The following is a 71,752-nucleotide window of genomic DNA, read 5'->3' as shown; positions in this document are numbered from 1 at the left end:
CTGGCCAAGGGATTAGTAGAGAAAAAGGATAAGGTCATGGCCATCCGGAGCTGGTACCAGAAAAGTGGAACCAGGATGGAGTCCTTGCTTAGACACTACCCACTGGGCTCCAGTAAGCATCCTTGTCAACACCCATTGTCATGGGAACCGCTTTACCTCTAACTCTAAGAGACTTTTACTTTTTGGCTAGCTCATTCTCACCAATTAGGGAAAATATAACCAACCAATACCTTTACCACCCTTCACCATGCCTGGCACATCACACATACGCAACAACTGTTTCCTGGCTGCATAAATCAACCTATTTTTTCTCTCTAATCAAAAACTAAGTTATAACCTATTATTGGATGAGGTTCACATTCCTCCTGATGGCTAAATCTGATGATGAGATTATTTGGCCAATGAGTAATCAGTTCAATTCATGGTCATAAACTAGAAATACCTTGCAAAAACAGTACTACAGATTTTCCAGGTCACGTGCATTTTATAAGCCCATGTTTGCCAGAGAAGTGTCACAGGTGGGACAGTAATTGAAGTCAGCCTTTTAGATTTGGCTGTTGAAAGTCATTACTCACTCTGGGCAAAGAAATGGTAGGGAGGCCATGTAGCATTTGAGAAACTTGAGGCATTAAGACTTATCAACTGAACTTTACAGCTGGAAATATGATGGTGTAGGAAGGTTAAGTGGCTTGGTCATTGTGCCAAAGGTAGGAACATACATTAGGGATTATTAGTGATAGCTTTGCTATGAAATTCATCAACAGGCCCCCAAGCCAATATTATTCCCTTGTTCCAACACAGAACTCAGCGAGAAGGGAGAGGCGGCAAGAGGAAGATGATTAAGCAGTAAAACTCTTTCTAGAGGAAAGTGAAAATGTGTCCAAAGTATATAGACAAGGAGCAATATTAGAGTCAGCCAGAAGAGACCCAAGGAGCTACAACTGTTTAAATAAAATTGCCATTTTATATTCACAATGGGCCAGATTTTATCCTGGTATAGCTCCTCAGGAATTCTCTGGAAAGGTTCCTAACTCTAGAGTTACTTGGTGTGAGTGAATTGGGGCCCTATGAAAATGATACTCAGTGATGATTTTATGCAACTACTTTTTAACCACCTAACAGACAGAGAATCACTTTTCTCCCAGTCCCACATTGGCACGGTCCTGGGATGAAGGTTCAGCAAATCCCATTATACATGGATTTGACTTTTCTTTCACTTTGATAGCTTTGGGGAAAGAAACTCCAATGAGTTGTGTATTTGTCCAGCTAACTCAGCGTAAATATTCATTTCTACAGAATATGTGCACTATGCAAAGTTGGCTCAGCCATTTAAACTTATAAAAAGTCCAGCACATGCCGTAAGAATCACTTAAGTAACGAAAATAAAAACCCCAACGATGTCTATACCTGGAGAATCAGATTGCTTCTACTATTGCCTGTTCCCTTGCTACAGGCAGCAAATACCAAGAAAGTTCGTTCTGTTCCCTCCTGTCTCTGTCGTTCTGTTGGTCCTATTGTAATTACATTCTTTCCTCTGATATTTTGAAATGTTCCAGCCAGCTTAGTCTTTCCTTAAGTAGTCTTCCACTTTAGGAAACTGCTACCCTCTTTCCTGATGTTTCACTGTCCCAAATTCATCATCTATGGAAAACCTCTCTCTCCCTCTCTCTCTCTCTCTCTTTTTTTTTTTTTTTCCTTTTCTAAGCTCCCATTGATATGGTGAGACAAAGATGAGTAAGTCACAGTTTTTGCCCCTGAGAAACTCATAGCGTAGTGGAAGGCAGAAATGTGATCAGGAGAACACATGGGAACACCAAGTAGAGCTGTATTTGCCAGCCCGGAAAGAAATCCAGGAAAGCCTCTGAAAAGAGGTAGCATCTAAACTGAGTCATAAGCATTAAATAGGAGTTGGGGGTGGGTAGGTGGAGGATGGTGGAGACGGCAGTGGCACCCCACTCCAGTCCTCTTGCCTGGAGAATCCCAGGGACAGAAGAGCATGGAAGGCTGCAGTCCATGGGGTTGCTGAGGGTTGGACACTACTGAGCGACTTCACTTTCACTTTTTACTTTCATGCATTGGAGAAGAAAATGGCAACCCACTCCAGTGTTCTTGCCTGGAGAATCCCAGGGACGGGGGAGCCTGGTGGGCTGCCGTCTATGGGGTCGCACAGAGTCAGACACGACTGAAGCGACTTGGCAGCAGCAGCAGCAGCAGGCAGAGGATGGTGGAGAAGGCAACGGCAACCCACTCCAGTATTCTTGCCTGGAGAATCCCAGGGACAGAGGAGCCTAGTGGGCTGCCGTCTATGGGGTCACACAGAGTCGGACACGACTGAAGCGACTTAGCAGCAGCAGCAGCAGCAGCAGCAGCAGGCAGATGATGGAGCAGGAAAAAAAGAATCCAGTGCTAAGGGGTCCATGTGAACAAAGACAAAAAGGCCAGAGTTTGGATGATGCTGATGTGGAGTCAGGGGTGGAGGACCACAGGTCCTCTGGGACACCCGTGATGGCAAAGTAGGTGGCAGACAGTTGGAGAGAGAAAACTGGAGAGGTTGACAAGACCCCATCACCAGACCTAGTCATACTTGGAGGTCTCCTTTGAGAGTTCTTTTGTGCTAAAGCTTTGAGAGTTCTGTTCCCAAAAGAGCCTGCTTCTTTCCAGTCATGTCTCCACAACAATACATGGTCAAAGGGATGGAAGAAGTAATCACTGAGAAATCGTTTTCACGGTGAGACTCACAGAGTCATTAAACAATATGTATGATATTTCTGAATGCAGATCATATCCAGAGTTTTGTTCCTGTGTAGATTAGTTTAGACTCACAATCAATTTGCTTATTGATTTACTCAAGTTTTTATTACTCACATTATGTTTTAATTTTATTTATTTTTACATGTCTATTTATTTTTTAATTTTAAATTTGTTTTTTAATTGAAGGATAAATGCTTTACAGAATTTTGTTGGTTTCTGCCAAACATCAGCATGAATCAACCATAGGTATACATATGTCCCCTCCCTCTTGAATCTTCCCTCCCACCTGTTTATATAATTATCTACCACAGGCCAAGACTTGAGCCAGACACTAAGGATACAAAGGGAAATAAGACAACAGCCCCGGGGTACAGTGTTCTCCTTTAAAGGTACCACCTAAGAAAAGCTCCTGCCTTCATGAAATTCATGTTCTGGGTGCAAAGACAGGCAGACAAACACAGTTTCAGTGCTGTGGTCAACGCTTGCCTTGAGCAGAGTTTAGTAAAATTGTTAATTTACAAGAATGATCAGGAGAGAAGTCAAGACTTGATATTTACAGAGTGTACTCTACCAGTTGTACGTGACCTCAAAAAGTTATTGAACCTCTCTGAGTTTGCTTTCCTATCTATAAAACGGGGGTGATGACATCTATCTGATAGAATAGTTTCCAGGATCATATGAGACAATATATGTACCTGCAGCATTGTAGGTATAACACATTTAATTTCAACCAAAATTCCTCCAACGTGCAATTTGCATTCAAGTCATATACTAGTTCTTAATCCTCAAAACACCTCAAAGATAAATAGGATATAGTTTGCACCTTTAAGGAACTCTCCATCAGGTGTTAGTTTTCTTCTAATTAATACAGATATTAACTTCTATTTTTCACATCTCAGTTTCTCACCCAGGAACTGAGGTTAGTCTTCCTGCCTCCCTCCCCTCCTTCATAGAAAGCCTTAGGACCTAAAAGAGCTTAAACATGCACACGTGCACACACGCACACACACACACACACACACACGCATGCACGTGCACAGTGCGGCATTAAGCACACATTCTGAAAACAACTCACCAAACAAACAAAGCTTCTTCATGCCAGTATTTGTTTTGGGCTGGGGCTGCTAGTGCTTTGGCTCATAGAGCTGTAGGTTTTAGAGTGGTTAGTTCTAGGACATAGAAATGTGTAGGCAAGTTTTCTGGCTTATGTCCGGAATCCCTTTATGACTCCTTGGTGAGGAAAAGGCAGAGAATCACAGGAGCCTTGGGTTCTAATACCTCTCCCAAACTGCTGGTGCTATCACTGGGCGGGAAAGCAAGAATTCCATATGCCAAATGCCTTTGGATGACATGATGGGCTTGGGGACTTCCTTTAGGATTTTGTTTCTGTCTTGGGATGTGCTACACTTGTTTGTCTCTTCCATGTGTTCTGTCGGGCAGCAGCTGTTTCTAAGTTATCTGGGCCAACCCACAGGGACACTTAAGCATCCAGAGAACATTTGTGATAATACACCAGATAAATCCATTTCTGTTACATGGTTTTCCTGCAGAGAAACAGGGGAAAGACCAGCATTTGGATGTTATTCCAGCTTGTGAGGCACATCTGCCACACATTAAGCAACCATTTTAGGGATTCATTTCTGAGAATGACCTCTTTTCATTTTGGAAGGACAGCTACAGCTACGTCTCCCTGAAGGTTTCATTCTACCAAAGGCAGCCCAAACACAGGGGTTGTTGAAAATTTCAATCCCATTCAATGATGTGCCAATGAGTCTCAGTGAAACAAAATCTGGCAAATGACATCATTGTGTATATTTTTTCATTTATTCCTTCATTTCTTTTTTTTTTTGAAAATGATTTTTTTCTAAGTGATTCAATTGAGTTGTAACTCATCATAAATCTTGTCCCAGAATCAATAGAACCCAGTATGAGCTGACTGGAAACTTTTTGTAGTTCTTTGGCAAAAAAGGATGATATTTAGGGATCTAAGACAAAGAGCAAAGTTTAAAAGTAGAATTTAAAAAGCACAATGTGGTTGACCTGCATGTGTCAAGCACAGTCTGTATCCACCATGGTTAGAGTATGTAATAAAGGAGATTTCAAGTATCTTAAAACTCTCAAAGTTCAAGGTATTTTGTAACTCTCAAAGTTCAGGGTAATTCTAGAGCAACCTGGTCCAGTCTACTGTCAAAAATAAATAAATAGGAATGTGTTCAGTCTCCTCCTCTGCTTGTCTGCTTTAGGACCCAACCTCATCTCATCTCTCCTGATAGGTCTAGTCAGCATAATTCAGGGGAGATAAAATAGAAAGTCAATTTTATTTTATTTTTTTAGTGGAAAATAGGAGGAGCTCCTGGTGAACTCGTTATGGCTTTATGGTTGCGAGGAATGGAAACTCAGCACAGCTGCAGAGGTGGGGATTCCTACATAAAGAATGAACATCACGGGGATCACAAAACACTGTGACAGGATCCCTGAAGCTGCATTTCTGAGTCTCCCCCACTGTCATCACATTTGATGGCCTCAGCATCCACAGAGATAATCCACTCAACATCCTGGCCTCAGTCCCCTGACCTTGTCACTTCCCATGCCTTTTCTTGCAGCCCCTATTAATCCACCTACCCCCATGGTCTTATCCGAAACCTTGCCATTCTCAGTAACTGCACCGCCTTCAAAATTGTGATTTTTCAGCATCCCACATTCATCCCTTTGATTAGTACTCCCACACCAACATTTCTTTATTCTTATCAGCATCTCAAACCCACTGAATTTACCACTTTTTCACTGTCCCTCACCACTGCCTCTTTTCCCTCCCAACCTCCTTGTTTCTCTCTTTACCCAGCATGGATTCTGTAGTCTGTGATGGTAGTCACTCTCTTCAGTTCAGTTCGGTTCAGTCGCTCAGTCGTGTCCGGCTCTTTGCGACCCCACGAATCACAGCACGCCAGGCCTCTCTGTCCATCACTGACACCCAGAGTTCACTCAGACTCACGTCCATCGAGTCAGTGATGCCATCCAGCCATCTCATCCTCTGTCGTCCCCTTCTCCTCCTGCCCTCAATCCCTCCCACATCAGAGTCTTTTCCAATGAGTCAACTCTTTGCATGAGCTGGCCAAAGTACTGGAGTTTCAGCTTTAGCATCATTCCTTCCAAAGAAATCCCAGGGCTGATCTCCTTCAGAATGGACTGGTTGGATCTCCTTGCAGTCCAAGGGACTCTCAAGAGTCTTCTCCAACACCACAGTTCAAAAGCATCAATTCTTTGGTGCTCAGCTTTCTTCACAGTCCAACTCTCACATCCATACATGACCACTGGAAAAACCATAGCCTTGACTAGACTGACCTTTGTTGGCAAAGTAATGTCTCTGCTTTTCAATATGCTATCTAGGTTGGTCATAACTTTTCTTCCAAGGAGTAAGCATCCTTTAATTTCATGCCTGCAGTCACCATCTGCAGTGATTTTGGAGCCCCCAAAAATAAAGTCTGATACTGTTTCCACTGTTTCCCCATCTATTTCCCATGAAGTGATGGGACCAGATGCCATGATCTTCATTTTCTGAATGTTGAGCTTTAAGCCAACTTTTTCACTCTCCACTTTCACTTTCATCAAGAGGCTTTTGAGTTCCTCTTCACCTTCTGCCATAAGGGTGGTGTCATCTGCATATCTGAGGTTATTGATATTTCTCCCAGAAATCTTGATTCCAGCTTGTGCTTCTTCCAGCCCAGCATTTCTCATGATGTACTCTGCATATAAGTTAAATAAGCAGGGTGACAATATACAGCCTTGACGTACTCCTTTTCCTAGTTGGAACCAGTCTACTTGCGTTCTAAGTCACTTCAGTTGTATCTGACTCTTTGCAACCCCATGGACTGTAGCCTACCAGGCTCCTCTGTCCGTGGGATTCTCCAGGCAAGAATACTGGAGTGGGTTGCCATGCTCTATCCTCCAGGGGAATCTTCCCAGCCCAGGGATAGAACCCAAGTCTCTTCTGTCTACTGCATTGGCAGGCAGGTTCTTTACCTCTAGCACCACCAGGGAAGCCCCACTCTCTTACATGTGCCCTCAAATTCTTGTTCTTTCAGTTACTCCATGACACTGGAAACATCTCAGCTCTAATTGAATCCAACTCTCTGACAACTCTGCCGTGCCTGCACCCCAGCAATTAACTCAACATGGGGAAGAGGCACAAGCTGATTTTTCCTTCTTTAAACTCATGACACATAAATCTCAAGTAGGCCCTCTGCACCAGCTGGTGCGCTTACCTTCTTTCTCTTGTCAATTCATTCTTTTTTCCCCAAGACAACTATTTCATACTTTCCTTCTTTCTTTAAACAACTGTCCCCCCTTCCCCTTCCTCACTCTTCATTAGGACCTCTACTCTCACAACACCAAGAAGTGAAAATAGAAGCAGTCAGAAGAGAGCTGCTTCCTCTGTCTGTCACTGGAACAACCTGTCTGTACATCGACCCACATGTCCTGCCTTCCCTCTCGTTATGAAAGATAAATTTTGTTGGTTTTTTGTTTCTAGTCTCATGCGGAACCCCTCCACTCATCTACGTCTCCCCTCCGTTTCCTGGTTCATCAACCTTTCTCTAGTTCATCATTTCCTTTTGCATATCAACATTCTGTAACATCTTCCACATTTTAAAAACTGTTCACCCAACCTTCCCTTCTGGATACAGCCCCTTTTCCTTCTCTGGCAAGAATTTGCAAAGGAATGTTTACACTCACTGCCTCTTGCTCATCTCACACTTTCCTCAATTCTCTCTAATTTCAGGGGGTCTATTACCATCACTGGGCTTCCCTGGTAGGTCAGCTGGTAAAGAATCTGCCTGCAAAGCAGGAGACCCCGGTTCAATTCCTGGGCTGGGAAGATTCCCCTGGAGGAGGGCATGGAAACCCACTCCAATATTCTTCCCTGGAGAGTCCCCAAGGACAGAGGAGCCCGGTGGGCTACAGTCCATGGGGTCGCAAATAATCGGACATGACTGAGCGACTGAGCACAGCACAGTATTGCCATCACTCCCCTGAGATCCCTCTCGACGAAGTTGCCAGTCACCTCCGTGCTGCCACCAAGGTCCACCCTAGTCTTCATCTTCTCCCTGTCTGCAGCATCTGTGACACCAATCCCTACAGTTGGTGACCCCTTCCTTCTCAAAACACTCGACTCACTTGGTTGCCAGGGCACCACGTGCTTCCACTTGTTCTTTCTTCCCAATCTCCACATGTGGCATTCTCCTAAAATCACTCCTCTTTCCCTCTCTACCCATAACTCCTTCAGTATTCTCAGTAACATGGTTTTAAAGAAAGAAACACAACATTTATACTGATGAGTCCCCACATTACAGCTCCAACTCTAACCTCTCCAATGTCCTACTCTCCTCCATCTGAATGTCTCCGAGCCATGTCTAACTCAACGTGTCCACACCAAGTTCTAAACTTGTGCCCCTACCTCTTCCTGCCAAGTGTTCCCAGTTTCAGTAAGTAGCAATATTATTCTTCTGGTGATAAAGCAAAAACCTAGGAATCATTCATCGTTCCTTCCTTTCCCCTGGCAGCCATTACCCAATCCGTCAACAATTCTATCAGCTTTAATAGTCTAACAGCTTTAATATTCCTGAGCCTTCATGTTCTCAGCTGCAAAATGACAATATCAGGATCTACTTTACAGATTGGCTCAGGAGATTACATAAGGTAAGAGATACGTGCTTAACACAGAGCAGCCACTCAATAAACATCAGTCTCCTTGTTCTTTCCAATAACTGTAACAGTGGTGCTCCCCTTGAGTCCATTCTGCATCTCCACGTGGCATTTGAGGCTTGTCATAGCCTGGCCCCTCCATATCTCTCCACACGTCAGGCTCAATAAATACATTTTATACTTACTTTTCCTTTGCAGAGCTTTTGACATCTTATTTACTTCTGATCATTTCTATAAGAAACACATTTATCTTCACCATTTTAAAAGTTGGAAAACTGAGATAGAAGTTACTAAATTGCTTAAAATCTTAGCCAATCAATGTTAGATTTGGAAGTGAAGCAAAGAGCTTTCATTTTGAGACGCTTGCTTTTCTTGCCAGGCCACGCTGCCTCTCCAACACAGAACTTTATCACCCTCGGGCCCAGATCTCTTCTCACTTACTTGAAAACCACTCCTTGCCCCTCCTTCCCTGCTTGTCCTTCCAAGAATGTCCTCTCTTTCTTCCTTTGCCTTCATCATTCTTCCACTGAGGACTCCAGTGTACAACAGTCTCTCAGATTAACAATATTTATTGTTTCTCTAGGCTTCCCAGGTGGCACTAGTGGTAAAGAATCCACCTGCCAATGCAGGAGACGGGGTTTGACCCCTGGGTTGGGAAGGTCCCCTGGAGAAGGAAATGACAGCTCACTCCAGTATTCTCGCCTGGAGAATCCATGAACAGAGGAGTCTGATGGGCTACAGTTAGTGGGGTTGCAAACAGTGGGCTAGGACTGAGCATCTGAGCACAGGTTGTTTCACTAACTCAGTCATTACCTTCCTCTCTCCTTCTCTCACTCATCAAATATTTAAAGAGTATCAACTCTATGAAGTTCTCTCTGCTGAGGATGGAATACAGGGATGAAAAGGACCCAGACCTTATGACTGAGGAACTCACAATTTAGGGCAATGGGGCACCTCAGAAGGTGAACACTGGTTCTTGGATGTCAAAAAAAAATAATACAATCCTTTGTGGCCCTCCAAAGGTCAACTCTATTTGACAAAATCTTAATCCTATTTAATTTCTCTCCATGGGTTTTCTTGGATACCAGCACCTTTGACATTGACTTCACAGAAAATGCACAAAATGTATGGAAGATTAGTGCTACAAAACTATGGTGATGAGACGGCTGTGACTGGAGATCTTCCTCTCGATTGACTGCGCCATCTGGGAATTGCATTTGGAGAGGTGGCCTATCTGTGCTTGTTGGCTGAGATTAGCTGCCTTGTGAATACTGTTTGCGTTTGCCCCTTAGAGCCTTTGTCTTTGAGAATTAAATACAAAGAGTTAACTGAATAAAAATCTGTTTATTGTTTATAAATCTCTTTACAAAAATTATTCCACCAGTAATTAAGTCAAGTGCTGGAAAAAAGTCTATTAATGCAGTATCAAATGAATATCTAGCAGCTAAAGCTACTTTCTCATATTGAGTTAAAATAAAAAGTTAAATTCACTACAAATAATTTTAAGAAGTTACTTTCCAATTGTTATATTTTTGTTGGCAGAATAACTGTGAATGATGTTTTGAAAAATTTGATCACATTGATATTATTATTCAATATTTATATCAGTTGATTTTCATTGGTAATGTAATATATTACAATTTATGTAAAAGTCATTAAAAGTCACTCAGCAAGAGGAGTTACAGATATTATAAATTATAAAGATATTAATATATTTAAAATTTTAATTTAAAAAATTCAACATTTGATTTAATCTTAATATTGCATTGAATAAAAAGTGAGCCTCATATTTTTAAAATGTACACACAGCATTAGACACTGTATATACTGTATGTATTTTTCTACATAGCACCTGCGTGGATGGTAAGCCACTTTCGTTGTGTCCGACTCTTTGCATTCCCACGGACTGTAGCCCATCAGGCTCCGCTGTCCATGGGATTCTCCAGGCAAGAATACTGGAGTGGCTTGCCATACCCTCCTCCATGGGGGTCTTCTCGACCCAGGGATTGAACCCAGGTCTCCTGCATTGGTAGGTGAGTTCTTTACCACAACCACCAACTAGGAAGCCCACACACAGCACAAACATGTACAAATATCTGCTGTGTACAAACACACGTACAACATATCCGAAACACCCCCTCCACTTCCTCTCCCAGAATGTTACAGCAGGAAACAGTGGCGGTGGCCGAGCATAGAGATCCTTATGATGAAGAGGACCTGCCTTGGCTCTTGGAAAAGGTTGTGGCAGTTTATAATTATGCAAAAGAAAAGGAAGACAAGCTGTCCTTTCAGGAAAAAGCCACCATGTTATCAAGAGGAATGAAGATGGTACGAGGGAGCCCTGAAGGGCATTGTCGGGCTGTTTCCCAGGAATCACGCTGCTTCCCAGGCAGCACTAGTGGTAAAGAACCCGCCTGCCAGTGCAGGAGACACAAGAGATGTGGGTTCGATCCCTGGGTTGGGAAGATCCCCTGGAGGAGAACACAGCAACCCACTGCAGTACTCTTGCCTGGAGAATCCCATGGACAGAAGAGCCTGCAGGGCTAGAGTCCATGGGGCCCCAAAGAGTTGGCTATGACTGAGTAACTAACACCTTCACTTTTGTGTTGGGTTTACCAGGCATTATTCTGAGCTAAGCTCAGTAGGAGATAGGCAGGCCCACCAGATTATTACAAGGCCCTGGAGGTTGCCCTCCAGTGAAATGAAGGAGAGATACAAATGATAAAAAATACGTTTTTTTGGTTATCCCCTAGTATCAAGACAAAAAACAAGCCTGAGCAAATGAATCTTTCTGTCATCATTTGTACTATACTGAGATGTCTGGAGTAAAATAAAGTGACCATTTCCCAGTACGTTAAAAACCTATGGCATATTTCTTGGAAAATATACCACAAAAATAAGGCACATGTACAAATATATGTGCAGCTTATAAATACATGTTAATCTGTGGTGTTAATCTATCACATGATGATGGGGCCCATCCACAGGTCGGTCAGCACTACCTAGCTGCAAGTCAATCGTGTCTTCGGGATATCAAGTCATCATTATATGCAGCGATGTATGAAAGGGCTCTAGATATGGACAGTGCAGGAAGAACTCAGAGAAGCCCGGGTTTCAGATACAGGTGGCCCGTTTCCCTGAGCTGGTCCAGCAGGTCCTGACTGTGATGACTTGCTTCCAATGAGCCAAGGCTTTCACGCCTCCCAGCCTTTGCCTTCACGTTTCCTTCTGCCTGAAGAGCTGTTTCTGGCAGAGCAGGGCTACTCACCAGCTCAGGGCTCTGCTCAAAATTCATGTCCTCAGATCGTCCTGCTGGACCCCCCTCCCAATGCTTTATTCTGTTCTGTTTTTTAAACTTATGATACCTATCATAAACTTATGATAAACTTATGATACCTGGTGCAAAGAGTTGACTCATTGGAAAAGACCCTCATGCTGGGAAGGATTGAAGGCAGGAGAAGAAGGGGACGACAGAGGATGAGATGGTTGGATGGTATCACCGACTCAATGGACATGAGTTTGGGTAAACTCCTGGAGTCGGTGATGGACAGGGAGGCCTGGTGTGCTGAGGTTCATGGGGTCACAAAGAGTTGGACACGACTGAGCGACTGAACTGAACTTATGATTCCTATCCTCACCTGACATCATAGCATGTGTCTATTTGGTTATTTTGTTTATTGTCCATCTCCCCCATTAGACTGTAATCCTCATCAGTTAATCAGTTCAGTCACTCAGTCGTGTCCCACTCTTTGCAACCCCATGAACTGCAGCACGCCAGGCCTCCCTGTCCATCACCAACTCCCTGAGTCTACTTAAACTCATGTCCGTTGAGTTGGTGATGCCATCCAACCATCTCATCCTCTGTCGTCCCCTTCTCCTCCTGCCCTCAATCTTTCCCAGCATCAGGGTTTTTTCAAATGAGTCATAGGATGGGACTTTTGTTTGCTACTGTACCTCCAACTTGGTGGCTCAGTATTGGTTGAATGTGTCAATGAACCCATGAATGAACAAGAGAGACCAATCTGATTTTTGGCTTAAATGGAGTACAGCTTGAATGTTTCTTTTTCATTACTTTAGGCCACAGGTCCCCAACCTTTTTGGCACCCAGGACCGGTTTCATGGAAGATGATTTCCGGATGATTCAAGCATGTTACATTTATTGAGTTCACGGAGTGGGAGGCAGAGCCCAGGTGGTATTGTGAGCAGTGGGGAGCAGCTATAAATACAGATGAAGCTTTGCTCTCTTGCCCGCTGCTCACCTCCTCCTGCATGGTCCACGCTCTCGGGGTTGGGGACCCGTAGTTTTGGCAACCTCTCCTTCTGATTGTAGTAGCGAAACTCCTGAATGAAACAGACATCTTTTTCTCTCTTGTACATCCCTCCTTTTTTTAAAAAAAATCTCTCTCCATCACTTTTCACATTACAGGCAGCTGATGTGGTCTGAGACCTGCAGGAATAAACTTCCAGTGGACTCTCTCCTACCTCCTCCTCTGCGCTCTGCCCTGCTTAGAATAAGTCCGTAAGGAAATGTCTTGGGCGAGTAGGTTTTGAAAGCGCTTTCTTCACCTGGTTGCAAAGGGAGAGACACCCATCCCTTGGTCACATACCACTGGGATGACCGTGGGACTCTCGCCCAGTCCTACCAACAGGTCCTGTTGTCAAGTGTGAATTACTGTGACCTCACAGGTCTCAGCCAAGAGTGATGACAGTCTCCTCCAGGAAGGCCATACAAAACATGTCCCTGGAATATATTGCTCTAATCAATTTCAGACCTTGTCTTAGAGGTCCTCGAAGCTTCCCAGGAACCATCTGAATGTACATTCCCATGAGATTCTGATCCAGGACACCATAACATCTTGAAATGAAACTACCTGATGAGTTTAGACATTCCTATGTACCTATTTCTGGGGAGATCTGAAAACACAACCTAATTTCTACTATGGGACAGGGGTTGTGTTTGTCTATCACGTGAAATTTTTGCAAATGTATATACCCTTTTTATAGCCTCTAAAGAAATGAAAGAAATCAGAGACTTGGCTTGCTATTGCCATATGGAATATAGTGTGAGTAAAATTTACCAGCCTGCAAACCTACAATTTCTGGTCTTAAATCTTACCTATGACATGTGTTTTTCTTCTTATGTATGGAAATCCCTGAACATTTAGATGGAGATTCACTTGCTTGTCCCCTGAATTGTAGTTCAATGCAGAGACCCTTTTCACTGAATTAGATCATTTAACTCTCTCTAGCCATGAAAATGTTTTTTCTTTTCATCCATATTTCTTTCAGGAAAGAGAGTAGGTCAGGAGGAGAGACACCAACCTGACTTAACTTTTGTGTCAATGACACACGTAGAACAGTGTCCTAGTTAAAGGGTGAGCTTTGAAGTTGGGCAGACGTGGAAGGGAATCTTGTATTCTCAACTTTACCAGCTCTGTTATCAGGGCAAGTTATTGAGGGAGGTGGTATTGAAAAGCAGTTAAGAATGCGAGCTCCTAAGTATGACAACTTGAATTTGAATCTTGGTTCTGCTACTTACTCTATGCTGTGTTTAGTCCCTAAGTTGTGTCCAGCTCTTGCAACCCCATGGACTGCACAGGCTCCTCTCTCCATGGGGTTTCCTAGGCAAGAATACTGGAGCGGGCTGCTGTTTCCTTCTCCAAGGGATCTTCCCGACCCAGGGATCAAACCCACGTCTCCAGCATTCTATGACCTTGGGCAATTGATTTTACCTCTCTGAGCCTCAGTTTCTTCTTCTATAAACTAATACTTTCCTGGGTGAGAGTTAAGTGAACTAAAGTATATAAAGTTCTTAGCACAGTTTCTAGCACACAGTAAGGACTCAATCCATGTAAGCTGTTATCATCAGCAGCATCCATACCATTAGTAGCTGTGGTGTTAGTTAAGATTACACAGCTAATTAATGATGGAATTGAAAAAATCCTTAGATGCATTATTCTTGGCCAAGTGATTTTCCTATTCAAAATGTGTAGCCTTGGGAGATGTGTGTGCGTGTGTGCATGTTCAGTTGATTCAGTCATATCTGACTCATTGCGACCCCACGGACCACTCGCCAGGCTCCTCTGTCCATGGGGATTCTTCAGGCAAGAATAGTGGAGTGGGGTGCCATGCCCTCTTCCAGGGGACCTTCCTGACCCAGGGATTGAACCTGCACCTCCTGCATTGTAGACAGATCCTTTACCAAGTCGCCAGGGAAGATGTGGCAAGAAGTTAAATAAATGAGGATGGAGATGATGTTAGTAATGATGATGATAACCTGAAACATAGTTTTCTTGTAGTGGTCCTCATCCTTGGTTACCTACTGGAATCATCTGGGTGGTTTCCAAATACTGATGACTGAATTTCATCACTGAAGATTCTGATATTAATGGTTTGGAGTACAGCCTGGGTGATGGGATTTTTAATATATTCCCCCAGTAATTCTAAGCCAAGATCAGGCTCTGATGCCCCCATCGAGGAGGACCAACAGAGGAGTTTTATTCCCTGGTGCCCAATTCCCAGCTGCTACAAGACAGAGAGGACAGAAGCTCAGTGCTGGGAGGCAAGCCAGGGGACCCACAGCAGCTCGCTACCTCCCCACCTGGGAGCAAACAACCCTGCATTCTCTGCGGGCATCTCTCCCTGCACCCAGCTGTCAAAGGCTACATCAGAAGACAATGCATCCGCATGAGGGCCCACACATGTTTAAAAGCATATTATCTTAGAGATTGCCATTAAAGTCTCAAAATGCCTGTGTATGCGTGTATGTGGGGGCATGTGCGCATGCGTGGGTGTGTAAATAAAATCACTGTAATCAATCATTTCAGATTCCCCTATATTCAACCAGAATATAAAATATAAAACAGCCAAATTATTTCTACTTATTTATGCTACGGGACCCCTGATCTTGAAAGAACCTTGAGGCTGCTCCAAGTCACCGGCTGGCACCACGTTGCCCATCTAGCTTACCGCCTTCTGTTTCAGAGTGTTGGTCAAGTCCCCTTCATGATTCACGGTCGTCATCCGTCAGGACGTGATCCCACTTTGCCCAGGGGTGAGTGATGGGAGCCGGGGCCTGCCTGGCTCGAGCAGATCTTGCAAAGCTGAGCCAATGTCAAAACTGGGATGTATCCAATTGGAGAACAGAGACTCAGAATTACATCCTCAAGAAGGAGCCAGGAGGAGAAGCTGGGGTAGCAAATCCAAAAGCCAGGGTTCTGGAGCAGGAACCAAGCTGTGGAGTCCAAAAGAGATGTTGTGATATCAGCAAGGCAGTGGGGCGAGGATCATAGGAGCGGGAGAGACAGAAGGGGTCTTGGAGCAATTCTGGGGAAATGTACTGAGGCACCTTCTTTTTTAGGGAAGCAGAGACCAGAGTGCAGTGCACAATTATAATTGTCTACATACCTAGTATGCTGGGTGCTTCCGGAATCCTCACTTTAGTTATCATTTCTCAAGTCAACCTGCTTTTTTCCCTTCCGGGTGTTCCTTCCTGTTAGGAGCCACTCCTGCCCTTGCCCCCATGACATGGGACCTTTGTCTCTGCTCTGTGCCCTGGTCGTTAGGCAGCTGTGTCCAGCACAAAAATTCACCCTGTGACCAGCTTGGAAAAGCTTAGTCTGTTACCCTTTCCTGTAAGGTATTTGCCTTTATAGAGAGAAAGACATTAAGGTGGAGATGTTTTAAATAGAATTGCAGGTGCCTGTCATTACACCAGTGACGGATGATGGAGACTTTTGGAAGAAAGGAGAATTTTTTGAGAATTAACAAAAAAAATTCTCATGGCTACATTCTACATTTTACATTCAGAGACAAGAACTGTCTGAATGTAGCTGCCATATGCATGTCTGCAGGGAGGTCTGGGCAGGTGAGGTGGTGACCCAGCAAGGAGGAGCCACCACAGAGAACCAGAAACCTGTGCCTGAGTGCAACCTGGCACCGGCAGTGTGACCGGCAATGGACCCAGCCTTCCGGAGTCCTGCGTCTTCATTTGACCAATGAGCTCGGCCAGCATCATTGAATGACCATTAAGTTCCAGTTAAACTTGGGGGTCAAAGCGAGCAGCAGTTACCGAGGGAGAGAGTGCTCCCAGGACAACGCTTTTCTAGACGTGCATGTAAGGGAAGTGGAAGAAATGTATTAACTCTGCAGGGGCGCTGGGTACGTTGTCACAGAGGAGAACCTCGGAGCACTTCATGCTGGAAGCAGCCCTGGGGACTGTGTGAGGGTTAGGAGCTACGACACTGGTGTCCTAGAGCAAGCTGTAATCCAGGCTCTGCCACTACTGTTGGGAATGTTATCTGAAAAATGGGGATGATAGTCGTATACATCCTATAGGTGAGAAGTAAGATGATACAAGTCAGAATGATGCTTAGTGGACTTGCCAGGTGGTCCAGTGGCTAACACTCTGGGCTCCCAATGCAGGGGACCAGGGTTCGATCCCTAGTCAGGGAACTAGATCTCGCATGCTAAGATGTGGTGCAATCAAACAAATAAATAATAAAAATAAATACTTAAAACCCCCTAAAAAGTGGTGGCTAGTACCTAGGAAACGCCTTTATCATTTATCACTGTATACACACACACACACACACACGCTGTCATTTCAGTCGTCTCCAACTCTTTGCAGCCCCATGGACTGCAGGCCGCCAGGCTCCTCTGTCCATGGGATTCTCTAGGGAAGAATACTGGAGTGGATTGCCATGCCTTCCTCTAGGGCATCTTCCTGACTCAGGGATCAAACCCGCATCTCCTGCATTGCAGGCAGATTCTTTACCGCTGAGCCACGGGGGAAGCCCGTATATATGGGCTTCACTGGTGTGTATATATGTATATATATACACCCATATATATCAACCCACTCCAGTATTCTTGTCTGAGAAATCCCATGGACAGAGCAGCCAGAAGGGCTATAGTCCACAGGGTTGCAAGAGTTGGACACGACTTAGCAACCAAACCACCACCACTGCCACACATAAGCACACAGGTATAGGCCGCCCCACCCGGCTTGGGGGGTCTTAGTTCCCCAACCAGGGACTGAATGCTGGCCCTGGGCAGTGAAAGCGTGGAGTCCTAACCACTGAACCACCCAGGAATTCCTTATCATTTATTGTTGAGTAAACAATGCTTCCCTGGTGGCTCAGAGGTAAAGCGTCTGCCTACATGGGAGACCTGGGTTTGATCCCTGGGTCGGGAAGATCCTCTGGAGAAGGAAATGGCAACCCACTCCAGTACTCTTGTCTGGAAAATCCCATGGACTGAGAAGCTTGATAGGCTATAGTCCATGGGGTCGCAAAGACTAGGACACAACTGAGCGACTTCACTCTCACTCAAACAATACAGAAGGGAGAAAAGAGACTGGGGCCAAGCATGCTAGATGTAAGAAAAGGAAAGGCAGAAAAACAAAAGGGAATGAAGTACTTGGGCACAAGAGGAGCCGAGGCTCCCCCACCCCGGGAGGGTGAGATCAGCCTGCAGAGGCAAGTGGGGGCCGGACCTAGGCGGGCCCTGCAGGTCTCTCTCTGCAGAGTCAGGGGAGCCTTTCATTGCGGCGGGAGGGTTGGAGGGTTCCAGGAGGAAGTCTCTGGCAGCTCTGGGGTAGCTGGGCTGAGGCGGGAGACTGTGACAGGGATGTGGGAAGATCAGATGTGAAAAACGCTCATTTGAAGGTGCATAGGTGAATTTGAGAGGTGTGGAGAGACCAGGGCGGGGCCGGGAGCCTCCCTACCTGGGAGAACCTTCTGGCAAGAAATGTTTTCCTGCCCTGGGGGGAGGCAGGGTTGGGGTCAGGCTCCTACTGCCCTCTGCCGGGTGGAGCTGGTGGCAGGCGGCTGCAGGCCACGGGATGGTGAGTGAGAATCCGCCCTCCTACCCTATCAGTCTCTTAGATGAAAAACTCCCCTTAACAGCTGTAAATAGACTCAGGATGAAGTCTCTGAAGGCAGCTTGAACTTGAACCTGCTTCTTCAGTTGCTAGGTCTATGACCCAGGCAAGTTACTTAGTTCAGTTCAGTTCAGTCGCTCAGTCGTGTCCGACTCTTTGCGACCTCATGAATCGCAGCACGCCAGGCCTCCCTGTCCATCACCAATTCCTGGAGTTTACTCAAACTCATGTCCATCGAGCTGGTGATGCCATCCAGCCATCTCAACCTCTGTCGTCCCCTTCTCCTCCTTCCCCCAATCCCTCCCAGCATCAGAGTCTTTTCCAATGAGTCAACTCTTCGCATGAGGTGGCCAAAGTATTGGAGTTTCAGCTTCAACATCAGTCCTTCGAATGAACACCCAGGACTGATCTCCTTTAGGATGGACTGGTTGGATCTCCTTGCAGTGCAAGGGATTCTCAAGAGTCTTCTCCAACACCACAGTTCAAAAGCACCAATTCTTCAGCGCTCAGCTTTCTTCACAGTCCAACTCTCACATCCATACGTGACCACTGGAAAAACCATAGCCTTGACTAGACAGACCTTTGTTGGCAAAATAATGTCTCTGCTTTTCAATATGCTATCTAGGTTGGTCATAACCTTCCTTCCAAGGAGTAAGCGTCTTTTAATTTCATGGCTGCAGTCACCATCTGTAGTGATTTTGGAGCCCCAAAAAATAAAGTCTGACACTGTTTCCACTGTTTCCCCATCTATTTCCCATGAAGTGATAGGACCAGGTGCCATAATCTTAGTTTTCTGAATGTTGAGCTTTAAGCCAACTTTTTCACTCTCCTCTTTCATTTTCATCAAGAGGCTTTTTAGTTCGTCTTCACTTTCTGCCATAAGGGTAGAGTCATCTGCATATCTGAGGTGATTGATATTTCTCCCGGCAATCTTGATTCCAGCTTGTGCTTCTTCCAGCCCAGCATTTCTCATGATCTACTCTGCATAGAAGTTAAATGAGGCTCATCCTAATTGCCTTTAGCCTCAGTTTTCACATCCATAAAATGGAGTTAGTAATACCTACCACATAAGAGCACAATGAGGATTAAGTGAATTAATATGTGGAAAGGACTACAATGGTACCTGAAGCAGAGTAAGAGCTAAGTAAGACTTTGCTCATTAAAATATGTAGAATGATAATAACTGGACTTGCTTCAAAATTTATCATGAAGTATTTGGGGCCAAAGTCTGACATTTCATAGCCCTCAGTTAAGTTAGCTACTACTATTACAATTCCAATGAAGTCAATCCTAAAGGAAATCAGTCCTGAATATTCATTGGAAGGACTGATGCTGAAGCTGAAACTCCAATACTTTGGCCACCTGATGCGAAGAACTGACTCATTGGAAAAGGCGCTGATGTTAGGAAAGATTGAAGGTGGGAGGAGAAGGGGACGACAGAGGATGAGATGGTTGGATGGCATCACCGACTCAATGGACATGAGTTTGAGTAAACTCCGGGAGTTGGTGATGGACAGGGAGGCCTGGCATGCTGCAGTCCATGGGGTCGCAAAGAGTCAGACTCAGTTGAGCAACTGCACTTATTACTATTCCAAGGGATGCCCCAAGCTCAGGGGAAAACCCAGAGGGCGAGTTAAAAGTATGCAGGGAAGGATATTTTCCATTCCAGTCAATACATTTGAACACAGGATTGGCTTTGCTGTATTTCTACTCTAAATTTAGTTGGGTGTATTTATTTGTCAATCATTTTTTTGCATTTATACATTTTCTCCTATACAATCAGCAAGTTCCATCTATGAAGAGATATTTAGCCCCTGCTCCTTACAGTAGGACGAGATCTTTATCTGCCTGAAGCTGTTTGAGTCCCCCCACCCCTGCAACGTCCGCCTGCTCTGTGGCAGAAGGATGAACTAAATGACCTCCTCTCACCCTAAAGTTTCTTCTCCTGAAAGGGATGCGACAGGTCAGATTTCCTCTGCTGTCTCACACTTCACTCTGCACCTCTCAGCCCATTCATCTCACTGGTTTTGAAAAATGAATGCAGGATCCCTTCTTTCCTGGAGCTGCCCCTGAGTTGGGAGAGAGAGAAGAGCCATAGGGAAGGAGCCTCAAGGAGAAGAGAAGGTGAACATTTCACAAAAAACCAGCGAGGTCACCAGGTACATGGGAAGCTGGGGGAATTGGGACATCACTGCCATCCAAGGGCTTCAGCCCCTGGTCCTCTCCCATGAAGGACAGCATGCCCTCCCTCGAGAGGGCTGGTCTCTTGCAGGGAAGTCCAACTGGGGTCCCAGCTCCGTCTCTTGAGCTACAGGGTCTGGAGCTACTTACTTCTCTAGCTTTTTCTCACCTGCAAAATGAGAACAACAACAAAACAAGAATATGTCATGGGCAGTTAGAAGGATTCTGTCCTTCTGTTTCCCAGACATGCCAAACTTCTTCCACCTCCGGGCCTTTGCACGTGCTGTTTCCTTGGCCCAGAGGGCTTTCCCATCAGATTTGTGTGGCGAGTTTCTTTTCCTCATTCAGGCCTCAGAGAAAATATCCTCTCCACAAAGAGCTCATTTCTGACCACCCCATCAAAAATGGCCATTCCTGAACACCGTCGTCACACTACTATGCTTTATTGTTTACGTAACTCTCATCACGATTTGAAACGGCCTTTCCTTATGTACTTGGTTGTTGTCTGCCTCCCCTGACTAGCATGTAAGTTTCACAAAGACATGTCCACTGTGGTATATCCCATGCTTGGCACATTCAATGAATGAATAATGTATTAAAATACTTATATTTTCAGTCAAAACTCAATGATATTATTATTATCATCATTAATTTCATTTCCAGGAAAGAACAGTCAGGTTGCCTATTGTTTTGTTTCTAACAATCCAGAATTCTCTAGGCTTTGATCATAGACAACTTCAACCTATGTCCCACTCAAGTTTCATAAAAATACATCTTTGGTGAAAAATGCCTATAGAGTCATGTGATTCCTTCATTTTTCTAAGCATTCCAGAAGCTACACGATCAGAAGAAAAACTACTTCCTCATCCCTTGGACCATTAAAGCCCATTGTCACGATTTTTGGAACAACTGGATGGGCAGGATCCATCCTCTGGTGGTTGCCATGGAGATGCCCACTGCCAGAATGGAGGCCCATTCTAGAGGGCACCCACTTCCTCTGGGCCAAGTTCACGTGCTGCATTTGCTGCTGGCTGGGCCATTCCAAGGAGGAGCGGGAGAATTGTAGGTACCTTTTGATGGGTTGCATCCCTGCTGATTGGGAGGAAGTCAGGCTGGGCACTGGATTCCCCATCGTGCAGACGCATGGAGGCCAGAGCACAGGCTTTGGCCTCTCTGTGGTTGTTTCCTCCCCAACCCCTCCCCACCCCAGGCTCAGTGCTTGCCTCTTTAATCACTTTATACCCAATACCCAATGCATCTACGCTACACATTCTCCTTAGCCTCGTCTCAGCCAGGATATGAAGGGCATGCTGAGTGTGGGTCCGTGGGGCACTGTTCTCTCCAGCGCAGGAGAGTAGAGTGACATTCTATATTAATGTAGCTAATTAATGTAACAAGAGGCTGGGTTTGACCTCCCGGCCAGCAAATCCCCAAGATGATGCTGGGCTACCAGGCCACGTTTCCAGGGCAGCGGTGCTGGACTCTCCGCATCTCAGACGAGAACAGGACTATCAGGGTGTATCAAAGACGGTTCCTCTCCTGGGGGCATTAATTAATTTCCTCCCCCTGCCCCAGCTTCCAGAATTTCAAAGGCTCATGTCGCTGTTTGATCACCAGAGGGCACCATCAGCCTGGTTTCTGGAGTCGCTGCTGCTCTGATCAGAGAGAACTTAACAGGTATGACCCCGTGAAATAAAACTAAGTATTTTAGATCCATTTTAGAGTGGATAATTGGCTCATTGCTTTGAAGTAAGGCCACTAACAGTTAAATAAGGCAGGATTTCCTTGATTCCTTCCTGCCTGATCTCAAGATGAACAAGAAACCAGGAGGCTGGTTTAAATGGTTTTCAGGGAACTAACTGGTGGCTCAGTGGTAAAGGATCCACCTGCCAATGCAAGACAGGTGGGTCAGGAAGATGCCCGCCCCCCACCCCGGAGAAGGAAATGGCAACCCGCTCCAGTATTCTTGCCTGGAGAGTCCCATGGACAGAGAAGCTTGGCGGACTACAGTCCATGGGGTCACAAAGAGTCAGACACGACTTAGGGACTAAATGACAACAAGAAGGCACTGATAATTCCAGGCGTAAAAGGACAAATAGTGATTCTGGGCGTGAGAAGCACGTGGCTTTCTATGGAAGTTGAGGAAGGCTTTGAAATAATTTCAGGGAGAAGCACTTCTGAGATCTGCCTCTTCATTCACCTCGAAAGATTCATCCTTTCCCTGGCCCTGAAGAGCCAGCACTCCATCAGGCCTCTGGCGTCCAGCACTGTCTCCAGAGCCTCTCTCTTCAGGTGAGTCCCCATGGGGATCAACACAGCCATCAGGACTCTTCTGTTGGGCATACTTTTGAATCTAGCTGACCCACAGTAGGTTTATGGAGAAGGCACTTGTTAAGCAAATGAACACTGCAAAGATTGCTAGGGTGTGTGATCCAAAGCTTTTGGTCCACAACTTTTAATTGTGTGTAAACAGACTGAATTCAAAAGTGAGTCTCAACAGGGCCAGAAGAGTTGGTCTCAGGGCCAACTTGGAAATGCTGGTAGCCTTCACTTGGAAACGCTGGTAGCTGTTATGGTTTAGAAAATAATAAAAATACATTTAGAAAATCCGTAACTCAGACTCTCTGTTCATTCACCCACCATTCAATTAATAACTCTTGAAACACTACTTTCCACTGTGTTGCATAGACGCCCCTTTGCCCTGGGCTCTTCATTGTCTTATGGGGGATAAATATATACAAAAGGGAACTGCTGTGCAGTAGGGTGAGGATGACTGGAATGTAAACAGTGCTCCTGGAAGAGAGGAAGAGAACAACGCGGTCTGAAGGGTGAAAGACGCCTTTCTCCTTCCATCATTCTCTACCTGATCGTGCTCTCATTCATTCTGCACATATTCATTGCATGGCATCCAGGTAGCAGGTGTGCGAGTACATAGGCATCCATGACAAGGTCTGCATAAATTGGGGCCCTATCATGAAATTAAAAGACGCTTACTCCTTGGAAGGAAAGTTATGACCAACCTAGATAGCATATTCAAAAGCAGAGACATTACTTTGCCAACAAAGGTTCGTCTAGTCAAGGCTATGGTTTTTCCTGTGGTCATGTATGGATGTGAGAGTTGGACTGTGAAGAAAGCTGAGCGCCGAAGAATTGATGCTTTTGAACTGTGGTGTTGGAGAAGACTCTTGAGAGTCCCTTGGACTGCAAGGAGATCCAACCAGTCCATTCTGAAGAAGATCAGCCCTGGGATTTCTTTGGAAGGAATGATGCTAAAGCTGAAACTCCAGTACTTTGGCCACCTCATGCGAAGAGAAAAGACTCTGATGCTGGGCGGGATTGAGGGCAGGAGGAGAAGGGGATGACAGAGGATGAGATGGCTGGATGGCATCACTGACTCGATGGATGTGAGTCTGAGTGAACTCCTGGAGTTGGTGATGGACAGGGAGGCCTGGAGTTGGTGATGGACAGGGAGGCCTGGTGTGCTGCGATTCATGGGGTCGCAAAGAGTCGGACATGACTGAGCGACTGAACTGAACTGAACTGAACTGAAGGGGATGACAGAGGATGAGATGGTTGGATGGCATCACCAACTCAATGGACGTGAGTTTGAGCCGACTCTGGGAGATGGCAAAGGACAGGGAGGCCTGGCGGGCTGCAGTCCATGGATCATAAAGAGTCAGACATGACTTAGTGATTGAACAACAACAAGCTCTCAAAACTAACCAGCCGACGCACCTGGGTAGGACAAGTCCCTCCCTGAGGAGGAACCTCTGGCAGACTCCTCCTGTTCACAAGGAGCTGGCACTCCTGTCTTTCCTTTTGACCTGAGAAGTGTTTCTTTTTCTCTTTTTGATCATATGCATAGAAGGAAATGGGTTGTACTTTTCTAGAGGAGGAGCAGAAACAGCGTTTCTCCCGAGGGCCACCGACTCATGGAGAAATTGAGGAAAGAGAAAATGAATCCAGAAAAGTCAAATGCAAGTGTCAGAAACCCAGCCTGAGCAAGCATACACTGCAATTAGGATCCATCAGAATGCACTCTTGCTATGACTCATAGCAGTGAAAGAACATCTGACCATGTTAGCCTTGGGCTTGCGTCTGGGGACCTCAGTAGCTGGAAGCAACTTTCGAGTTACTCAAAACTCTTTTGATTGCAAGTGACGGACACCTGACTGAAACTAGCTTCAGCTGAAGAGGGCAGAGGTGAACTACAGATGGTGGCTCTAGAGACTCCCTTTCTCAAAGCTCTCCTCTCACCTTCACCGCTCTGGGATGTGGGCTCCATTCTCTACTCCAGAGAGCTAGTTTTCTCTGGAGGACGAGAACCAAAGTTGCTGGCAGTTCTTTGCTGACATCTTTTCAGCTTTGCCTGTGTAGCGTAAAGCGGTCCTCCTTCCTAACTTCTCTTAGAGAAATCTGGGTGTAGATCCTGATTGGCTCAGCACTCATCTTTCTTCAACCGCAGACCAATCACAGAGGTGAGGGGGGAAGGGGTCGCGTACCAAGGCTGGCCCAACCTCGGTCCTACACCTCTCCCTATGTCTGGGGTGAGCGTGCTTGGGAGCAGAGGCTCAGAAAGCACTTTGAAAATTGTATTGCCATTCTGTGTGGTGTAGAGGGGCTTTCCAGGTGGCGCTAGTGGTAAAGAACCCACCTGCCAATGCAGGAGATGTAAGAGACATGGGTTCGATCCCTGGGTTGGGAAGATCCCCTGGAGGAGGGCATGGCAACCCACTCCAGAATTCTTGCCTGGAGAATCCCATAGACAGAGGAGCCTGGCGGGCTATATAGTCCATGGAGTCACACAGAGTTGGACATGACTGAAGTGACTTAGCACGCACATGGTGTTGGGTCCGTACTGATAACCTGACCAGGCCTCCTGTGGGTACGGTTCCTCTATCTTGTAATTATAATAGCTGCTTTTGGTGATCTCCATGATAGTCATCAGACTGTGAGTAGCTTATCCCCAAGAGAGGGGTTTAAAATTCAAGTTATCCCAGAAGCAGGAAGCTATGATTCCTTAAGGGCATTAGCACAGACATCTCCAGATTTTAATGTCCTTGTTTTAAATTTTGAAAGAATCAATGTGTCCTCTGGCATATTACCAAAACAACTATTTTTACTCGTGATTCATATCAACTCTACTTTCTTTCAGGTTTATCATTTGAACTAGGTTTTAAACATAATGAGATTCAGCATATGATCACCAAAATTCCAAAGATGTTAACAGCGACTAAAGGAATGGTTTGGGAAGGCAATTTACAAGATTTACAGAGTTTTATTAAGTGTCAGACACATGCATTATATCTCACAGATGTCAACATTGGCATTTGAACCTCAAATTACTTTTATTACAAATTTCTCCCCAAAACTCTCATGTGAGCTATAGCCGGCCCTGTAGGAAGAACAACAATAAAGACTTTAATGGGGAGACCTATTTACAAATACATGATTTTTTAAAACATAGTATGATGAGAGGGAATTTAAATTATAACTTTTATAATGACTGCTTTGTCCAGCAAGAGAACTTGTTTATTACTTCTTGAGTCTGTCGCTGTGGAGCATATCTTATTTTTCGGCGTAAAGTCACATGGACAGTCCTCAGATATGTGAGTGCTCATTGGCCTTGGGCAGAGGGGCAAGTGAAATCGGATTTTTTGTGGCCAAGCAGAGATGCTTTCCCCAATGCTCCTTAGTAGATCTGGTGATTTGGGAGCAGGATGGGGAACATGCAAGAGTTACAGTTGGAGGAGAAGAAATCAAGACTTCAGAGCACTTCCTTTCTGATTAGAATCTTTCTGATGGATTGAGGTGGTCCCAACTAAAGTCCATGACGGAAAGGATCCCAAAGATCCTTGAAGAGAAGGCACAGGAAGGAGAGAGGGAGGGTCAGTGTATATTTGAGTCTGGGAGTCACTCTTGACTTTGACATCTTGTTAGAAAGGCAGAGTTGAGAACAGAGCTGGAGCACAAACATCAAAGCTTTAGCCAGAGAACCCAAACGTTTAAGAGCTAAATTTTGGAGAAAGAGGGAAAGGCTGGCTCCTTTGGACTCAGTTAAGTCTCTGAGGTTCTCAAACCATTCAACTGGAGGTGGCAAGAAAGTAAGAGGAGAGAACAGGAGCAACTGGGGCTCTGTTAACAGCAAATGATTACTTGAATATTAAAAAGAGATGAGACCTTATTGGAACATCAGGCAGGTCATACTAAAAATAGTGAAATAGTAAAAATATTAAAACATAGTAAAATAGAGATTTATCATCCACCTCAGATTTACAGGGCTTACCTGATAGCTCAGTTGGTAAAGGATCCGCCTGCAATGCGGGAGACCCAGGTTTGACTCCTGGGTCAGGAAGACTGTCACAGGTTTTAAAAATCAGTTTCTGAGTCAAGAAAGTTTTTGAAATGTCTATAATAGCGAGAAGAGGGAAAATGTTATTAGATATTAGAAACAAATTTTTTACAAAATGGGTACCACTTCTGCATTTGAAGATTACATATTTCCGGGCAAGGTAAGGATGCCTTCTCCAAGAATGTAGCCCGACTCAAAACAAAAAGCTAGAAAACAAAAGAAAATGAAGCTGTAAATTTCAACCTTTTTGCAGGCTCTGCTATGTAACAGGTGGAGGCAGGCTCTCCTGGTTGACTGTTGCTTTGCGAGGCGTTTTCCTGAGGCTCAAAAGAAAGGCCTCGTTTCTTTTGAGCAGCAGTGAGGGAGGAGACAGGAGCGGATCTGATTTATATAATAAGGAAGTGGGATTTTGAGATTCCCAGGACAATCTACAAGAGAAAGGGGTGGTGGTGGTGGTGGTGGTGAGGAAACAGGGCAGAAGCTAGGAGGATGGAGAAGAGACAGGACCAGTGAAAAGGTCTCAGAGGTGGGCTCCAGGGAGACCGCTCGAGGACAAAGGCCTCTAAAGTGACTTTATCAGTCACCTCCCGGGCCTGTGGCCGTGTAACTTCTCTACACCTGCAGTGTAGTGTGCCTAGCATACGTGGTATCCTGAGGGCTGTGGGGAGCCAGGGATCAAGGATGATAATAACGTTGAAGACAAGATGGCAAGAAGAAACTGAGAAGGATAGGGAAGTGAGTATTCCTCCTGAAGAGGATCCTGGAACAAGAGGGAACTGGGGAAACCTACTGCTCCATGATTCCCCAGAAATATCGGGAGCAGGAAAATGCTGGTTTTCTCAGCATTAATCTGAGATGCAGGTTTCAGATGTTTTAAGGGGAATTATTAACAAAAGGATGCTCCCACAAGGACAGCGAGATTTGCAGGCATCCAGATGGTTGGCCCTTCCCTCAGGCTCTCTGCTAGGGATTTCTCATGGGTTTCTTCATTAATTTCCTTAGAGACATTTGACTATCTAGGTCTAAAGCATGTTAGTACACCTGGAAGATATCCAGCATGGATTGAGTTTTTCTAAGTGAATGAATTTCAGAAACAGGGATTTGATGGGAGCCAGAGAGAGAGCTGGGTTTCCCAGGTGGTGCCAATGGTAAAGAACCTGCCTGCCAATGCAAGAGATGTAAGAGACGTGGGTTTGATCCCTGGGTTGGGAAGATCCCCTGGAGGAGGGCATACAACCCACTCCAGTGTTCTTGCCTGGAGAATCCCATGGACAGAGGAGCCTGGTAGGTTAACAGTCCATGGAGTCACAAAGGGTTGGACATGACCACACGACTTAGCAAGCACTTAGCACACACACATGCAGGGAAAGGGCCAGGAACAACCAGGTTAAGTTTGCTGCCTATGTATTTGAGTTTTATAAAAGAGTCTCGAATGAAATAATCACTTTGGACAGTTGCTGTGAAGATCTCTTCCAGTTTGTGTGTGTGTGTGTTGGGGGTGGGGGAAAATGGCAGCTTGAATTAATTGGCCTCAGTTATTGGTTTGCTTTCATCTGCAGCCACGTAAGAAAGATAACCCCAGGACTGTGCTAATTGTAGAGCCATCAGAACAATTTGTTAAAAGGTAAGCCTAGCTGGTGGAGTCCTAGGGATTCTGTAAACATTTTGTCAGTTTGCACATTTTGCAGACAACCTTTAAGGAAACATCTGCTTGTTTAATGGGCTTCCTTGGGTGAGCTCTGTCCTGGGAGACACTGACTCCAGCTTTTAATCCTCCTTGCATTCGAACTGATGGCCTCTAATGTTTTTTTTCGGCCATTAATCACATGGCCAATGCACCCCGTCTTGCTGGAAACTTGGAGGCTATGGTCAGGGCTGGTCCCAGATGGTTTTCTGGAGAATGGCCACCGTGAGCAGCCCCTCCCCTTCCCTGGAAACTGCCCCCCGCCCCCCGCCCCCTTAATACGTGACTCCTCTGTTCTCCTCTTCTTTTGCCTGGAATGAATGACACTGTTGAAGTAGGTGAGCACTCAGGCAAAGAAATTAGTAGAATAGGGCATTTATTCCAAAGGAATAGCTGTATGCCTTGCTAAAAAGTATTATGGAATCCTTTCTAAAAAAAGTACTTTTAAGAATGTTGGACTTTCCTGGTGGAGCAGTAGATAAGGATCTGCCTGCCAGTGCAGGAGACACGGGTTCGATCCCTGGTCCAGGAAGATTCCACATGCCGTGGAGCAACTAAGCCCGTGGGCCACAACTCCTGAAGCTGGTGCACTCTAAGGCCCTCGAGCCAAAAGTCCTGAGCACCTAGAGCCTGTGCTCCAAAAGAGAAGCCACTTCAATGAGAAGTCCAAGCACATGATGAAGAGTAGCCCCCCACCCGGTCCCCCATCGCCTGCGGCAACTAGGTAAAACCCTTGCATAGCAACAAAGACCCAGCAGCTCCTCCAAATTTTTACAGGGGCAACCCACAACACACACACACACACACACACACACACACACAACGGTTTTCCAAGAGAATATTTGTACTATGTAGCATAAGACATGCTGGTATTTCCTATCCTATTGTATTTTATTCTATCTCATTCCATTCTGTTCTTTCAGTGAAAAAAAGCTGCGGGCCATGACTCATGACTCTGATGTGATAACCCACTAATGTGTTACAACCCACAGTTTGTAAAACATTGTAATCTGGAGCATTTGGAATTGGGTCACAATATTAAAATCCCATTTGTTTTTAATCCAGCATGCCTGGAAAGTGATTAGAAGGCATTAATAAGGCTCTCTACACTCTGATCAGTCCTCTTTCTGATCTAAACAAATCAGCCTTTCGAATCATGTTGAATCTGATGAAGGGGCAGCCCTCTTTCTCTTACCTGGCTGAACAGGAGTTGGGAGGACGTGGTTTTGCAACCCAGCTCTTATTCCAGCTCTGCCACCAACTGTGAGACCCTGTTCAGGATACACCTCAGCCTCTTTTTCTAGTCTGTAAAATAATAATGTTGCTAACAGTTAAGATGTTTCTATGTGCTGATCTCTGTTCCAAGTATTTTACATGTACAATTCACTGCAGATCTGCCAGTGAGATGCTATGTTGGCCCCCATGTCATAGCTGTGGAAGGCGAGCCCAGGAGAGGTTTTGCTAAGGTAGTCTACATGCTAAGGCTGTAGACCTGAGGACAGCCAGGATCTGTGCCTGGGCAAGCTGTACCATTATTATACACCACCCATTTGCATGCATGCTAAGTCGCTTCAGTCGTGTCCAACTCTTTGCGACCCTATGGACCATAGCCTGCCAGGCTCCTCTGTCCGTGGGATTCTCCAGGCAAGAATACCGGAATGGGTTGCCATGCCCTTCTCCAGGGGATCTTCCCAACCCAGGGATGGAACCCATGTCTCTTAAGTCTCCTGCACTGGCAGGCAGGTTCTTTACCACTAGCACTGCCTGGGAAGCCTGCCTCTATGTGGGGCCCATTGAAATAAGTGACCTCTCAGGTTTTCCTCAAATCTGACTTTCTGTGTTTCTCCTTGTCATGTGCTTGGGAGTTTCTCAAAGACTCAAACTATCCTCCTTGTGGTTTTTTGGGAAAATGTTTGTGATATATGGCCCTAGAATATTATCACCTCTGTAAGATGAACCCCAACCAATGTTTCTTACTCTCAGAAGAGGTGTGAGTGTGTGTGTGCATGTGTATGTGTAGGTGGTCAAGGAGCCCGGAAGGCAGGGAAGCTGAAAAAATCATCCAAGCATGTTTCTTTCTTTGCCCTTCGCATCCACACCCCCACAGTCCACATCAGGCCACATCAGGTGCTGGGTGGAAGTGGGCACCGTGGAACTGTAACTGTTACTGCTAAGAGCTGATGAGGAGAGGATGCAGACAGGCCAGCCTTCCAGGTGAGGCCCCTGCCTGTGCAGGAAGTCAGTGGTGAGGGTACACAGGCGGGGTCAAAGGTTCCAGGACACCAGGTGTTAATGGAACTGCCGGGAGTAACGGGAGAGAGATTAGGGCTAGCTTGCAGTAGGAGGCCTGAATGCCAGGAGAATCAAAGATGCTTGTAAGAGACCTTTAGCAATGAAAATCATAATGTCAGGTATTACTGTGTTACACTTCTACGCTGATATTCTTGGCCAGTCGGGCACTGTCTAATGTTGCTAAAATATTAACTGACTTCTAACAGAGGGTCAGACAATCCTCAGCAGCCATTTGAACCTTGAAAAAGAAAAATGCAGGAAGGGAATTGTCATGTTGGTTCCACCCAATTGTAAAAATGTACTTCACAAGGAAGCAGTCCGTATTTACTTGATGCTCCATTTTAACAAATATCAAATAATAAAATCCTCATGGAGGAGATAGGGTTCCCGCCTCCCACCCTTTTAGGACCACTGTGGGAAAAAAAAAATCTCTTAAGGGACACACATGTAAATAAATAGGAAAGTAAACAGATTCGTCTCAAGGGGTAGGTTTTTTTTTTTGGTTTTTCTTAAAGAGGAAAATTTTCTTAAAGAGGAAAATATAAATTCCCTCTACAAGAGGAAAATATAAGCACCAAATATCCTAATTGGTGCTTTAATTAGGATTAATGTGAAAGGAAAGTTTTTAGATGGGCTGCAGTTCCCAATGGCAGCTAGTTAAAGGAGACTAGAAACAGTGATGAAATGAACAAGAATGAAACACATGGCAGGGAGAAAGAGGAGGTGGGGGGGGTGGGGGTGTAAAGAGAGACTCGGGACCCAGGAGCGGGGACAGGTGACAGCCGGGTGCTGAGCTGAGTAGCAAGAGCTCAGGGTGAAAGGGACAGTGGTCAAAAGTCTGAAGGAGGCGGGAGTGGAAATAACTGAAGGCAAAGTGAAATGGTCTTATTTAAGGGAAAAAGTAATCATATGAAGAAAAGGGATTTAGCACAGTTGCCATGTATTTTGGAGAGGTGAAGAAGGGATGGATTTTAATCCTAAGAGGACTAATGTTGTTTGGTTGCTGAGTCCTGTCTGACTCTTTTGCAACCCCGTGGACTGTAGCCTACCAGGCTCCTCTGTCCTTTGAATTCTCCAGGCAAGAACACTGGAGTGGCTTGCCATGCCCTCCCCAACCCAGGGATGGATCCCGCGTGCTGTTTCGTCTCTTGCATTGGCAGGCGGGTTCTTTACCACTAGTGCCACCTGGGAAGCCCCAGAAGACTAAAGCAGTTTTCCATTGACATTTGTGTAGTTAGGCATAAATCCACTCCTGGTTATGCCTACTGACAGGTTCTGTGTAAAGGTGTTAAAAGCCAAGCTTGTCTACAAAGCTGTCTAGAAAGTTCTGCCCTTAAGCATATGATTTTACAAATGGGCATTGTTTGAATTGTGTTTTATTAAATCTTTGTATTTTTTATTGTGGTAAACTGCACTTTAAAAGGGACCATTTTACAGTGTACAATCCAGTGGCATTTAGGATATTCACGTTCTTGTGCAACGCTATGATTATCCAACTCCAGAACTTTTTCATCTTCTCAAATTGAAACTTTGTACCCATTAAACACTAACTCTCCATTCCCCCTCCCCCCAGCCTCTGGCAACCACTATTCTACTTTCTGACTCTGTTTTTAAAGACCAATTCATTATAAGTTGTAGCTGTGGCATTTCATCATCTTAGCATTTGAGAAGCAAAGTCATGGAAGGAAAGCTTTTCAAGGAAAAGTAGGGCTTATGGTGACATTTCAAACTCGTAAATCTCATATTTATCTATTTCCAAATAAAGTTTCAACCATTTTTCACATTTAAAGTGTTCATTTAATTAATTCTAAATGAGTAGACAACAAATTTATCTTTGTTTTTAGTGATTCCTAGGAATGGATACATTGAAGTATCTTCAAAAAGAACAAGAAATCAAATTGTTGTTCCACCAAACCATTCTATTTGACTAGAATCTACTGAAACTAGTCAGTATAGGCTCCTGCCCTAAATTCTAACAAAATATATGGAATTGTTTCTATAATGATTGAGAAAACATTCACCAAGTTAATTGTTATTTGCCATTTCTTTTACAGGTAAAGCCTGGGATATTAACAAATAGACAAGAGAGCAATAAACAACAGATACTCTGATCATTTAGCTAATTCTACTTAGAGTTCTGAAGCAAGAATAGATTATGATACATTGATAGTAAACATGACATTCTCAGCACATGTAAATAAACCTGAATTTGAGAACCTCTGTTTTCCCAGAGTGCTAGTAAATACACTTTTAACAGAGATCTCATGTAAAGTAGCCATATGCTTATAATTATCCAAATATTGTAGATCCCCTGTGTGAAATTTCACATCTTTATTGCTTCTATTTTAATGTTGACAAAGTTGGTAGTGATTTTTAAAACCAAGTCTGATCCTAAATAGGAAAGACAATTTCCTATGTAATTGCAGTTTTCTATGCAAGATTTGGCAAAGATCAAATCATTTCTAGAGTTTAATCATCTTTACTCTCATAAGCATACTAGATGCTCATTTGAGAAGGCATTTTGTCTGCTCAATTTAAGTATCCCAATACTTATTAGCAAACTGCAATGTGTTTTTAATCTAGATGATTTGGACAAACATAAAACATGTTGAATCATTATAGAAGAAAAGTGTTGCCACAAATTCACAGTGAAATACAGTAAAAGATCACTATGTCAAACAAATTAAGCTTTTTTAGAGAAGCAACTTAACAAAAGAAATTCTTAAGAGAATATGAGAGCTGGTTAGATTGACGTTTTAAAATATAATTCCAGAGCAAAAGTATAAAAACTGAGAAATAATAAAATTACCAGCGAATTATTTTACATTTAAAAAATCCAAATGGCTGAGTAATTAATGGTCACCATATTTACATACGGGTTTCCCCAATGGCTCAGCAGGTAAAAGAACCTACCTTCAATGCAGGAGACTCAGGAGACTCAGATTCGATCCCTGGGTCAGGAAGATCCCCTAGAGAAGGGAATGGCAACCCACTCCAGGATTCTTGCCTGGCAAATCCCATGAACAGAAGAGCCTGGTGGGCTATGGTCCATGGGGTTGCAAAGAATTGGACACAATTGTAGTGACTGATCACAGCATATACATACATGCATCTTTAATAAGAATTTGCATAATTTGCTGTATGCAATCTACATAAAAACCCCAGAGGGGTTTATTTTTACCTCCATCTGAAGTGACAGACGATTGCCAAAGCAGATAGACCTCATGGCACAATAGGTCTCCACATCACACTGGGGAGAGCAGGGGGGATAGGGGGCTGGTGCCTCTAAGGCTGAATTGTGCAAGAGTTTTATCTTCATGTGCACCATTTCCTACGGGGCTTTTTTTTTCCCTCTTGCCTTCTCCACCACTTTTCGTCTTTCTTCCTGTTGCTCAGGATTCCGTTGACTATTCACCCTTGACCTCCTTTGAGGAAGATTGCTCAGTACTCTTAAGTATTTTCTTTTTTCTTTTCTGAGGGACTGTCGCCTGAAGATGAAGTCAGGAAAGGTCAGAAACACAGAGCAGCGATGCTCAGCTTGTGGAAATGTGGGGCGCCAGGGCCTCAGTAGTAGGTTTCCTCCTCACGCCTCTTGCTGAAAGCTCTAGGAGCTCAAAGGAAGAGAATTCTAAACCCACTGTCCCGGTTCTTTTCGTCCTTAGCCTTCTTTCAATCAAAAACCTGCCAGTCTTAAGTCTTGTTTCTCTTGGAGCATACAGGTATCAACTAGTTACTGTTCTCAGATTATCCGTGTCAATTTACTCGGAATAGTATAATGGTGGTAGAAACACATGAATGGGGATCATACCTGATCCCCATTTGTTTAACTGGGACACTATGAAAACAGTACCACAAACTAAAGAAATTATTTCATTTGTGCAAATTTCAAGTGTTAGACTATCCTCCTAGAATATATTTCAGGAGACTTTACAGAATGTCTGCTTCCCCTGTGGGTAGGCCCCCTTCCCCAAAGGCTCAATGGGTAAAGAATCCACCTGCAATGCAGGAGACACAGAAGACGTGGGTTTGATCCCCTGGAGGAGGAGCTGGTAACTCACTTGAGTATTCTAGCCTGGAGAATCCCCATGGACAGAGGAACCTGGTGGGCTGCAGTCCATAGGGTCGCAGAGTCAGACATGACTGAGCGGCTAAGCACGCAGGACCCATACTAAAAAGTTAATCTCCTCTGTCACTTCTGTCATAAAAGCTGCTTTTCAAGTGACAGTCTAATGAAAAAAAAATGGCATAATGCAAGAGATGAGCTCTTTTTAATGTATTATTTATTTTAATTGAATATCGTTGATTTACAATGTTGTGTTAATCTCTGCTATACAGTAAAGTGATTCAGTTATACACATTCTTTTCTGTATTCTTTTCCATTATGGTTTGCCACAGGATATTGCTGTGTTGTATAGTAGGAGCTTGTTGTTTATTCATTCTCTCTGTATATGTCCCTAGTTTGTATCTGCTAACTCCAGATTCCCACTCCATCCTTCCCCTACCCTAAGATAAACTATTTACTTAAGAGAATCTTCTCTCTCTGGGTCAGTATGAAATAATGCTTTAAAGACAACAACAGCATAGATTTCAGATAGTAACAGGGCAATTCTGTTTGCTTTGATTCTGTATCTTTGGGCAGGTAGATCTTTTTTTATGGATGTTTTGTTGCCAAATGCTTCACACACCTAATAGAGGACCCTCTAATGTCTCAAACTAGTGTTAATGTAGATGTCACTATCCCTTGCTTATCTTGCAAGCCCCTGAAAACTTCACCAGGTCCAGCGCTGTTTGGATTCACCACCGGTAACTCTCTCAGTGTCCACAAGAGGGCAGGACACACCATACTGCACAGCTGTCGGTGTTCCCTTCTCTTTGGGGGGGAAAAAATGTAACCATGAAAAGAATACTAAGCTGTGAAAGGTGCCTATACCAGACCTTCTCATTTCAGCTCAAGAACCTCTCCCCCTTTTTGCTGTTCCTCATAGAAGAAACAGCTAAAGAAATTACAAGAGAATCTAAGACTGGACAAGAAACAGCTGAAGAAATTACAAGAGAATCTAAGACTGGACTGAAAAATTCTACAACATTGTTTCAAATTCTTAAAATGTTCTGAGAAGGTCTAGAGGCAGATCTTCGTAGTTTGTTCTCATATCTTTATTTTTTACAACACACAAACACACACACACACACGGAGCAAAGGCCTCTGTGTGGTCTTGTTAATATTGAAATTCTTATTTGAAACATATCCACTAGGGAGGAAGAGGTACAGCTTTATCCCTTACTGAGGATCATTGTCATAATACCTGAGATGTGAAATGTTTTTTAGTATAGGGAAAGCACTGGCTTAAGAGTCAGAAAGACTTGCCTCCCTCCTAGTTGTGCAGATCCCTGACTGGCTTGTGACCTTGGGCCCCATTCACTGAGTTTGTCCATCTGCTCATCAATGTCATTAGAAGTGGTTTCAGGCAAAGGAGAGCCATCACCTCCTTTGCTTGGACCTGAGTCTGGGAGCAATGCAGGAGGATAATATCTGCACCAGTGGAATCCTGCTAGGAGAACAGACCACATCCTCTGTGGTCCCTGTTCTGGTGTCATATCCTCTTACCCATGACTCCTTCCAGTGCTCCTAAGGTACAATAGGCTGATGACTTTGGTTCCTGTTTACTGATAACTTGTGGCAGATAATAATTGCCATGAGCAAAAAGAAGAGTGGACATACAGGACAGCAGCTGCAGGCAGGAAGCCTTCTTACTGACTGGGGGGATCTGAAACCATGAATCACCACTAATCAGACTCCATACTGATAGAAATTAAAATACTGATAACCCAAACCACAAGTGTTTGTTTCCCTGAGGGAAGGGATGGAGAGAGACCGCAAGGAGGAGGCCTCTCTGGGTTGACACGGGAGAATACAAGCAGCAGGCGGAAGGGGAAATGCTTCCTCTACAAGTGGGAAACAAGGGGTTTTAGTCTGTGGTTTGGGAGAGGCGGCATGTGCAGGGAGGGGGGGGCTGGTGAAGACCTGCAGAGGGGACAGAAAGGACACGGAAGAGAGACGTCCAAGGAAATGGCCTTGGCAGTGAAACAAAATCAAACCAAAAAACGTATAGGGACCAGCAGACATGCTTGGGACATAATGTTAAGTGACAAGGGGCAGAAATGACATAACATCTATCCCTGTGCGGCAATCATAAGTACATAAAAGACAGAGACAGATTACAAGAGGACCCATAATGGCAAGCACATTTTCAAAGTCTGTTGTAGTGGCAAAAATCTGAAAAACAATTTGTTTTGTTCAGTTCCACTTCCTTTTATGTTGTTAAGTTTGAAAAAAAAAATAAACTATTTGGAAGCACAGAGAAAGGAAGGAAGAAAAGGTTATGGTAAGGCATCTTGGAGTCTAAAGTCTCAGAACTTGATAATCTTGAAATAAAAACTGGGTCATAAGTAGGCCTGTGATAGAGCCAGAAGGGACATCCACAACAGATAGAGAGGAGACTGGCCAGTTCCATAGCCCAGTGGTTAAGAGCTCAGGTTCTGGAGCAGTGTGAACTTGGCCCTCAGTTCCATTAGCTGTAAAATGGGGATAATACAATCCTGACCTCATAAGATCGTATTGAAGATGAAAGGAAACAGGTTCTCTTGGGTGTTTGCCATTACCTAGGGAGGCCAGTGTCCAGACCTTAAGGAAGTTTGGGAACGAAGGGAGCACGGAAGCAAAACTCCCTCTTTACGCAGTCAGGTGACTGGTCTCTGCAGGGACAGAAGAAGGAATGAAATAGCAAAAGGGAGAAGGGGGAAGAAATTGAGAGGGTGAGGAGTAAGAAGACTGGGAACACGTGCGCGCGCGCGCACACACACGTACAATGCGGTGTAGGCGAGGAAATCATCTGACAGCAAGTAAAACCATAAAGAAAAGAAAAAAGCAAGAAGGAAGTAGAGACATCGGCCCAGGAAGACATCAGCCCAGGAATGGGACCAGCACTGGGTCTGGAGCCTGCGCCCTCAGATTCTGTTTCTGGCCGCACATCCTGTTGGCAGAGCGTCCTTGGAAAAGTCATTTATCCCCTCTCAGTCTCATCGTTTAAATCTGTGAATGTGGAAAACTGGAAGGCCAACCTCCCATAGAGGCTGGGGCGATTGAAGAGTATGTTATGGTTGGTGCCGGGAGCACGCAGTAAACGCACGGAGAAACTCGACGTCCACAGCGCTCCAGGGGCACGGAGACCAGCGAGTGAGAGGCAGCCCCTCCGCCTCGATTTCAGCCGTCAGGCCCGGGAATGAGTGAGGCAGTGGGTGGAGAAGACAGGCACGGGGAATCTGGGGACAGATAAAGGAAACTCGTGACGGGGCGAGGCTGAGCTGAAGAGAAACAGATTGGGGAAGAGTTGCAAAGGGAGGGGTCCACCGAAAGGGAAGGGGGGGGGTCCGAGGAGGGAAGGCAGAGAGAGATGGGAGGGCGGTTTGAGAAGAAAAGCAGGCTGGGGAAAGAGGGTTGGAATGCAGAAGGAACTTGGGGAAGGAGGAAGTATGGAAGGCGGAAGGGAAAGAAGAGAGGGGAAAATGGGGACGCACTGGAGGCGGGGGCCAGGCCTTCAGAAGGGAGAGGACCGGGGTGACAGCTGGAGGAGAAAAGAGTCGCCTAAACGCAGCTTCCGAAGAGGCTGGGGACTGCGAGGAGAGAGGCTGGGGCCTGCACGAGAGCGCTGCAGCTTTCAGCATCCATCCAGACTCTAAAGACTCGTGGCCTTTGCGTGACCTCGAGGGTCGGGAACAGACGCCTGGTCTTTGTGGAAAGCGGTAACCCCAGTGAGAGAAAGGGGCTGTTCTGGGCTGAGTCCTACGCCTGGCGTGCGCGGCGAGAGGCTTCCCTGGCTCCTGGGCTGGCCATTGAGGGGGAGCGATCGACTGGCCCGGGAGGCCGGAGCCGGGAAAGGAAGGTACCACTGCCCGGAGTCGACGCGCAGTCGGTTGCAGAGACGCCTGCTCGGAGCTGTCCCTGGGGGGCGCCGCCGCCGCTTGCCTCCTCCCGGGGCTGCACGTTTCCAGCCAAGTGGAGGCGACCGAGGTGGTGGTGCTGGTGGTGGGGGCGGGGGAAGACCGGGAGCCCGCGCAGCGCGGTGCTGCGGCGGGACCGAGCTTCGAACAGAGCTGGAGGGGCTCTGGCGCTGCGGAGGACCCTGGCTTCCTTGCCGCCGAGCGGCCTCGCGAGCCTACTCCTGCCCGCCGCGCCGGGCCCCGCTCCGCGCGCACCGCCCGGCAACCCCGCGCACGTCCCGCGGGGGCGCTGCGTGCCCCTTCCCCGGCCACCCGGCCCACAGCGGCCCCCTCTTCCCAACACCTCCTGCCCACACCACCCAGCCTCTCCTCCCACCCTCTCCTCCCCTTCCCTCCGTCCTCTCCCCTCCCCTCCCGACGAGGGGCGGGAGGGGGCGTGGCAGGGCCGGGATTTGTGTGGCTGGGACCCGGCTCCTCGCACTCCGAGTCCGCCGGAGGAGCCGGGCCCCGGCCGCTGTCCAGCCGCTCCGTGCCGCCCCTCTCGCCCGGTGCCGCTGCCTCTCGGGGAGACGCTCGCCATGGATACCTCCAGGGTCCTGCTCTCGGCCGTCTTCCTCATCAGTTTCCTGTGGGATCTGCCGGGTTTCCAGCAAGCTTCCATCTCTTCCTCCTCGTCGTCCGCCGAGCTGGGCTCCGCCAAGGGAATGCGAAGCCGCAAGGAAGGAAGGATGCCGCGGGCGCCGAGAGAGAATGCCACGGCCCGGGAGCCCCTGGATCCCCAGGAGCCCCCGCCGAGGCCGCAGGAGGGGCCCCAGCGGCGGCCGCCACAGCAGCCTGAAGCTCGGGAGCCTCCCGGCAGGGGCCCGCGCGTGGTGCCCCACGAGTACATGCTGTCAATCTACAGGACTTACTCCATCGCCGAGAAGCTGGGCATCAATGCTAGCTTTTTCCAGTCTTCCAAGTCGGCTAATACGATCACTAGCTTTGTAGACAGGGGACTAGGTAAGTGGCAAAGAGGACACCCGACTGCTTTCTCCCTGGAGGTCAGCCGCCAGGGCTCAGCTCAGGCGCTGGCAGGAGGCTGCATCTGTGAATTCGCCTTTCCGCTCTGGATACCTCCCCCTTTTCTTTTCTTAAATTGCTTTTTCTCAAGCCCAATACGTTTCCGAACGCGGCTGCAGATTTTATTCCAGTGTGCAATTCTCCCTGCCTCTCTTTCGTCTGTTTCTTTCTTTCTTTCTCCATTCCTTCCCTCTTTCTCTCGCCTTTTGCAGAAAGCAGCGTGGGGGCCGCATGTCTGGTGGCTGCTGGAGGAAGCGTGGAAGGCGGGAGGTGGCGGGTAGATGACCCGGGCTGGAGAGGAGTCGCGGCGGGCACGGATGAAACCCGCGGCGAGGTTTCCCGGATGGTACCGGGTGTACGGTCCAAGGCCCCGAGCTGCGCGTTGCGGACCGAGCGGCCCTGGGACCCGAGCAAGCCCTGGGAAGCCCCGAGCTCCCATCGGCTCCGGGAAAAGCCGTCAGAAGCGAATGCTGCGGTCCAGAGCAGCGAGTTCTCGAGCGGCGGGTGGCAGTGCCCTGGCCCAGCCGTTCCGCTGGTACCCGACCGCTCCTGGCGCTGGGTGTGGGCATGGTCAGTCGCATAGGAGCCCCGCGCCCTCGGGGTCGCAACCGAGTCATTTCTGCAGAGGCAGCGGCAACAACTGGCTGGGAGAGCCGGGAGCAGAGGCAAGTGGGCTCAGTTTGGGTGTTTTGTTGGTTCTTAATCCACGTGGGTGCCTGACTGTGCTCACCCACCTTTCTCAGCCAGGCAACTCGCCTCTCTCTGCGCATCGACCCAGGGGACCCGTCTTTGGGCCCCTCCGTGGCTCTGGTGCATGTGTGGGTGTCTGCGGAAACCCCTGCGCCCCCTCCCTGCCACCCGCGCGGGTCTGCAGCGTGGCGAGTGCCTTGGAGAGAACCTCACGCTACCCTGGTCCCAGAAATTGGGGAGGGATCCGCCGGCGCCGGGCACTCAGCTCCTAAAGAGACAATAACGTGGAAGGAGATGGGATGAAGGGGAATAAAGCAAAGGGAGGGCAAAGGGGAGGTAGGGGGCGAGGAGAAAGGAAGGAGGCATCGGTCCACTCCGCCACCCGCCCAGACGTAGCTCCTCGGCTTCGATATACCTTCCCAGCCCCCCCACTTCCAGGTCAGTGTAAGTGAGGTCTCCCAGGAACTGGCCAGCACCGGGGTTCGGACCGAGACGACCACCCGGCTGACCTGGGGACTGGCACGCCCTTGAAATTTACAGAACAGGCCCCGAGCCCCCGGCTCTTTCCAGGCTTCAGGCCCCAAGCCCCCTTCCTTGCCGCCGCCTTCCTGACCCGCATGGGTCCAGCCCACGAGGCGTTCGCGGCTGCAGCAGGAGGTCAGCGAGGTTCACGAGCTGCCGAAAGGTCTGGGCGGCAAATTAACGCCAGGTATTTTATGGTGATTTCAGGACTAGTAAAGCCACCTTGGCAAATACAAGTGGCTTCTTCGCAGCTTTGCATCAGGGTCCCCGGCCTCCCTGCTGCCGGCACAGCTCGCCCTGACCCCACTTCCAACCCTCGCCCTACCTCTGTTGTTTCTCTGCCTCCAGATCCTCTGTGTATCCTTCATCCTCTCTAACTCCCTAATCGAAGACTTACCCCAGACTTCCCCAGTCGAGAGACTAAGGAAGAACAGAGGGGATTATTCTAAAGGCCTTTCCCCAGGGAAAGAAGTCCCGGAGGCCCAGGGTGGCCAGCGGTTGGGCGCGCCTTTTCTTCTCCCCACGGGAAGTTGCCAGAACCTCTGCCCCTCCCCCAGACAGACGCCCCCTAACTCGCAAGCTGCGCCCCAAGAGTTTGGCAGAGGACCAGGGGACCCTGCGGGCTGCTGGGAGGCGTCTACCGAAGCCTGCGGCGTCGGGGCAAGTGTGGGAGGTCTCTGGGGACTCCAGGTCGGGCGCAGACGCGGGCTCGCTTCACCCTGGCTTGTGCGGCTGCCTCTCCCCGGGCATCGCGCTGGGCGCCCCTGGGCGCCAGAGGTAGGGAGGAGACTGGCTGCGCGCCCAGCCTGGGGGAGGCAGGGGTGGGGGGCGGGGGGCTCTGTTCCTGAGCCAAGCTCTCCAGGCTAGCCGGACCGAGATACAGACGTTCGGCTTCCACTCCCGAACGCGGTCCCCAGCCGGAGGAGACGCGGCGTGACCACCTGGCCCTCCGCGTCCAAGGCGCGGTCTTCCCCGAGCCCTCAGGTTCCCAGAAAACGGGAAGAAAAGGCAGTTCGTTGAGCCGGAAGGTTGTGCGGCGGGTAGCACGCCGCGCGGGGGCGAAGGAGTGCGAAGCCGCCGGCTGCAGGGGGCGCGCGGAGGAGGGGGCGCGCAGGGGAGGGGGTGCTTTGCGGACCACAGCCCCAGCTTGATAAAGGGAAAGCCTCACTTTCCCTCTCACTGATTTTGATTTGATGTGTCACCGGCGGTGACCTCGGGCTGGACCTTCCGGGGCTTGCTTAGCATCGGGCCCCTGATTGGAGTGTTTCAACTCAGCGATCTAATTGAGGGTTCATGTCATAACACATCAAACGGTGTCTAGTCTCCCGTGATGGAAGGGACCCGCCAGCCGCGCATCCCGGGTTCCTGGCGAGGACTTCCGCCCCTCTCACGTGGGGACTCTCAAACCGCGCCAAACCCTCGGGCCTCCCCTCCCCCAGCTGGGGATGGCAGGACAAGGAGCAAAGAGAAGCGGCCAACCGAGAGCCGCGCCGGCCGCGCTGACTTGGCGCCTTGCCTCGGGGATGTTTAAATCGCCGTCGAGTGTGGCAGGCTTGGCTTTGAGAAGCAGCGGGTCCCTCGGGGGCACAAGCAAAGACCACGTAAGGAATCCTGAAGCCCGCTGTTGAGGTCTGAACTACTTAACATACAGTATTCCAAAAAAAAAAAAAAAAAAGTCTTCCTCACCTGAGGGCCCCCGGAACCCCAAAAGTTACACCTAAAGCTTGCATTTCAAGAATGGGAGCGTGCGGATGAACTTTGCCCAGCGTGGATGGATTCAGAGCGCTTTAGATCTGTGACGACTGCATGTTCAGTACTGCCTCACTCCCTGCCCTCCTTCTCTCACCGCCCCCCTCCCCCCACCCAGGAGACTTGATTGCAAGCTTTTAAAAATTTGTCCACCCTTTCAGTTTGCTCTCCGATATAACTGGGATATGTTGACATATTGAGCATTTACTGTGTACCGAATGCTGGGCTAACATCTGTTACATGAATTATTTCATTTAGTTCTAACAACACCTCCCTCCCCCAGGAAGAAAGTGCTACAATCCCTGTTTTACAGATGATTTTAAAGAAGGCAGAGAGATTAAGCAAGTTGTTCAAGGTCACACAGCTAATGAGACCTGAAGCATATAGCCAGTTCTGCAGGCTTACCTCTGGCGCTACATGGATAGAGCAAGGCAAGAGGAAATTTCTAAAGCATGGTGGCAGGAAACAGAAGTAGAAAAAATGGACAGACTCCCTACCTCTGTAATCTCTCAAGACTTAGGAGTTGGAGTGAAATGTTGAATTCACAGGTCTAAAACTGAGATGCACCTTGCTTCCTCTTTGATCTCCCTGTAAAAGGCACAAACCGCTGTATCCCTGACCTTCAATTTTTAAAGGTAGTTTTCACATAGCATGTATGTGAGTGAAAGTCACTCAGCGGTGTCCGACTCTTTGCGATCCCATGGACTATACAGTCCACGGACTTCTCCAGGCCAGAATACTGGAGTGGGGAGCCATGCCCTTCTCCAGGGAATCTTCCCAATCCAGGGATTGAACCCAGGTCTCCTGCATTGTGGGCAGATTCTTTACCAGCTGAGCCACCAGGGAAGCCCTGACCTTTAAGAATGCCTCCAAATCGTGCTTTCAAGATGATTTTGGATCCACAGAGATGGGAAAGTGTGTGCATGTGTGTGTTGGCACAGTGATAGGATCAGGATGGACCAGGTTGGATATACAGACATTGCAGTTAGCACATGATAGAGCTTATTAAAAGACCACAAGTACAGGGGGCTTGGATCCCCAGCCCCGGAGCCTGGGAAAGGCAGACAGTGAGAACTGTGAATTCAGTGTGGCTGTAAGATAGAGGGTGAGGGAGAGTGAGGCAAAACTCGGACTTTAATTTAGGTAGTGAGAAGCACCACTGTTAATTCCAACAAGGGACCAAAAAAAAAAAAAAAAAAAAAAGCCTCTTAAGGATGAAGAAAACAAAATGAACCTAAGAACACTGCTGTGAGTTAGGTTTCTAGATAATTTTGAAATAAGAATACTCTTTACGTTTTTTGTTTTTTTTTTTTTTTGGTTGTTGTTACAATAGCACTCTCAGAAAGGAGGCAGTAGGGAACAGATAAAAACCAACCAACCAAACAAACCAAAAAAAAAAAAAAAAACCACTAAAACCTAGATCTGAACATCCTTGAAGAACTTGACACCCTGGAAATGAACCTCAGGAGAGTTTGCCCGGGATCGCTGGCTTCTAGGTTTACCTTCTGGGTCGCGATTGCCAGGGGGCAGGGCAGGACAGTTGTGGGGATAGTCTGGCGGCGGGAAGCACTTCTAAGAGCGGCGTCGTTCCCTCCTAATTGAAGTGCGTCTGGCGCGGTATGTTTATGCAAAACAGCGAGTTTCTGGGTGGACCTGGGCAAAGAGTGGTGCAATCAACGCAGCCGGGCTTTTGCCCGAACCCTGTTGTCGTTGGCAAACGGAAAATGAAATATAAGCAGGGAAGTATTTTAATGGGGATGGAGGGAATTCACAACTGTTAATTATTTGGTGACCTTGTATTCGATTTGTTTGAGTCCCTTATAAAAACACTAATGCAGACCAGACGGCCAAGTGAGGAAGCCGGCAGAAGGTTCCAATCTAGGCTTTATTTCCCCGGAAAGAGGGAACAGCCTTGGGAAAGGACTGCTGAGCGTTCAAGTGCGTGCGGGTGAGGACGCGCCCCCGTGAGCCCCGCGCAGGGTTTGCGAAGCCCTCCAGGTTCAGGATCCCGGTCAAGTCCAGTGAACGGGCAGGTCCTGGAACTAACCCCCGGGGTAAGGGAAGGAAGCCTGAAACCAGAAGTTTGTTCTGCCCTTCTGGATGGGATGACTAAAACATTTTTCAGGCCATAAACCTAACCCTTGGCCACGGGCTCGTTGTTAAATGGCAGTTACTGTCACTCCCATCCCTAAGGCCTTAAGGGCCGCCTTACAAATGCCGCTTTAGCAAGAGGCTAACAACGCCTAGTGTCTTCTACAGCGAGAGGGCAAGTATCGCCAGAATTCTGGGCCGGGCTTCCTCAGCAGGAGAGACTAATCAGAGAAGGACACTGTGCTTTTTCCTGGCGCGGGAGGTTCTGGGGCTCTGGGAGTTTGCGAGTTGCTGGGGGGGAGGGGATCGAAAAACGTGCACCAACGTCCTTGTCGTTTCTGCACACGAAAAAAAAAAAAAATTCCCTAAGCCACAACCCACGACAGGCCTTGGGAATCCCTTCCCGCGCAAACTGAATCAAGACATGAAAGCTCCCCCTTCTGACCAGAGTGACCTCGGGGAATGCAGAGCGTTGGACTGATGGGCTCTCTAGTGCACCCCGTTTTTTTCTCTCAGCTGGAGCTCTGGGGTTCTGGCCGCACACCTCGGGGAAGCTGGTGACTTCTTCCTGGGGGTGGCGTGGTCAGACAGGGAGAAGGCAACTGAGCAGACAGGTGGGGGAAATATGTAGCAGGCGGGCGGAAAAAAAACTTTTGTTTCCTGCCAGGACTTCGGCTTGCATCCAACGACCCAGAGCAAATCAACAAAGAATCCCTGGGAGCCTTTAAGTGCAGAGGAGAGTTCTGGTTCTAGAACTCTGCGGGTATGGAATACCCCCTGGTTAAGCGATGCTCTCTGGACCTGGGAAGGGGTCCAAGTCGAGGCCGCGAGGGGTGGTGAGCAGGAATGTGGGTTCACAGCGCCATTTCCTTGCTTGGTACATACCACCTCCCTCAACCCCGTTCCCATCACCCCCACCCCAACCCCCGCGCCCTTAAAGCCTGGCTGTTTATTTTTAAGCTCAGTGTCGGTTAAATGGTGTCTCTTGTTTGGTGGTGGTTGTAGTGGTGGTGGTTTAGTAGCTAAGTCGTGTCCGACTCTTGCGACCCTATGGGCTAGAAAGCCTGCCAGGCTCCTCTGTCCATGGGATTCTCCAAGCAAGAATACTGGAGTGGGTGGCCATGTCCTTCTCCCGTCTCTTGTTTACAGGGATCAAATAGGTCCTCGTCGGCTTAATGGGTTCCAGGGAGGCTGCTGCCTCCCTCCAGGACAGTCCATTAGCGCTGCTGGGGGCCCAGGGTTGGGTCTGCTGGGGGTGAGCTGCTTCAGGCTCTGGGAGCCGGGAGGCGCGCGCTGCGCGGCCCGTGGCCGGGGCGCCTGGGGACCCGGCAGGGTTTAGGGACCCGGTAGTGGGCGTGCGTGCAGGGGAGGAGAGGGCGGGTCTGACGGCTGGAGCGGAGGGGAAAGCAGGAGCGGTGGCAGCGCGGAGGATTAATTTTGGGGTCAATCGGGGATGGTTTACCCATACCCCTTCTCCCCCTAAATAACCTCTGACCCGAAGAGAATCCGTGAGCCTGTTTTATAAATCTGGCATCCGGGCAACTTGGTCCAGTCGCGATCCCACTTCTCAGCCTACCGCCGCTCCCATGCCCAGTAAGGGGGGCGGGGGGCGGAGGGTGGAACTGAAGGATGCTAGACTATGGGTCATAACTGCCACCAGGAATCTCGTTTATGCTAGCGCGTTATTTCGGGACTCAGCCCGAGGTGAACACAGTGCAGCTGAGTTGCCACGATGCCGGCCTCAGGAGGAGTGTCCGGGTCAGCACCTGAAGAAACACGAATCACTGAGGTTTCTCCTGAGCAGGAAGCCCCCCCCCCCACCCCGCCCCATCCCGTCCCCCGCCCCGGCGCTGACCGTCCCATATCCCCGCACATAACCACATGCCAGTTTGAGCCAGTCCTTCCACCTGCAACTTCGGGACTGGTCATGGAGGGGAAACAACGTAAAATGGGAAGCTTTTCTTCTACTTTGAATCTCCAAGCTCTCAAGTCCAAAGGCCGAGATCATGTTCAGCCCAAAGGGCAGTTTCAGGGCTGAGATGCAACTACCCTGGGCTCTCAGGTGACCCTATACAAGTCGACATAGCAGGTGGGGCGACCTTGGGCAAATCAACCAGGTGTGGACCCTGCTCCGAGGGTCCAGGAGACAGCAGTGACCTGCAGGCGATGCTGTGGCCGAGGACAACGGGGCACAGGCTGCTTAGCTGCAGAGGAAAGGTACGAGAGAAGGTCGACTCGTGGGTGCTTCCGAGCTTCTGTTTGGATTTCAACTGCGGTGCTGTCAAATTAAGATCTGAGCCAATGTGGTCCAGAGCCCAGGATAGGATATCAGTGAAGAGAGAAGCCTGATGAAGTGTCCTTCATCTGGGCTTTGCATCTCTGGCTCATGAGCCCCTGTGGCCAGGATAGTTGCACCATGTGCGTGGAAACTGCTTTATAAATGAATCTGTTTCATGCTGAGAGACAAAAGGAGTCTCTTCCAAGTACCTCTGGGCTCCTGCTAGGGGTGCCCAGTGCCCAGAGATCAGGAAAAAGGCTGGCATGTCTCCTTCCAGAAACTTGCTGAAAGCTCCCTGGAAGAGCAAAGTTGTTCCCAGCCGGGTGGAAATCGGGGTTCCCCTTCGCTCTCCCCACCCAACCTCACTGGTTTGCCTCAGGCTGAGTGAAAACTTGCTGTGGGAACATTGAGGTTTCTCTTCCGGATAGAGGCTGGCCACCAGACTCATTCTTTGTGGTTCCCAAGGCCCCGGCTAGAGCCAGGCAGAGGGGGCAGGGACGTGCTGGGGCTTTGGGAAGAGGGTGGAAAAGTCCTCTGTGGAGGCTTTCCTGGGGCCTTTCTGATCTTTAAAAGGTGGAAAGAAGCTGAGAAATTCAGGGCAAGCTATTGGGGAAAACACTGGGGAAGCCAACAGACCAGAGCGAAGGCTCATTGGGTGAATGTGTGGTGAGGAGGCGCTGGCCCAGGGGAGGTCTGTGGGACTGTGATGCCACAGCCTCCTCGCACTGAGGCCCAAGGCGTCATTCATGGCTACAACTCCTTCTCTTCCCAGCTGCCTGATGAAGCTAGGGAACACCTCTCCTGTACCCTAGATTGGCTCTGTGGACAGTTTGTGCCCCACAAACGTGGCAGCGGGAGAGTGGGAGGTGAGGAGCAAGGAGACCAGCCACTAGGGCTCTCAGGGGTGAGGTAGATTTGCATACTGCCTACCTGCTACCTGCAGAGGAGGGCCCTGTCCTTGATGAGGTTCTGGCTGGAGGTTGGTAGTTCACTTGGCATTGTGGGAGGGACCCAGAGCAGTGGATAAAGCCTAGGGACTGAGATGGAGCAAGGTGATGGGAGTGAAGCTGAAACCCTTATGGGCCTGGCCCTTCACTGGGAGCCCTTGTTTCTTTCTTGACCCCTCTGCCCAGCACCTCCCCTCCACTCACTTCTGAAAATCTTGTGGAGAGAACTGGACTGCATCTCAAAGAAGACCAAGAGGAGGACAGGTGCGTCTTCCCCCCAGGACCCCTTACCTGGCCGTAGGTAGTTATAGTAATATTGGCTGCATTGGTTGGGTGCTTCTGTCTGTCATGCACAGCCGGCTCTGGTTGCCTCCACTCTGACCTTTACAATGACTCTGCAAAGTGGAGGGGTGGTGGTGTCATTTTCCTGCTTTACAGATGAGGCATATGATGCTGGGAGAGCTTATGTGATTTAGTCCATCCAAGATCATCCAACCAATAAGTTACAGGTCAGAATCCCAATCGGAGAAGGCAATGGCACCCTACTCCAGTACTCTTGCCTGGAAAGTCCCATGGACGGAGGAGCCTGGTGGACTGCAGTCCATGGGGTTTCGAAGAGTCGGACACAACTGAGTGACTTCCCTTTCCCTTTCCCTTCAGGATCCCAATCACGGCTCAGACTCTAGATTCCTATCCTCTTTCCATGTCATCAGTAGTAACTAACAGGTACACATATCCTCGGATGTCTTTCTTACTCTATCTCATTTGCCAACCTTCCCTCAGTGACTGTGAGCTGGCATGACGTTCTCATTTAGCGAAAGTTATTTCCATCTAAGTTCTATTTCAAAAGTCCAGTTGTTGGCATTCCCTCGGTTCTGCTGATTAGGAACTGAGTGACACTTGGAGATCGGGATGGATGTCCTCCCCACAGTCACCAGCAACGCAAAAGAGCTGGAGAGTTCTCAGGGTCTCTACCAGACACACAGCTCAGCGGCTGGGAAGTCCAGAGTGATGGCACAGGTACTGGAGCCAGACTGCCACATCTACCTCTATCTTGGACAAGTGACATTTGAGCCCTCTGTGTTTTAGTTTTGTGAATCATGACATAACAATGATATTTTTTCTTTTTTTTTTTTGAAGAAAATGACTTAGATAGTTTTGAAACTTAAATGACTTATTATAAGTTTAGAATTTAGATCATGCCCAGCACACAGTGGGCTTCTCAGATGGTGCTAGTAGTAAAGAACCTGTCTGCCAATGCAGGAGACATGAGACATGTGTTCGATCCCTGGGTCAGGAAGATAGATCCCTTGGAGAAGGGAATGGCAACCTACTCCAGTATTCTTGCCTGGAGAATCCCATGGACAGAGGGGCCTGGCAGGCTACAGTTTGCAGGGTAGCAAAGAGTCAGACACGACTGAGGTGACTTAGTACGCACATAGTGAGTGCATAAAACAGAGTTCACTGTTAGGATTATGCTGGAGTTGAGCAAAAGCATCCCAGACAGGGTGAATTGTGTGGGTGGCCTCATGAATCAGTGGGACGGCTCAGCAAGGTCAGCAGTTTGCAAGGCTCAGATCTTGGTGGAGGTGGGGCTCAGGACAAAATGACCTGGAGATCACTGTCCCAGAAGAGGGTAATAGTTGGAGAAGAAATTATTCAGAGACCTTCATACCCCATCGGAGAAAGGACGGAAGACTCCTTTTCACTCACCCAGTACACCTGGCTCTATTTCCAACTTGTGGACTTGGGCAACCTCAGGGCATCGTCAGGGCTGAGTGACCTGGGAAGAAGAGGCTCCAAGCCAGCTCTGAGTTCCCTGCTTGAAGGTCTTCTCATTTCCAGTAAAGGGAAAGAACAAAAAAGGAATTCCTGGTAGAACCCAGCGCCCTTTGTGTTGGCGGCTCTGTGACGGATGTGGGTCTCATGTCCTCCCTGTTTGCCCCGCTGCCCAATCAGAACCCTGGAAGAGGGGCGTGGCTCCGGTCCCAGGGCTTCGGTCCGAATCAAGACCTTCAGATCGTGTCCCCCTTCCGAGCTGCAAGACCCTGGGCGAGGGATGACTCCTCATGGAGCCCCCTCTGTCACCTATAAAAGAATGAGTGCGTAACAGTTAGAACGGGCCTCCCACGCTGTCGCTGAGGATTCACGCACGGGACCGAGGCCACCAAACCCTGAGCACGTGCCCGGCACAGAAGCGCTCCCGGGAGCATTCAGGGATGTTTTTGAAGGTGGTGGTGGGGGCGTGTGGGGTGGGGGGCGGAGGAGGGAAAGGCTGAGCAGCTAAGACCTCCGGAGTCTCCTTTGTGAAGACGGGCGATTATCCTCTCCGCTCCGTCCCCACCTAGCGGACTAGGGGTGGGAGACCCCGCTGTCTTCGGAGCTTTCTGGGTCGCAGCCCATCGCCGGAGGACACGCGGCCGGACGAGCGGTGGGCGGCGGTGGAGGCGGGTGGGGCCTGCCAGTGGCCGCTTAGGTCACGGCGGATTTAGAGGACGCGAGCGGGACACGCACTAATTGGCAGCGTCCTGGAGCCCAGGGTCTGGGCGCGAAGGGCCTTGAGGGGCGAGCTGGAGCTGCGGGGCGCCCTCCGGGCCCCGCAGAGTGACGCACGATGCAACCAGGACTCTCAAGAGGGACTTCAAGTTGCGGACATAGGGCAAGATGTCCTGGGGAAACGCATTGCGGGCCGGGCCCTTTCCGCCCCAAACCAAAGGATGTTTGGGGTTTTAGGAGGCTGTCTGCAGGATGGCGCGCGAGGGAGCCGTCCGCAGCTCGATTAGTGCGGGTGGGCGGGGTAGGCTGCCTTACCGCTCTCCTGGTATCCTGACTTAAGGCGCCCTCGGGTATCCTTTTTCTTTACGCACTGATATTTGCTTCTTGGGCGTCCCTGGTGGCTCAGATGGTAAAGAATCTTTCTGCAATGCAGGAGACCCGAGTTCTATCCCTGGGTCAAGAAGATCCTCTAGAGAAGGGAAGGGCGACCCACTCCGGTATTCTTGCCTGGAGAATCCCATGGACAGAGGAGCCTGGCCAGGCTACAGTCCATGGGGTCGCAAAGAGTAGGACACGACTGAGCAACTAGCACTCCAATGATGGGAGAGGAGGCTTGTGGGAGGGAGTGTGAAGGGCTGGTTTTCTACCCACAGATGGCCAGGACAGCAGGAGCCAGGCCTTGTGATGCCAGGATCGTCAGGCAAAGTATCTGCAGGGTCACAGTGGATGGTGTGTGCACTCCCCAAGCTGGAAGCCTCCTCTGGGGCTATTTCTGTAATGCATGCCTCCAGAGCAGGTCCAGACAGGTGGAGAATGTATTCTGATGGGGAGCTTCACAGAGCCACCACGGATGGTGGATTAGAGGTTCTGGACACACGTGGCTGTAAGAGTTTTTTTTTTTTTAAGTGGGGGTGTCTGTGGCAGGGGGCAGGAGGAGCAGGGAGCGATAGGAACTTGGTTCTGGTGAGTGCTGCCTTAGCTCTTGCCCTGGTCCTGCGTTTTACCCTCCCCACCTGGTGGGGCATCTGAAAGAGCCCAGGGGGTGGGCTCATCTAGATGTCTGTGTGGTTCCTACAGTGGTGACTCAACCAGCATCACCTGGGAACTGAGGAAAATGCAAATTCTGGGTCCCACCTCAAACCTCTGGGGCCCAAGAGAGTATACATTTCTGACAGATTCCTGGGGAAAGCTGATGATGCGTTTTTAGGGACCACTGCAGTTTCAGTGGCTCGGAGAGCTATTCACACTGCTCTACTCTGGTACCCGAGTCACCGCATTCTCACGCACATGGCCCTGAGCCCACTTCCAGGCCCTGGTCAGCTTCTTCTCTGGGTCTGTGCTCCTAAGAGTGTGTCAACTGCCCAGTGTGTGCACCTGTATCTGGGGAAGTGCGCACCTGTGGCACATGTGTCCATGCAGGTGAGGCCCCCCAAACTGTGGGATGGAGCTAGTATGGGAAGAAAAGACAGCAGGATACAGGTGGAAGCCCCCATTTGTATTCTTTCTCCTAGCTCTGGAATGGGTGGGGAAGCAGGCTGATCTTGCTAGAAAAATCAAGTGAATCCCAAGTCTGCAGAACCAGTGGAAACCTCTTTTTACAGAGGTTTTCTCTGTTTTGACCCCTCTTGAGGACTACAAAAACATGGCTCAGCTGTGTAGACTAAGCATTTATTAGTTCACACTTTTACTTTTTAAAATTTAAATTAAAAAACTTTTTTTTTTTTTTACAATATTGTGTTGATTTCTGCCATACAACAATGCAGGTAGGGAGGGGATTAAGTGTAATTATGGCTAATTTGCATTGTTGTATGGCAGTCCATGCTTTTAAAAAAAGGAATGAAGACAAAAGCAGGCTGATTTCTCTGTGTTGCATGAGAGAAAACTAAATAAATCATCTTTTACACCTCCCTCTTCTTCCCCTATACCTCTCCAACCAGTGACAAATTGTCTCAAAAGTTATGTAAGCAGAGATGGAAATGATTTCCTAAAGGATCCCAGGTTTGATTCCTACCAAGCCCTGAAAATACAGTTTGGACTGTATGCTTCATCACTTATACCCTGGCCACTCCCAGTTGCCTTGGCTCCAGGACCTGGACTCTAATGGATAGGCAATGAGAGCCATGGGCTCCTGCTGCTAAGTCGCTTCAGTCGTGTCCGACTCTGTGTGACCCCAAAGACATCAGCCCACTAGGCTCCTCTGTCCCTGGGATTCTCCAGGCAAGAATACTGGAGTGGGATGCCATTTCCTTCTCCAATGCATGCATGCATGCATGCTAAGTCATTTCAGTCGTGTCCGACTCTGCGACCGTATGGACAGCAGCCCACCAGGCTCCACCATCCACGGGATTCTCTGGGCAAGAATACTGGAGTTGGTTGCCATTTCCTTCTCCAGGGAGCCGTGGGGCTTACCGGCTAAATGCTCCAACTCTGGAATTAAAGAGACCTAGGTTTGAGTCTGAATACCACCACTTATTGGGCTTCCCTGGTGGCTCAGAGGTTAAAGTGTCTGTCTGGAATGTGGGAGACCCGGGTTTAATCCCTGGGTCGGGAAGATCCCCTGGAGAAGGAAAGATCCCCTGGAGAAGGAAAGATCCCCTGGAGAAGGAAACGGCAACCCACTCAAGTACTCTTGCCTGGAGAATCCCATGGAGGGAGGAGCCTGGTAGGCTACAGTCCATGGGGTCACAAAGAGTTGGACACAACTGAGTGACTTCACTTTCACCACCACTTATTAGTTTTCAGACTCGGGTAATTAGTTTTTCCAAGCCTTGGTTTTCCCATCTGTAAAATGGGAACAATATGAGTACTTACCTTGCAGGACCGATCTGTGCTCGTGGATAAAGTAAGGATGAAAAATATGTCAGCCCTCAAGACATCGAGCTGGTGCAGCAAGAACCTTAGGTTTGTCCCTCTTATCACCTCCTTAGTTTGGGGAGAGAGAAATTTGAGAGACAGGAAGGGGAAGCCTCAGGCAATAATACGCCCAGAGATCTGGGTGGTGGTTGAATGTTGTCAGACACAGGTTTCTTTAAAGGAGAAGAAAGTGTGCTGAATTCCCACTGATTTTAATGTGACCCTGGTCGGTTTGAAGGTCTCGGCTTCCATAAATCAAGTGCCTCCAGCGGCTTTTCCCTTTTCACCTCTCTAACCCTTCCCACAGCTCCATCTCAGGTCCGGACTTGCACGACTGAGTGAGGCGGCCGGCTGCCCAGCGGTCAGCCTGGAGTGGGGACTAGGTGTGGCAGAGGCTCCAGATCTAGTGCCCCGGGGCTACATCTGGACAGGCATCGAGGGCCGGACCCCAGGACCCGGTGACACTTTTACTATTGAAGTCTACCCCAACTTTACTAGCTTCTGGGGCAAGCTGGGGGCTTTGGGGATTTTTGTATTTGCTGGGTTGTAAATATTTTATGAGAAGGCAGCCCAGGAAAATCTGGTTAGCTTTCTGCCTTGCACACTGAAGTGGGATTGGCTTCATGCACAGATGTGTCAAAAAAAGAAGTCCAGTTTTGCCTGGGTCCCCAGGAATTCACCTTGAGTTTTTAAAAGCTTGTTATTGTCCCTCCTCTAGGTGCCCCCATTTTTTTCTCAGTGGTAACCAAAAATTTTATCTTCAGGATTGGTTGCAAAGCAAGACGATTTCAGATTGGGTAGGTGGAGGAGGGGAGAACGTCAATCTGTGTGTGTATGCATTGCTTAGGTTCTTCTCCTTGCTGATGTATTTATTTCTCATTGGCTGCAGGATCTTCTCAATGGATAGATGCCTGGTGTTAGTGTTGATTCATTTGCACCCTTGCAGACTTTGGAAACCCTTCTTGCTCTTATGTTTCTTAAGTGACTAATGAATTTAAAAAAGAAAGAAATTGCCTTGCAGCTCCGCATTCTGTGAACTTCCTACTGGGCCTAAAGGTTTCAGCAAACCTGTCTGCTGGGCAGCACCTTCCACCGTTCCACCAGACACCTGGGTTTCAATTTGGGCTGTCCCTTCAAATAAGCTTGGAGCTTTTTTTTTTTTTAAGCAAAGCTAAGAAACCCCAACAAAACTCCAATACCCAGGCCCCGTCCTCAGATATTGATCCAGTTGACTGAAGCACACCCTGGTGCTGTCATTTTTAAACTCTCTAGATAGTTATAAAGGGCAGCCAAGAAGTTCCCCACTTACTGACTGGCCTGTACCCTGGGTCAGACAGGCCTGTAGACGCTGAGGTGAGCAAGATTGGCCAGTACAGGGGGCTAGCTCCTACGGGCTGCTGGAGATGGGGCATGGCTGTTGCTGGGAAAGGCAGACCATGAGGAGACGAATACAAACGAGGTCCTTGTAGATCGTGCTCAGTGCCGAGAAGGTAATACACCAGGGTCCCCCGATAGTGACCGAGGGAGTCTGCTTTAGATCAGGGTGGTCAAAGATGGCCCTTTCGGAAGAGGTGACATTTGAACTGAGACGGGAATGATGAGAACGAGCCAGTCAGGAGGTGTGGAGGTATTGCGGCCACAAAGGGCGCATTAGTGGTTACTCAGGCTCCTGGGAGTGGGTGGGAAAACCGGGAGGCCGCTGCGGCCGCCTTCTCCACTGACTTCCGCGCAGGGTGTCCCGCGCTGATGGGGACGAGGGGGCCGCCCTGGTGCTCCTTCCTTTTAGCCGCTCTCCGCCAGGGCGGGGAGCCGGGGTGGTCAGCCCTCCGGGCAGGCGCCCCGGGACCCCTACCGACCTGGCCCAGCTCCCTCCCAGGGGCGGCCGCAGAGCTCCGGGCTGATCTCCCTCTTAAGTGAAACTGACTGTAATTATTATTATTATTATTTTTATCTCGCAGACGATCTCTCGCACACTCCTCTCCGGAGACAGAAGTATTTGTTTGATGTGTCCACGCTCTCAGACAAAGAAGAGCTGGTGGGCGCGGAGCTGCGGCTGTTTCGCCAGGCGCCCGCTGCGCCCTGGGGGCCGCCGGCCGGCCCGCTCCGCTTGCAGCTCTTCGCCTGCCAGTCGCCCCTGCTGCTGGAAGCGCGGAGCCTGGACCCGCAGGGGGCGCCCCGGCCCGGCTGGGAAGTCTTCGACGTGTGGCGGGGCCTGCGCCCCCAGCCATGGAAGCAGCTGTGCTTGGAGCTTCGGGCCGCGTGGGGCGGCGAGCCGGGCGCCGCGGAGGACGAGGCGCGCGCGCCGGGGCCCCAGCAGCCGCCGCCCCCGGACCTGCGGAGTCTGGGCTTCGGCCGGAGGGTGCGGACCCCCCAGGAGCGCGCCTTGCTCGTCGTGTTCTCCAGGTCCCAGCGCAAGACCCTGTTCGCCGAGATGCGCGAGCAGCTGGGCTCGGCGACCGAGGTGGTCGGCCCCGGTGCGGGGGCCGAGGGGTCGGGGCCGCCGCCGCCGCCGCCGCCGCCGCCGCCGCCGTCGGGCACCCCGGACGCTGGGCTCTGGTCGCCCTCGCCTGGCCGCCGGCGGCGGCGCACGGCCTTCGCCAGCCGCCACGGCAAGCGGCACGGCAAGAAGTCGAGGCTGCGCTGCAGCAAGAAGCCCCTGCACGTGAACTTCAAGGAGCTGGGCTGGGACGACTGGATTATCGCGCCCCTGGAGTACGAGGCCTACCACTGCGAGGGCGTGTGCGACTTCCCGCTACGCTCGCACCTGGAGCCCACCAACCACGCCATCATCCAGACGCTGATGAACTCCATGGACCCCGGCTCCACCCCGCCCAGCTGCTGCGTGCCCACCAAATTGACTCCCATCAGCATCTTGTACATCGACGCGGGCAATAACGTGGTCTACAAGCAGTACGAGGAGATGGTGGTGGAGTCGTGCGGCTGCAGGTAGCGGCGCCTTCCTGCCGCCTCGGCCCGGGATGGCCCGGGGGGAGGTCCGACCGCGGAGAGGCGGAGGGGAGCTGGCCCTCGACGAGGCGGAGAGCGGGGCCGCAGCCTGGACTTTTTTCGGCCGGTGGGAGACCAGGGAGTTCTGCCTTCCCAGAACCTTCCACCTGCCTGCCCAGAGGGAGAGACGGAATTTCACACCTTCCCCGGGGGGGCCATCCTGGAAAAACCAGCCAAGGAAGATTTCTTCAGTTTGTTTTTTTTGTTTGTTTGTTTTTTTCGGTCGTTATTAGTGTGGGTTTGGGTTTCCTCATGTGTTTCAACAGATTTCCATGGGAGGTGGGGGGCAGGGGAGACGCATACCTATTTCTCAACTGCTCCAAGGATTGGGGGGAAAAGAATGAATAGTTAGTTTAAGAAGGGAACCTGTGGAAGGAACACTCACCTTCTACCACATCTCGGTCGGATTGTTTTCTACTTGTGCAAAGGAGGTGGGTCTTTCTGGCCCTGTTCCGTGACCCCGACCCCGCGCCCCTGCAGAAAGTGTTAAGGTAGAGATATTACAAAGTCAAAAGGGGTCCTGCCTTTGGAAGAGCTTTGCAAGACAAGAGGCGGATCCAAGCGGGCCTTTGCCGCTTGCTTGTATACCCAGCTCTGCCCCGGCCTCTTCGGGTATAGAGAAGTGGCAACCTGCATCTCACTCCAGGGGGCTCAGGTCACCGCCTTCACTGGCTTTTTCTGGGGGAAAGGGGAGCTGGTATGGATGGAATGACAAGAATGAGTCCAAATGGAACCCCCTGAAGGATAATGAGAAACCACAAGACCAGCCTCTGACGGGCTGACACCGAGGTGCCTTCGCCCAGGCTGGAGGTAACCTATGGAAAAGCCCTTCCCCATATCTGTTTCTCACTGATTTCTTTAGGCAGAATTTGCCAAAATTCAGACATCCCCTTTGAAGGGGAAGGTGATTTCCCATTTAAACAAACAAACAAACAAAAAAAAAGGGCAGAACTGGGGAACTTAGAACTAAAGTAAGAGATGCAGAGGATAGGAAAGTGACCCAAGAAGAGGAAGGGTGAAGTCGGAGGGGAGGTGATTGCCCCCCTTCCTCCCCAAGGATGCGGATGGAGGGTCAGGCCCAGGAGCTGGGAGGAGAGGGATGAAAGGAGGCACACGTCCTTGTCTTCGAAGTTTCTTTGGAATCTCTCTTCCCTCCCCTCTCTCTGACATTCCTGCAAGATTACCAGCCAGCAATAGCCCAGGGCTCCCCCAAAAGAATTGTTTCAGATTGTAATTACCAGTTAGGCAGTGTTTTTAAAACTTAGTAATGAGGAACTGTGAAAAGAGCAAAGTGTTACATTGAGCTTGGGGTGGGAGATGGGGAACGGTGTGTTGAGAAAGAAGGCAAGGGTGGAATTCATCTTCCGGAAGCAAGAGAGAGCCCGGTGCAAGTTAAATACCCATCCTCAGGTTGCCAAAAGCATGAACTTTCCCCAGCCTGCACCAGTGTTATTTTCAAACATCGCCCATAAGTAGGCCCTTTGAAGAGTTAGCTTCCTTCTTGTCTTTGACCATGAAATGGTTTAAACAAGGGAACTTGTACCAACCGTTACAAGACCTTTTTGTTCTTCCTAAGTGGTGTTGCTCTCTCTGAATCTAAACCTGTCGCTTGTTTGGTTCAGAGAACTACAAACTATTCAAGAAAGGGTGAGACTGATAATAAATGCTAATATAAAATGCTAAGTAAAAAAGAAAAAAAAAAGACTTGGCCAGGAGAAATAATTTAAAATGCACATTTGCTTTGGATGCACTGTTGTTCTGTTAAGGCTGTATATATTTGTTTATTTAAGGTGACTGAAAGTGCAAAGAGGAAATGGACAGCATGCAATTCATCTTAATGTACAAAACGTTATATGCACTCAAATGTTATAATTTCTAATATTTTTAAAGTTTATATTCGAGTTGTACAAAGTTAAGCATTCATCAGATATTTCATTCTTTCATAATGTTATCATTTTCTTAAATATTATTACAAAATTTTAAGTCTGTCTAATGGAGAGTTTTTTTAAAACTGTCTACCTCACTATAATACAAGTATTTACGACACAAAAGTTACCAGAGGTCAATTAATATTCAAAACATTTTTTACAGTACACTTTTCCTGGATGATACTCAATCTAATACTGTATTATTAAACTCATTTTTCCCCTTAATAAATCTGCCTGTTTTATATGGATCTATTTAGAAAAATCATGTTCTCAAGGAATTACTGTCAATGGTATTTTGGTCCAGTATGAGACTGAATGTCTGAAAAGGTGTTGATGATTTTGAAATCCATCATTCAGAGCATTGCAGTTTCTCCTCACAACTCTTCCATAACTCTCTTTTCATAAAATTTTCATTCACTAGATTAAAGCCAAATCCTTGTCAACTGTTAGGACAGCGTTTATGAGCCTGTAACTCGTTCCAACATCTCCAAAGCCCAGATAGGAACTGGATTGCTTCTTAGTTTCTTTAATGTTGAAAAAAATTGTAAGCTAGCTAGGCCAGCCAAGATGTCCATAATTACCGCTTACATTATGGCATGGGGGAGCAGAAGATATGAAATGCTCCTTGCTATAAATTAGGGAGCCCATGTATAAGTGTAACTCTGTGTGTTCACTTTGTCAGGCATGATGCTGTCCATGGATTATCTCATTTAAACCCCTCAGAAACTCCATGAAAACTTATTATAACCCTCATTTTGCAGATGAGGAAACTAAGGTGTGGCAAGTTTAAGTAACCTGGCTGTGGTAGTTAGGATTTAAACTTAGTTCTTTCAGATTCTAGAACCTGAAGAATTAACCGCTAGACACTTCTACCCTGAGATATCTATCTGCTCTCTAATTGGTCCTGAAAAGCGGGGATTTGCTGTTAGCCACTATTGTCAGGAATGACCAGTTGGAGGAGGAGTTGCTGCTCCAGGGGCCACCAGCATTGTCTGAAGTTTTGGAATATGTGAATTATGACTGCTGGAATAAGGAATCTGAAAAATGGGTACGGATTGCAAAATCCTGGGAGTTCTCAGCTTAGGGCTCACTTCTGCAAATGCATGGTTTAGGTCATTGCTGGGCTTCTGTAGCGTCTCTGCAATTTTCTGGAACTGCCTTGGGTGTGGTTTTTGTGAATTTTGGTTATCAAAATACTGATTAATTTACAGATAGGTTATGTTTCAATAGACTGGTTTTAAGAGGACTGTTAAGAATTGAGAAACATTTTCCTTTGGAAGCAATGTTGTTTGAGTTGCCAGGTCATCTTGCAAAAGCTTTATTTACCCTGATGGAAATTCTGCCCCGCCACCCCACGAAAGTTTTTAACAAAGCAATTTTGACCAATGGGTTTTGGGCACAATCACCTGAGAAAGCAAAAGAGAAGCTCCTTGTGTTTCCTGGGTGGAGTCTCTTTTTGAAATAGTTGAACATTCTTTGCATTTTCCCACTACTTTTTCTGTACCCTTCACTCAAGTCCCTCAACCTCACAACTGCCCCAGGACTTCCAGCCCTCCCCCTACTCTGCTCCCAATCCAGAGATTTCCTTTCTCTGCACAGATATTTCCATCCCCAAAGTAATTTTCTTCTCTTTCCTCTATCAGAAAATTTATTTCTCAACTCAGATGTTAGAAGAAACAATCGATTGAATTAGATGAAGATGTTAACATCTCCAAGCTTCCTAAGCTTGGAGACATTTGCAGTTTAAGAAAAAAAATCTTGCTTAACTCAGATCTCTTGTGAGCGATGTGAAGTCAATATGGGAGGACTCAACACAATTTTGAGCTAGGCACTAGGGACAAAGGGATGAATGAAGACACTTAGCAATGTGAAACTTTTTGGTGTCCATTGGGGGACGTTTTGTGCAATAAAGAGACTATTTACAGCTAACATTTAAAAATTAATATCCAATGTATTAAAGCAAGCAGTTAATAATTTAATTGTTTCTAAAGATTGTTAATTTAATGAATGTAGGCCCCATGAAGCTTTTTTGGGGGGCTTGTTTATTTCTATATTCTTAGCATACAGAATAGTGCCCAACATATGGCATGCACTCAATAAATATGTTGAATGAACATTTACAAATCCAATTTTACTTATAAATCTAGTAATTTTAGCAAGCGTTTTCAAGGGAGCCTTTGATTTTTGTCTTTTCAACTCAAGTTGAGTGGACCAATCTCCCTTAATCAACCAATTCTGGTTACAAACCTAGTTAATAAACTTCTTTTAAATATCGTACATTGCTTTTGTCAATTTAATATATTCATTTTCCCCTCAAGCCCTTCACAGTTCCCTAACAGGAAAAAAAAATCTTCCCACATACTTAAATTCTTCTAAGTATTTCAATACCGCTTACACCATTTGATTTAACACTGGGTGGGAATCTAAAGTTAATTGCCCAGGTGACCATTTAAACCGACATCAGAAGGCTGTTAGATACCTTACTAAGCCACGTTTTCTTCAAACGTGCAAACATTTAAAATATCAAATAAATATAGGTTGTCTCAATGATTATAAAACATTATTTTAGAACTTAATATAAGTATTAATTTAGATTAATTTAGGTTCCAACTAATCTTTGTACTCTATTCCAAAGTTTCTTTGGGTTAAAAACACTAACCCTCTACTATAGTTTCACAAGCAAGTGAAGAGACCATGTCAACAGACTGTGTGGTTTCTAATCTACCAGAGGTTCAGTTGAGGAAGAAGCAGATGGATTCTTCTGAGAGGCCAGAATGCCAACTCCTTCTTAATAGTCACCCACCAACAGGAACTCCAAAGCCACATCTTTTACGAGTTGGTCTCTCCTGGGTTCAAGAGAGGCTGTTAACCCATCTTTCCTTCTGATTTGAGTAAACTGAATTCCATGCTCCCCATTAAGATTGAGGCTTTTTTTCATTAATGAGCTGGATTTCACATTTATTTAGTAACCTTAGGACATTTTCTTGTTTTCACCTTTGGCTTTAAAATTACTGCCACTCTATTGAATTCTTCTGCCCTTCCATAACTTTTCCACCAGCTCTTCCAACTTTATCATCAAACTCTTGTAATCAGAATTCTGTAATCTTTTTCTGTATTTGTCCTGTCTGGAAAATCTGCAACTCTTACAGTTATGAGAATGACATCTAATGGAAACTGCACATGCTTGTTCCTTGCCTGATTCTGTGGTTCACCATACAAAATTGTGGGAATGAGAACACAGTCCCTGCACTTGAGGAGTTCACAGGAATATTATTATTGTTATGTTTACTATTATCTCCTTGGTTAATCATTACAGGAACTCTAATTATGATTGTTCTGCTTTACAGATGAGAAAACTGAGGCTTAGAGAGGTTCAAGCAATTGCTGGGGAGAGCTAAGATTTAATCTGATAGACTCCAGAGTATATTTGCATCTGCTCAGTCTTTCGGCAGTTATTTATTAAGTTCCCATAGTGTGGAAGGCTCTGTATGAGGCTCAGAGAAACTACAAATAGAGCTAGAGGTAAAGGAAGTTCCAGAATTGAGCTGAACTTTCCAAGACTTTGCAGACTCCTAAAGGCAGACTGCTCTCTCTACCTAAGTTCTGCTTTTAATGGCTTATTTCCTTTCCAACACACAAATTCTCTGAAAGCTTTATCCTCCCTCCTCCAGAAATGTTGAAGAAGCAGGCAGAGTAGGATCAGGAGTTGAGAAATGAGGAAAAGGGCAATATTTGCAGCCATGGGTTCTCTGTACCATTCAGATGTTCAGAATTACAAAGGGTGTAACGCTAACCCTTCCAAGAAAGTCCAAACTTATTAGTAATAAAATGTGTTTGATTTAAAAAGAAAGAATTTAATAAATACTTATTATATATTAGTGTCATCTGTGACTAGGGGCAGAATTCACCAGATGTAACTGAGGATGATCACATGAGTTGAAATTAGAACCTCTTGAGGCAACTTTGTTTTTGAAAATTCCTCTTTCCAGTGATGATTCCTTTACCTCTACTGGGAGTTCTTAAGCATGATAATTATTCAGAAGTAGGAATGTGAAAACTAGTTAATGTGCCTTTTCTTCTCAAAACAGCTAGGGAATCAACAGTGTGTGCACCGGGAATTTTAAAACACGTTTAACAGGATTATTTACTTTTGACCTAGGCAATGACCAACTGGGATACATCCCTAGTTTAACAGGATTATTTACTTTTGACCTAGGCAATGACCAACTGGGATACATCCCTAGTTTAACAGGATTATTTACTTTTGACCTAGGCAATGACCAACTAGGATACCTCCCCGATTCAGGGATTCGGCAGTCCATGCTTCCAAGTTTGGTTGCGTTTGCAACAGCGGGAATCTTCTGTCTGCACTGAATGGTTTACTTGGGATTGCCAACTGACTTACACCAGCCAGTTTTTTTTTTTTTTTTTTTAATTTCTTGATTTGATTTCTACTTTGTTAGAATTCACTTGTAATTTCTAGGGAAATTATCTTCTCCAATTTGTCAGAAGGAAGGGACACTTGGATTGCCAAATATCTACCCTCTTTGCCTTTGAAACTAATGCAATCATTTACATGGAGGAATACTTACCTATGTTGAGACAGTCTTAAAAACTCAGGGTTTCTGTTTTAATCTTGAAACTTCCCTTTATCTCCAGTTTTATATCTAAAATCTTCAATAAGTTGAGCAAACCATGGAGATAATTAACTTCCGAGTTATATTTTTGTCCTTACTAGTGGTTAATGCTTGTGGGATACCAATAGCATTCATGTCATGGTAGAAGATTGAAATGTATTCAAGGCCCTTGGTGGAGAGCTCAGTTCATAGTTTTATTCTCATCAGAAAGAATTTTTAATGTGGCTTATTTTAAAATTGCTGTCCAGAACAAATGGACAAAATCCACCTTATACGAATGTTTGGTTTAGGCTTAAACAATTTTGTATGTATTCATTCCAGATTTTAACTTTTACTAAAACCTGACTGCTAAAGCTTCTTGGGAGTGAGCTTCCAGTAAGACAGAACCTCTGCCACTGCAGGGAACAAATGGTTTTTCCAAATAAACAGATGATTGTTTCACTAAAAAAACAATTTTCTGTTTTCTAACATTTGCTTATACTAATTGGAAAGTGACGTCTCAGCCAGCACATTGGTAGGTGTTGCCTGGCTGGCAGTGAAAGTGTCTTGGGTTGAACAGGAGGACAGCAGAGTGGTTGAAGAGTACCATGCTCTGAACAGACACTGTATCTTAGAACTCCTCCAAGTTATCCCAAATCTTTGAATTTGGGTTATTTGTCCAGAGGTGGACTGCAGGTACAGGTAGATCTAGTTTCAAATTCAGTTCAATTCAGTTGCTCAGTCGTATCCGACTCTTTGCCACCCCATGAACTGCAGCACGCCAGGCCTCCCTGTCCATCATCAACTCCCGGAGTTCACTCAAACTCACGTCCATCGAGTCAGTGACGCCATCAGCCATGTCATCCTCTGTTGTCCCCTTCTCTTCCTGCCCCCAGTCCCTCCCAGCATCAGAGTCTTTTCCAATGAATCAACTCTTTGCATGAGGTGGCCAAAGTACTGGAGTTTCAGCTTCAACATCAGTCCTTCCAATGAACACCCATGACTAATCTCCTTTAGGATGGACTGGTTGGATCTCCTTGCAGTCCAAGGGACTCTCAGAGTCTTCTCCAGCACCACAGTTCAAAAGCATCAATTCTTCGGTGCTCAGCTTTCTTTATAGTCCAACTCTCACATCCATACATGACCACTGGAAAAACCATAGCCTTGACTAGACGGACCTTTGTTGGCAAAGTAATGTCTCTGCTTTTTAATATGCTGTCCAGGCTGGTCATAACTTTCCTTCCAAGGAGTAAGCATCTTTTAATTTCATGGCTGCAATAGTGTCTTCCAATCTCTTGGTGTCACCTAGGCTGCAGGTGGTCACTCTGTAATCAGGTTTCCTGGGTCCTTATTAGGTCCACCCATGTTCCTTAGCAGGGAATTAGCCAGGAAAATTTGTATCTTCCCTAGCAAGTCAAGAGGGTGAAGGAGAGGTTATAAGGGCAAGAACTTTGCTCCTCCTGTTGGCATGTTGGTGGGTTTTGTGGTTTGTGGTGAGCTTCGACTCTCTGCTATTTATGTAATGTATAGACAATGGTGGTGGTAATGGTAGTTACGGTGTCAGTCTGTTTAACTATTAGAAATTAGAGATAGGGACTTCCCTGGTGGTCCAGTGATTAAGAAACCACATTTCCACTGCAGGTGCATGAGTTCCCTTGGCAGAGAACTAAGATCATGAATGCCACACACGGCCAAATCATAGGATGAAAAAGAAATTAGAGATAAATATATGATAATAATAGAATCAGTTAGGCCTATTCAGTTTTATTTAATAGAAAACTCTTTGGTTAAGAATAACTTAAATAAGAAAAGTTAGTTCTCACATAAAAAGAGAAAAGTTTAATTATAGTCCAGGGTTTAATGAGGATTCCACAGTGTCTTCAGAGTCTGAGAATCCCGTCTGTTTGCTCCATCATTTTAGCTCAGTTCTTTCATATTCAAATTTACCTCATGGCCCAAGATGGCAGCTGGAGTCTAGCAGTCACACCCCAACTGGAAGTCAAAAGATAAAGAAAACAGCCAGAAGGGAAAAAAAGGACTTTCCCAGCTGGTTCAGCTCCCTTTAAGCAGCCTTCCCAGAGGTTCCAAACAACATTCCTCTTTAATTTTCATTGACCAGAACCTACCAACAGCTGGCTTTGAGGGAGACTAGGGAATGTAGCCTTACTCTATATAGCATGTGGGCATCCTTTGGTTAGGCAGCAAGTAGCGTTCTTGCCTGGAGAATCCCCATGGACAGAGGAGCCTGGCAGGTGGCAGTCCATGGGGTCGCAAAGAGTTGGACACTACTGAGTGACTAAGCACAACACAGCACAGCCTTGTGATAGGAGGGGCTTCCTTGGTGGCTCAGATGATAAAGAATCTGCCTGCAATGCAGGAGATCTGAGTTTGATCTCTGGGTCGGAAGATCTTCCAGAGAAGGGAATGATATTACAACCATAGATCCAACCCCATCACTTATGCCTCCTATTCCCTGGAGCTTTCCTAGCCCTGAGTAGAGTAGAGTTAAAACCACAGTGGAAACCAAGTGTCCCTAAAGTGACAGTTGAGAAGTGCAGGCTCTACAATAAAAGCCCGACTAGAGAACAAGACTAAGGCTGGGAAGACTAAAGCCCTTTACTCCCTTCCTCCAGAGCTGAAAATGCACACCACTCTGATTTAGCTATTTAACTGAAGAAAAAATGACAGTTAAACTGAAAGACAAGAGCAAGCACTTATTAAGGAAAATGTCCACTGGGAAGGCAAACGGTTGACTTTGACAGATCAGATTAGGAATTCCTCCTCCTGTGAGAAAGTGCTGATAAGGGAAACAGCATATGTGGAGGATCCTATCTCAACATTAGCTGTCTTACTATAGGTGTTCATATTATGCTGAATGTGTATCTAGCCATACATAGTTACAGATGTATAAATAAGCCTATTATTATATGCACATGGATATATTCTCTATCTTTATCTGTTCCATGTACCATATGTATCACCATGCATAATGTTATAACCCTGAGCTTTGCAATCAATGGGCCTGGAAGGATTATAGTTGTGCTGAGATACCAGGTCTGGGGCAACCAAAGTTTTAGCAGATTACCTCGACCCAAGGGCAGACTCTCTGTTTGTTCCATCGTGTTCTACAGACATTACCAGCAGCAATGTACACTCTGACTCAAAAAAATGCTGGCAGGCACTGCTAAAAATTAGTTTGTTTTAGACAGTGTCATGGTATATACCATGAGAACACCACTTTTAAGTGTCATTTATCCATGCTGGGAAATAAGTAAAAACTCAAGTTAGTTGTAGGTGCCAAGCCATACTTGATTGAAATGCAGTGCTAACCTGGGCTATTGATCAGGGGTCAGTGCATAGAAGTAAGAACTAGTCAGGCTAACCATAATTAAGAACCAAAAGCTCCTTAGCCTCTGGACCAAAGAACTTTAATAAGATAAATTAAGAGACCAGGTAACTCAAAGAAATTATAGTGTCACTGATAACTGTGTAATAGTTATGTATACACACCATGTATAATAAAAAACAAAACCAAAAGCAGTATTCCACTACTTGGATGTTTCCAGTAGGGTTTCTGTGAAGTTCTGTGAATAATGCATCAGCATTCAAATGGCATCTTTTGCTGCACATCTCAAACATTCTACCTTATTCATTATTTAACATGTTGGCCTTTACAAATGGGCAAAATGATGAATTTTAATGATTGTTCACAGCTGAGTTTCATTCAAGAACCAAGCCTTGAGGGCTCAGTAGCTTCATATGTTATTTTGCTCAAATGTAGACTAGAGAACAAATATTTCTCCCCAAAAGTATGCTCAGCGAGATGTTCAGAAGCCAGTTCGGGTTGGTGTGGCTGTGGGGATGAAGAGGAGGGGCTTTCAGTGACCATGGCATCAAATGGCGTGGCTTCTTGATAGTATGTGTCATCTGCAAGTGTGGGCCATAGAGCTATAACATAGAAATGTGCACACACTTATGTTTAACTCGCTTACAGGGTTTTTTCAAGTTTAACAAATGACCTAGTATGTAGAAAATACTCAGCAATTATTAATGATTATCATCATCATTATTCTATTGCTTTTGGGTATATTTTTGAAAGCTGTATTCATTTTTGACTGGTGATAGAAAGGACAGTTCAAACGAGCTGGTCCTAAGGAAAAATCATTTATTTGTGAAAGAGTTGTGAGTACTTTTTTGACTTCTATTATATGCCAGATGCATCAGATCAGATCAGATCAGATCAGTCGCTCAGTTGTGTCCGACTCTTTGAGACCCCATGAATCGCAGCACGCCAGGCCTCCCTGTCCATCACCAACTCCCAGAGTTCACTCAGACTCACATCCATCGAGTCAGTGATGCCATCCAGCCATCTCATCCTCTGTCGCCCCTTCTTCTCCTGCCCCCAATCCCTCCCAGCATCAGAGTCTTTTCCAATGAGTCAACTCTTCGAATGAGGTGGCCAAAGTACTGGAGTTTCAGCTTTAGCATCATTCCTTCCAAAGAAATCCCAGGACTGATCTCCTTCCGAATGGACTGGTTGGATCTCCTTGCAGTCCAAGGGACTCTCAAGAGTCTTCTCCAACACCACAGTTCAAAAGCATCAATTCTTTGGCACTCAGCCTTCTTCATAGTCCAACTCTCACATCCATACATGACCACAGGAAAAACCATAGCCTTGATTAGACGAACCTTTGTTGGCAAAGTAATGTCTCTGCTTTTGAATATGCTATCTAGGTTGGTCATAACTTTCCTTCCAAGGAGTAAGCATCTTTTAATTTCATGACTGCAGTCACCATCTGTAGTGATTTTGGAGCCCAGAAAAATAAAGTCTGACACTGTTTCCACTGTTTCCCCATCTATTTCCCATAAAGTGGTGGGACCAGATGCCATGATCTTCGTTTTCTGAATGCTGAGCTTTAAGCCAGCTTTTTCACTCTCCATTTTCACTTTCATCAAGAGGCTTTTTAGTTCCTCTTCACTTTCTGCCATAAGGGTGGTGTCATCTGCATATCTGAGGTGATTGATATTTCTCCCAGCAATCTTGATTCCAGCTTGTGTTTCTTCCAGTCCAGTGTTTCTCATGATGTACTCTGCATATAAGTTAAATAAGCAGGGTGACAATATACAGCCTTGACGTACTCCTTTTCCTATTTGGAACCAGTCTGTTGTCCATGTCCAGTTCTAACTGTTGGGGATGACTTAATAGGAGGATCTCTGTAGAAGAGAAGACTTGCTAAAGTCACTGGAGCACAGTGCAGTAAGCATCATTAGATAAGTCAATGCAGAGAATTCATCCTGGTGCCAAAAATATGTGTCAGTTAGGATCAGGTTCATCTACTTGAACAGAAAGCCCCAAGTAACAGTGACTCAAAGCAGACAGTTTGTCTCAATTTTGAAAAAAAAACAAACTGGAATTTGACATTCCGGGGTTGATATAATGATTTCTTAGTCATTAGGAATTTTTTTTCATCATTTAAATGTGGTTTCCATCCTCAAGTTTGCCACATAGTTCAAGATAGCTGCTGGAGTTCCAGTCATCACATCCATGTTCTAGTAGGCAAGAAAGGGAAAGACATGCAAAAAGAAGGCACCCCAATCCCAGCAGTGTCAGCTACCTTTACAGAGCCTTTCTGAAGTTTCACATAACGCTTTGACTTACATCTCACTGACTAGAACTTAGCTGTGTGATCTTACCTGGCTACAAAGGAGGGTGGAAAATGTAGTCTTTTACATGGGCACATAATTGCTGGGAATAAAACAGTTTCTGTGGTCATGGAAGGAGGTAGCACATGGATATTGGGAAGATACTGGTTTTTAGGAAGAATATCAGTACAAATTCTCCCCAGGAGTATGGGACTTACCATTGGAAATAGAGAAAGAGTAGCCAGGAATGTAGGGTTAGCTTTAAAAATTTTTTTTCTAAAATTGAAATATATAGTTGAATTACAATGTTGTGTTACCGCTGTACAGAAACGAGACTCAGTTACACACACACATACATGCATTCTTTTTCATGTTCTTTTTCCTTATGGCTTATCATGCTATGCTATGCTAAGTCACTTCAGTCGTGTCTGACTCTGTGCGACCCCAGAGACGGCAGCCCACCAGGCTCCCCCATCCCTGGGATTCTCCAGGCAAGAACACTGGAGTGGGCTGCCATTTCCTTCTCCAATGCATGAAAGTGAAAAGTGAAAGTGAAATCACTCAGTCGTGTCCGACTCTTAGCGACCCCATGGATTGCAACCTAACAGACTTCTCCGCCCATGGGATTTTCCAAGCAAGAGTACTGGAGTGGGGTGCCATGGTTTATCATAGGATACTAAATATAGTTCTCTGTGCTATTGAGTAGGGCCTTGTTGTTTATCCATTCTAGTATACCAGTTTGCATCTGCTAATCCAAACGCCATCCATCCCTCTCCCACATCCCTCCTCCTTGGTAATCACAAATCTACTCTCTATGTTCCAGATTAAAAAAAAAATTGCCTATTTTCTCAATTACAAAGATGATTTATTTTTAATATTGCTTACTGTTATTGTACAATGTACTATCAGATACTGCTTTCTTCAAATATCTGGAAAAAACTGTGACCCCATGAGAGGAGAAAGCTCATGTTACAGAAGATAAGGGTGAGTGCTCACTTACTTGCCCTAAAGAGCAGTAGCAGCTGGGTTTCCTATCCTTTGAACAGCACTGGAAGGGTTAACCAGCTAGGGCTTACCCAGGACTAGAAGATGAAAACCAGTAGGCTGGGATATTACTTTTATTGTGTTGACACAGATGCATTTTTGTAAGGATTTATAAGAAACTTTTAATTTTTCAAAATACTCTGCCTCTTGCTTTTCAAATTCCATTTTACTTATGTATGTGTCATCGAGGCTGCAGCCTCACAGGGGGAGAACGACAACAAAAATACTTCTCTTTTCTTTGAGGTTTTATATTCATGGGGAACATTTTTACTGAGTCAATAAATTGCTGCTTACCAGTGAGGGTTCCCCAAAGGAACTGATTTTCAGAAAATGTTCTGAAGTTTGGGCAAAGTACTAATCATTTCAGGAAGAGGGAACAAACAACGTGAGCCCATTAACTTCCAAGAGAAGCAGGAGTTTTTGTGTGATAACATCACCACCACCAATAGTGATTAAAAAAAACACACACGCACACAACAAAACAGCAACCATTTATTGACTGCATGCAGAAGCCAAGCCAAGTGTCTTCCTTGAATCCTCCCCTCCTCCCATTTTCTGCTGTCTACTTCCACCATCCCCAATTTACAGATAAGCAAACCGAGGTTCAGAGAGGTTAAATTAAATGCCTGAGGAGACAGGGCAGGGGGTGAGGGGGTGGGGTGGGGGAAGCAAAGCTGGGATCCACACCAGGCAATTTGATCCCACAGCCCACAGCAGTCTGAACCACTATGTAATATTGTCTCACAAACATCCCTAAAATCTGCTCCATCTCTTATCACCGACAAAGCCTTGGATTTGCTGGTGGAGAGAAAAATGCTTGAAATCTAACTGGGCTCCTCTAGTATCTGTTTTGACAGCCGAAATTAATTGTTCATTTTCTGAGCACTTTTTGGCAAGTCTTTCTGATGACCCGAACTGCCGTCTCCTTCCTCTGGGGCTTGGCAGGTCTCCCCGGTGCGGAGCTCGGGGGTGGGCCCGAACTCCAGCGGTGCAGCGCGCTGGCAGACTCCAGGATCTTCTGGGGGAAGGACGGGGTTGTGCTCGGCTCTCTGGGGTTGCTGAGAAGGATGGTGGGCAATCGCTGCGTCTCTGATGAGACTGCAAGCCTCAGAAAGCTGATTAAACCAAATGCGATAATTGAGTTGAGCCTATCGCACATCTGTGCCGTTCCTCTTGCCAGAGTACAATGAACCGTCTTTCTCACACCCCATCTCAGCGCCCTCCGGGGAACCGGAGAGGTCTGTCCTTCCCCGGCACGTTCCCTCGCTGTTGACCAGAAGAGGGAGCAGCTTCCGCTTGAAGGTGAGGCGTAGACAGACACCCGTCGGAATGGCCACCCATCTCCCAAAAGGCTCGGACTTTAAAAAAAATAATTGTGAAAAAATGCTCCCGAGGACAGAAAACTATCAATATTTTCCGGTAGTTCTGAGCCCCTGGGTACCATTTGGGGCAACTTGATTTAGAAAGGTAAGAAGCTGTCCCTAAATGTGCATTAATTATTTGAGAAGAGGCTCCACATCCTTGATATCATTATTGTCAAGATACCCACGTGCTGGTGTCTGAAACAGAAGGCACGAGTCTTCTGTGCAAAGTACTTATAAGATAAAAATGTAAAAGAGATTATGTGGATAAATGCCTTAATTTCCACCCCTCCTTAATTTCTCTGGGTTCCTTTCTTGCCAATAATATAGGATGCAAGTAAATGGGGGAGGTTAATGTTTGGCTTTGGATGAGAATGTTTTCTCCCCGGATTCTTCACAGTCATGGCAAGATTCCTGGTAAAGGTGAAGACTTCAGGCTGAGTTTTAAATTAGGAGGAGAAAAGTCCATTGAAAAAGGGGAAGTGATTCCTATAGGTGAGGATGGGATGGAAGAAGAGATGTAAAAAAAGATCAGTCACCAGTGTCTGCTTGACAGCAGAAGGAATAAAGAATTGGGCAGACTGTCGGGGGAAGAGGAGCATGAATTTGAGGATGGAAGCAGTGG

General features: G+C 47.0%; 1 protein-coding gene across 1 annotated transcript; it reads left to right on the top strand.

The window, feature by feature from the left end:
* Nucleotides 1-39,026: 39,026 nt before the first annotated feature.
* GDF6 (growth differentiation factor 6) lies at nucleotides 39,027-58,692 on the top strand. The gene is made up of 2 exons (XM_086335326.1): nucleotides 39,027-39,843; nucleotides 55,488-58,692. Exons 1-2 carry the CDS (start codon nucleotides 39,420-39,422, stop codon nucleotides 56,477-56,479), a joined length of 1,416 nt encoding a protein of 471 aa, XP_086191452.1. The 5' UTR covers nucleotides 39,027-39,419; the 3' UTR covers nucleotides 56,480-58,692.
* Nucleotides 58,693-71,752: the final 13,060 nt, after the last annotated feature.

The sequence above is a fragment of the Bos grunniens genome, chromosome 14 (genome assembly GCF_055505025.1).
Source record: "Bos grunniens cultivar Pamir isolate PY7600 chromosome 14, Bosgru_T2T1.0, whole genome shotgun sequence".
NCBI lineage: Eukaryota > Metazoa > Chordata > Mammalia > Artiodactyla > Bovidae > Bos > Bos grunniens.
This window is presented reverse-complemented; position numbering and strand designations above follow the sequence as displayed.

What these genes read in the sequence shown, in the direction of transcription:
- GDF6 (XM_086335326.1), top strand. Translation starts at nt 39,420, where the DNA reads ATGGATACCTCCAGGGTCCTGCTCTCGGCCGTCTTCCTCATCAGTTTC. An exon ending in CTTTGTAGACAGGGGACTAG is followed by an intron (nt 39,844 to 55,487) that starts GTAAGTGGCAAA and finishes TTTATCTCGCAG; the next exon opens with ACGATCTCTCGCACACTCCT.